The 72,089-nt window shown below is 38.6% G+C and overlaps 1 protein-coding gene across 1 annotated transcript; it reads left to right on the forward strand.

The window, feature by feature from the left end:
- The first annotated feature begins 436 nt into the window (after positions 1–436).
- Positions 437–35,772, forward strand: VRK1 (VRK serine/threonine kinase 1). Its single transcript, XM_086613229.1, has 13 exons — positions 437–484; positions 5,796–5,957; positions 9,183–9,238; positions 13,561–13,630; positions 14,005–14,092; positions 15,658–15,766; positions 15,908–16,000; positions 16,905–17,037; positions 18,346–18,466; positions 19,518–19,576; positions 20,764–20,942; positions 25,290–25,383; positions 34,500–35,772. Exons 2-13 carry the CDS (start codon positions 5,801–5,803, stop codon positions 34,580–34,582), a joined length of 1,242 nt encoding a protein of 413 aa, XP_086469355.1. The 5' UTR covers positions 437–484; positions 5,796–5,800; the 3' UTR covers positions 34,583–35,772.
- Positions 35,773–72,089: the final 36,317 nt, after the last annotated feature.

Here is a 72,089-nt window from a genome sequence, read left to right on the forward strand (position 1 = left end):
TGATTCTGTGATTCTGTGAACATTTTGGTCTTTCCTATACACAGTGATACCCTGGAAAGTTCACAATGCTATGGATCCTTGGATATCTGTAGGAGTACCTAGGATTTCTAGTACACACATTTATTATTACTACTGTAGCCCACTATTCATTATTACTAACGCAGAAGACTTCAATAATAAAACACATTTATTATTAGTGATGTAGAAGACCTCAGCTCTCGGCCCATGGAGGGCGCGATGCCTGCTGGGAAGTGTAGTCCGTGACCGCCGCGGGTGGCCCGCGGCGGTCACGGACTACACTTCCCAGCAGGCACCGCGCCCCAAGGGCGGGGCGAGGGAGGGCGGCCGTCGCTCGCCGGCCCAATGGGCGCGGGCGATGGTGGGAGGTGAGCGGCGGGGCGGGCGGACCGCCTGCGGGCCCCTGGCAGTGCGGGAATTTCGGACGGGGCGGAAGGAGCGGCAGCTGGGCCTGGGCACGGAGGAGGTATTTGCAACCGGCGCCTGCTTTTGGGGTGTTCTTTTTTGAGGAGGCGGGTTTGAGGGTGCTGTTTTATCTCCCCTTCGCTCCGCCGTGCGTCCCCGGCTCTTTTCGCCCGGTTGCGGCCGGTTTTTCCCGCCTCTCTCGCTGAGGAGGCTGGTGGGACCGCCGGGGCCCGTCGGGGCCCGCTCGGGCCTTGTTCCTCCCTCTCATCTGCTACCGGGGTTAGGGAAGGCACCTTCCCTGCTCCTCCCGTGGCGCTGGAGGCATCTCCCTGGGCCGGCAGGGAGGGAGGGAATGGGGGCGGGTGGGTAGGAGCTCCCGCAGTTTCACTCCTGGGGGGTCTGTTGCACCTCCTTTCCCCACCTCCATGGCGTGTTAACTCTAAAGCTGCCTTTGATGGCAACGGTCTAACTTGCTTTCCTTCCTGATTTTTTTTTTTTTTTTGGTGTTTTTTTGTTTTAGCAGTATGGCAGGGTGGGGGAGGCGGAGTAAAAGTCACATTCAGTGCCGCTTAGAGGTTTGTCACCTTCCGGAACATCTCGGTGCGGCTAACAGGGAAAACATCTTAGTTGGGAGGCTATCCTGAGTTTTGCTTTAAAGTAAACATAATATTTTTTTTATAAATGCAAACCTACAAATCACAAATAAAATCTGCAATTTTAAGATCAGGACAGGCCCGTTGTGTACGAACTGGGCTAAGCTGTTTTCTCTCTGTCGGTGGTTGTGTTTTTTCTTCACTTCCTATTTCTCGCCATTTGCCTTCCTTGTTTAAGACTTGTGCGATAGCAGACAGGGTGAACTGTTGTGTTCTTTGGTTTTCAATTTGTGCTTAAGGCTTTCATTAATTATTAGGGAATCCATAGGCCCTTCTTATCATTGCCAAAATTTGTAGCCATTGTGAAGCTTCCTGTAGCTATTACTGTGTCAAAAGACTTGTTCCTTCCTCTGTAGGAATAAGCTGCCCGCTTAATTCTTGGGGATAATTCCCAAACGAGGTAAGATTCCTAATGAATTTCAGAGCTGTTGATTTTTATACAGTATGCCAGACTATCAAAAAGCCTTTAAGTGTCTCATTCGCATGCATAGGTACTTGCATTTCGTTATGTGGTGAGGTGATTTGGAGTGGCAGACGATCTGGTACCTTGTAAAGCTCACTGTGTTCTTTATTGCAATAACTATGTTAGTGATGCTCAGGATTTTCAGGAGAACCTTAAATACTGTTCAGAAGAAGAAACCGCATTTGTGAGATAGCAATTTTAAATTAGTTAGCAACACAGTAATTCCTTTTGTATATAACTGTTTCCTATCTCTGAACAAGCTGCATTCTGAAATTTTTAAGTCTGCCACACAGCAGTGTTTAATAAAAACAAAAAAACAAACCAGAACAAAACCAGAAAAAAGTGTTCAGTTTGCCCGCTATGATGCTATTGTGATGAAATGCTTGTCATTAATTGTGGTCCACCAATGTACATTTATATCTTTTGTTTAAAATGACATTTTCTTATTTCTTGGGGAAAGAATCTTAGCGTTCTTTCCCCGTAAGGACCATTATTTGTCAGATGTCTTAATCACCAGGAAATGAGATTATAATGGTACTCAAAAATGTAACACAATGATAGACCAGTCACCGAATGTCCCACTTATGCAAGAAAGTCTTTGTTCACTGTTTACCTTACTTGGTATTACAAAGTCACTGGTACCGCAGGTAGGTTTTTTTTGGTAGTTTCTCCTATGAAACAGTTCTACAGCATTCAAGAGTCTTGAAGTGTTGTGTTCTTTCCTCCCACTCATTGAGCAAAATCTTGTTTTTGTTTTTTGCTTGTCTTTATTTCCTTTTTTGGAGGCAGACTTAGATGTCTTGCTATGACTGATGAACAGTATTAATGACTGTTAAAAATTAGATTTCAGGTCTTGCTGGGACTACCTATTCATGAAGAGGAGTGCAGGTCACCAGCATGCCTTCTCTGTGTTGAGAATGAAAATAGGTCCTACTGAGATAAAAATGACAATTTTCAGACAATAAAAGAGGAGGATCAGGAAGAAACTGGTCTGACTTGCCACACAGCAGAAATACTTCTTTCGAAATAAATTTGATTTATATTAATTTCCGAGCTTTATTGAGAATGGATGCCAACGCACATTGAGAAGTGGCTATTCATATGTATTCTGAGAGTTCAAGTATCGCTAGAGTAGCAACCATTACAGACAAGATTTGTAAAGATAACACCACTAATAGCACTATTGGTGCAAAATTGTCTGCATATCTCAAGTACAGTATATTCAGTTTCTTCCAAGATGTTTTATTAGGGAGAAGCAGGAGAAATAGCCTTTGTAGTACCAAGAGGCTTTTGGAGAGAGTTTAGACAAATAGACTTCTGCTGTTCATACTTGTCAGTAGCAAAATCTTTGTTTTGAGCATATTGTAACCACATAAAATGCTGCTGTTTACAATCATGCACCTTGAAAATTGTTCTTGTCAGATACCTAAGCTAAGTAGGGTCAGGTCTGTTTGATACTTGAATGATAGTATAGTACTTGACATCTATGGCACTCTGTTTCCAAGGACTTCAGCGTGGTTGCAGGCACTAATGAATTAAGCTTCACAATACCTGTGGGATAGAAAATATTTCCATTTACTGATGAGGAGAGGTAATTGAGATGCAGGAAAGTTAAAGGTGATTTTGTATATTTTTTTTTTTAGGGGGTGTGCGTGAATTTTTAAAGGTGATTTTAGGGAGAAGTAGATTACTTTATTCCAGTTGTGCAATGTACAGTAGGCAGCTCTACATCTTGTTTGCTGGTTCGTAAGTCTCCTGACAAACCCCTTGTGTTTGCTGTATTGTGAGTTGAAAGGCACATACAATCACAGAATTTGCATTAAAATATCATCATCTTTTTTTTCATTGTTTTTGCCTTTTTTTTTGAGTTCTATATTTTCATGTAGAAAATTTTTGCAGTCTCCAGGTGTTTTTGGTTTTCAATCAATAGAAGATCCTTGAATTGTTTTACCCAAATAAATGTGAAAGCATGTGCAGCCATTGCTTAAATATTACCATGGATAACAGCTTTTTTGCAAAAGAGTGAGTGCTTAGTATTGTGCATGCTGCCCATTGAAAGCGATCAGTGTTTGGCACCTATGGCCTACTGATAGTTTGACCAACTTGTAAGTAGGCACAGTGCCATCTTAACAGATGGATATGAATATAGACAGCCAAGAAACCATGTATCTGTGTCTAGTGTATTTGTTAAGGGCAAGGTTCCCAGCTGGGGACGTTCAAACTTATGTCCATTTTGAATTTTAGCTTTTAGGGATAAAGGGAAGTTGTCATTAATTTATTTTTTTTTTAACTACATACCTTCAGGCATACAATTATTGACCATGTTAAACAAAAAAAGGAGGAGAAAAAAAAAAAAAGAAAGAGGGGAAACACCAGCTCCTTCTTTAATACTCTTGAGGAGCTATTTTAAGTAAACTTAGTTCCCTTTTAAGTGAGACTGCTATCAAGACACTCACTGTGAATGTCAAGGATGTGAACTGTATCAATAATTTTTATTTCATTGGCTTGCTAGCTTTATTGAAAAAGAGGCTAGAAGTTTTTCTTCTACTGGACAGCAGTCTGTCCAGCGCTCACACACCGAAGTGCATCTGTCCAAGTCTCGCTGAAATTATTTGTAGTAACTCAGAGGTCAAGGGATGCAGTCCTTCAAGCACGTCTCTCATGTTGTTTTTAGTTTGAGGACAGTATACACATTTTGTACATGTTTTTTGTACCCTTTAGATGACAGTGTGATCTTGTTCTGCATCTGAGTCATTAGGCAACACTGCTGATTTTTGTGCTTTGTTTTTCTCCTTATCTGAGTCAGTCTTGGGGCTTCAGTCTTCTGGTTTATTTTCCCATTACCTCTTCTGGTTGTTTCAGTTTTTCCTTTGTTTTAATACTTTTCCTGATCTGCATGTCTTGAGAAGCTGTGGAAAGGTCTGCTGTGATCTTTTTAGCCTACTCTTGTAAGTGATATCAACACGTAGCCATTCCTACCACTCTCTGTTCCTTCTGGAGCTTTGACACCATTGTATTTTCAATTGGTATGGTCTTAGCTGAGCTATCTGGAATTGTTTGGTGCTTGGAAGTCTCATTTTTCTCCTATCTGGAGGAAGAACCTTCCTCTGAGACAGTATGGTATATATCACCTTGAAGGTTAAAAAAAAAAAAGATGATGAACAGGTATAAAGAGAGCAGTTTCTTGAAGATGGGGTATGGAAAAAGCTGCGAGTAAAGTTAGTCTTAAAATTTAAGTGTAAAATTTCTAAACTGTATCTTGATTATAGGGAAGAATGTTACTGTATAGACATTTATAATCTCAAAATAGGCAGTTATAGAATCACAGAATCATGTAGGTTGGAAGAGACCTTGAAGGTCGAGTCGGACTGTTAATCTGACACTGCCAAGTCCACCACTAAATTATGTCCGAGTGCTACTTCTACACGTGTTTTAAACACCTCCAGGAGCGGTGACTCAACCATTTCCCTGGGCAGCCCGTTCAAATGCTTGACAACCCTTTCAGTGGAGAAATTTTTCTTGACATCCAATCTAAACCTCCCCTGGTGCAACTTGAGGCCATTTACTCTTGTCTCATTGTTTGTTACTTGGGAGAAGAGACCAACACCCACCTTGCTACAACCTCCTTTCAGGTAGTTATAAAGAGTGATAATATAGAGAGGTTAAGTACTCGTTTGTGGATGATCTACTAAATGCTGCCCTGTGAAAAATAAGCAGACTTTCATTTTTGTTACTTGCAGCTATATAGGAGAAAAAAGAATTAACTACTTGAACAGCTTAATTTCTTTTTGGATTTTTTTACAGCCAAGAGGAATTCCTCATAGTATTACTGAAGACTTGGACTATATGACACTTCTTCAATAAGCAAGTTTCACTCTAGGAAAACTGATGAGCTTGATTTTATTAATTTCATTAGTTTACTTTTTTCTAAGTTTAGGCCTATGGTTGGTTGTGATTGAGAACAATAGATTCTGAGATTTTTCTAGCATGTATTATACAAGGTCTTCCAATAGGTTTCTCTTGTGAAGATTTTTGCTGTTAATTTTTTTGTGATGCTTGGAAAAATAAGTTGTTTCACTTAGAATTCATGCTAATGAAACTACTTACTGTATTTCTTTTAAAGTATCTTTGTAGTAACAAATTAAAACTTCAACGATCCATAGTTTTTCATGCTTCTAACAGATTTGTACATAAAGTAAGTCTGGTCAGCACGTAACCTATGGTGTTTTTTTTCCTTTTTTCTTCTCTTCCTCCAGGGAAAATGCCATATAATAAGAAGGCTGCTGGAAAAAGAGCCCCTGCAAAAAGGAAACTTGCTGAAGTGTTTGCTCTGGGGGAGGTTCTAGCAGATACATCAAGAAAAGAATGGAAATTAGGTGTCCCTATAGGGCAAGGAGGCTTTGGACGTCTGTACCTTGGTAAGTGTAGTTATCTTTGATAATGCTTTAAAATGGAGAGTAAGATGTTTATCCTTATTCAAAGCAATAAAAAATTGACTGTAAGTTAGAAATGCAGAGTGTCTTCAAGTGATCTTTTTTACTAGAACCTTAACTTGGTTCATGATGTTGGAAAAAAAATGGCAAGAGTGAACAAATGGTCATTGTAAGAACTGTGGTTGTATGAGATTCCAGTGGTAGTTCATTCATTTTTTTTTAAACTAAAATCTCTTACTTTTTAGCAGTGAAAGTATTTATCTAAATCTGATTTTCGGTCTGGCTGAAAGAAGGGATTTTTGCATGAGTGTCTTTATATCACAAATTCTGAACAAAAACTGTCTAAGAATATTCTGTGGAGACTACTGATCAGCCAGTATTTTGGCTGTCTTCGACTTTGCTGCTTTTGACTTTTTCGCTGCTTTTGACTTTTTCATTGCCTTGTGGACTTCTCTCATAAGTCATATACTTTTTTTGTCTGTAACCAGTGCTCAAAACAAATTGAAATCATAGAATCATATGGCATAGGCTGGAAGGGACCTTAGAGATCATCTAATCCAACCTCCCTGTCATGGGCAGGGACGCCTCTCAACTAGATCAGGCTACTCAAGGCTCCGTCCAACCTGGCCTTGAACACCTCCAGGGAGGGGGCATCCACAACCTCCCTGGGCAATTTAATCCAAAGTCTCACCACCCTCGTACTGAAGAATTTCTTCCTAAGATCCAATCTAAATCTGTTCTCCTTCAACTTAAACCCATTTCCCCTTGTTCTACCAGTGAACACTCTTGTAAAAAGTCCCTCCCCAGCCTTCCTGTAGGTTCCCTTCAGGTATTGGAAGGCAGCTATTAGGTCCCCCTGAAGTCTTCTCTTTTCAAGGCTGAACAATCCCAGCTCCCGCAACCTGTCCTCGTAGCAGAGGTGCTCCAGCCCTTGGATCATCTTTGTGGCCCTCCTCTGAACACGCTTCAACAAATCTATGTCTCTCTTATGGTGGGGACACCAGAACTGGACGCAGTATTCGAGGTGGGGTCTCACAAGAGTAGAGTAGAGGGGGAGAATCACCTCTCTTGACCTGCTGACCACATTAATCTTGATACATCCCAGGATGCGGTTGGCCTTCTGGGCTCCATGAGCACACTGCCGGCTCATGTTGAGCTTCTCATCTATAAACACCCCCAAATCCTTCTCTTCAGGGCTACTCTCAACCCACTCTGTGCCCAGTTTGTATTTGTGCCTAGGATTGGCCCAACCCAGGTGAAGGACTTGTTGAACTCATGCAGTTAGCACTGGTCCAATTCTCAAGCCTATCAAGGTCCCTCTGGATGGCATCTCTTCCCTCAAGTGAGTCCACGGCACCACACAACTTGGTGTCATCGGCAAACTTACTGAGGGTGCACTCAATGCCGTCATCCATGTTGCTGACAAAGATGTTGAACAGCACTGGACCCAGAACAGACCCCTGAGGGACACCGCTTGACACTGGTCTCCATGTAGACATCGCACCATTGACCACAACTCTTTGAGTGCGACCATCCAGCCAGTTCTTTATCCACCGAGTGGTCCATCTGTCAAATCTGTGTCTCTCCATTTTAGAGACAAGGATGTTATGTGGGACAGTGTCAAACGCTTGCACAAGTCCAGGAAAACGACATCCGTTGCTTTACCCACGTCAACCAGTGCTGTGGCTTTGTCATAGAAGGCCACTAAATTAGTCAGCCATGACTTGCCCCTAGTGAAGCCATATTGGCTGTCACCAACCGCTTGGTTATTTTTTATGTGACTTAGTACAGCTACCAGGAGAATCTGTTCCATGATTTTACCTGGCACGGAGGTAAGGCTGAATGGTCTGTAGTTTCCCGGGTTGTCCTTGGTCCCTTTTTTAAAGATGGGAGTTACGTTTGCCCTTTTCCAATCTGTAGGAACCTCACCAGACTGCCAGGACCTCTCAAATATGATGGCTAGTGGCCTAGCAACTTCAGCTGCCAGTTCCTTCAGGACCCGTGGATGTATCTCATCAGGTCCCATGGACTTGTGCACCTTCAGGTTCTCTAGTGTTCCTGGACCTGATCTGCTCCTACCCTGGTGTTGTGGGTTAGGCTGCTCTGGCAAACTAAACCCTACACAGTGGTTCTTCACTCTCCCAGACCCAGCCAACATCCTGTGTGATTTAATCTTGGACTTTAAACCATCAGCACAGATCTTGTTTTGCAATGCTGTTTACTGAATTTGAGGAAAACTTCTAGTGGATAGTGTTCCATACTTAGTATCTCTGTTATTTGAACAGATGAACAGAGGTCTTGAGGATACATCAGGGAATTGAAAGAACTTGATTGCCCCTAGTTGTTTTCAAAACAATTTTGAAGGGGCGAAAGTTAATGTGATAAGGATGATAAGGTTTTCCTTTGCTCTGCATTTATGGTCTCCTCTTGGTGAAAAAGTTGCATTGAATTATACTGAGTTGGAAGAAATAGTTAATAATCTGTCCTGCTTTCAGACTGAACAGACTGCAGCATAAGTGAATTAAGAAGGAAAACAGGACTTAAGGGTGGCTTCTTGACAAAGAAGCTCTCTACTACTTACTCAGCCTTGCTCAATGAGCTACTAAATTTACTGAGAGTGGAGTTCCAGCTCACTCAAATTGTGTAGTCTTTTGTGTTCAGAACTCCTGCTTTGTTGAAGCCACAGCTTGCCCTCTCTTTGCTTCCCCATCATTTGCACAAAGCTGTGCGCCTGAGTGTTCCTGTACTTTGTGCTTGCCTAACTTGGTGTCCTTCATACCTGTCTCCTTCTGTCACAAATACAGCCTGAGCTTAGTAGCAACTGAAAGTCACTTTCAGATATGTTACATGGCAAAATAGTATAGAGAATGTGTTTTTCATCTTTATATCCACAACTGCCTATGTTCATCACAGTCCTAGAAAAGGAAAGAAATGTTGTTGACTAGGAAAAAGTTACTGAATAACAAAAAAGATCTTTATTTGGTAAACTGCCTGTTCTCCTCAGACAGAAAGGAGAATGCCAGACCATATCCATATAGAGTAGTCTTGCCATACAGAGTAGTTCCCTTACCAAAGTCTAAGGTACTGATGTACATTCATGTCGGTACTGAATTGCTTTGTCATTTGTTTGTCAATGCTGCGTAGTAAATAAATGTGTGTTTTTGTGACAGTTTCCTCTCCTACTACTAATGAACGCTTCCTTTTTAACAGCTGATGTTAATTCTTCAAAGTCGGTTGGCAGTGATGCACCTTATGTTGCAAAAGTGGTAAGACAGCATTTAAATCTTCACAATGTGAAAATGTTTGTTCTAGAATAGCACGTGTAATTTAAAACATCTTCTGATTGAAAATATTACAATTGCATGGTGCTGTTTAAAGTAAAAGTAAATGTGGTGAGAATTGGGACTCCTGTGTATGAGAGTGGATAATGGAACATCAGTGGAGTTGAAAAACGTTCATGAAATGGATCAGATTGTGTTTCATTTACTCCTTCCTGTAAACAGACCAAATATCACAAAATGAATAGAATCTGGCTAGCTTTTGCAGAATTTCTGTGATTCAACAGTGAGTCTGTGTGAATTGTTGCTCACCACTGGATGTTGGTAAGCTGACAGATGGCTTGGGAGTAGAAACAGCAAAACTTTGATTCCCGAGGTCCCCACAGATATAAAGCCCTTTAATTGTTTTATCATAAAACACATACACATTCTAATTCTATTGAATTAAAATGGCATCGACACATAATTTTTTTAACCTAAGATTAGTCCAAAGAAAAAGCATTGTTAGTAGTTCATTTATATTGTTGCAAATCAGCAAATTCTTCTTATTAAAACCACAAGAAAATTTCAACTAATATTAAAATATAAAAGATTTTCTTAAGTTGATTTGGCTATGTTATCTTCCTGACGTATAAAGTATTTTTTCTTAAATTCTGCTAGATTATATTTTGTATAGATCCTACCATTATGTATGATTCCCTGGTAAAGTCTTTAGTAAAAAGCCTGGGAATATGGGAATAGCTATAGTAGATCCAGACCATTTGTCATCTTGCTGGTACTTCTGGTCCTGTAACAAAAGCAAATACCAGAAAACTGTACAAGAACTTCACAATGTAAAAAGTTAGTTCTTCAGCACAGTTTGGAATGTTTTATTCTTTTATTTATTAAGCTGTATGGCCATTCTGAAATACTTTACCTCAATAGCTTGCCACTTCTGTAAATACGTTAATACTTTTAACATTTGTTCCTAGAACTAAAAGATCAGGCTGATTTAGAATGAAATACATTTTAGTTAGTATGTGCCTTTAATATTGATATCTATATCTGCTGACTACAGGGAAATTCTCAAGTACTGGTTTTGGTACTGTTCAGACACCCCAAGATACTACTGTTGGTGATGACTCTCTTTCTGAAATGTTGTCACTTGCTGAAAAAAGCCCTGCTCACGATGCAAATGTCACACTACCAGACTTTCAACATCAGGCGACTGCTGCTGCCTTAGGTGTTTGTGGGCAGGAATGCCGCACAGACCAGGGGCCCCAGCCTGCGGCTGTTACATGGTGGTGACCTGCTTTTGTATGTCCAGCCTGTGCTGTTGAGGGCAAGGGGTGCCAATTATGCAGGAGCTGTGGCCTGTTTTAGAGGCAGATAACAGACGTTCAAGTTCTCCGCAGTGACTTGCCCATGAGAGGCACTGGGTCTTAATTCCTGTCTCCTGACCAGTTTGGACTGATCAGGAAGCAAAGCGCCATTTAACTTCCATGGAAGAATCAATCCAGTTGGACTTGCTTGGAAGATCATCAGATATGCATTATTTTATGCTGTGCATAATTGCTATTCGCCTCTTTCCTGAGGTTGAAACCTGCCCATCTGGTTTTCTTCTCCTCCACTTTGGGCTCTGAATATAAGAAGAGCTGTTGTAACTTTTGGATTGCTTTTATGCTAGGTTGACTTTGTTGCAACAATTTGTAAATACCCCCATTGCTAATCTCCCAGATGACTATTCACTTTTAATTTGTCTTTTACAATTTTGTCTCTATGGCAATAAAGAGTAGCCCCAGTCTTTGTGCTGCCCTCACAAACAACCCGTAACATACTGTGCCTCTACAGTCTAGTATAACATAACGACGGATAAGGGCCTGTTTGCTGATGCCTGGGTGGTTCCTAGTTGATCCATCAGCTGAAGCAAAGTGGTTCACAGCTTTGAACAATTATTAGTGTTTAACAAAATATGACTTCTATAGTAACATTCTTCAAATTAAACTATTAAAGCGGGATGGAAATTGGCTTAGTCTTTGACACATCCTCATAGTATTGATGTCTGAGCAGTACGAAATGAATCACAGTTTTTATTTAAAAAAGAAATGCTTTTTAACATGTGGACCTTTCAGATGTCATTGTTCAGGAGTGGATGCAGAGTTTAATATCACTTCATTAGATTGCTGACAGAAAAAGATCAGAATTCTTAAAGTACTACTTGAAGAAATTTGTTGGATTTTGACACATACTCCATAATCTCTTTCATTATGATATCTTTTTTAATTAGACTTTAATTTCAGTTTTACAAATCATGTGTTTAGAATGACCCTGGGCATAAAGTTGAAGAAATTTGTATTTGAAGTCTTTCTGGTTTTAATGTATTGTAAGATGACTAGTATGGCAGATATTGGACATCATTACATGAGCCTTTTTAACATAGTGTTTGCATTTCTTTATCTGTATGTAAAATTAATGGTATTATGGGGAAACAACTTTATAGTCAACATGAAGATCTGTTTTGTGGTTAATATCCATCCCCTCAAGTACAAAAAGATACCAGATTTTCAACTTTTACTCTAGATGTATCTAGAGAAAGATACATCTTTTTCAGCACTGAGACATATTTTTTGTGGAATAATTTATTTAAAGATAAATATTTTAAAGAGTTTTTAACACCTGCAATTTTCGCTGTATTTTAGTAAGAAAATAACATTCTTCAAACCTATGTAAATCGAATCAAAATAATATGTATAATTTATATTCTAATTAAGTTAGAGAATTAATGGATTATGCTACACAGAAACAAGTGAATAGGTCAAGTAACGTTTGTTCAAGAGAACTGCAGTATAAGAATTCAGCTATTTAACCCTTCTCCTCTGTATGTGTGATCTCTGTATCACTAATTTGTTGTCCGTAGTGGATAAATAAACCAGCTGACAGTAAATATGCATGTACCAAAGTTAATGTGCGTTGGTCAGCTGGTCTAGTTGGTTTGGTTTTTTTCAGGTTCATGGCTTAGATCTGAATGTTGGTCCCATGAGGAGGGGCCCGAAAACTGTTGACTCCATTGTTTATCAGGGCAATGCTGCTGGAGAAAGTGAGGTGGAGCCAGGCAGTAGCTTTGTAATCAAGTGTCCAGGCCTCGGAGTGGTGCCTCAGCTGGTGTCTGCTCTGAGTCTGACTGATCTTCCTACTCTGCCTCTGAGCCCACGTTCATCAATGTGGTGTTTTCACATTGCTTTGTCAATGTCGGGCAGCAGTGAACCTCTGTTAGCTGAGTGGTACAGTCTGGTCTTTAGCAGTTTTCTAGATGGTGACATGCACATTTAAAAGTCACAATTAAAACCATTTAATATTGATGTTTTATGTCTCGGAACTTTTACTAATGTCATGTGATTGTATTCTTTCTGGGTTTCTTTGCCTGTAATCGCATACTTTTTTTGGTTAGCTTTTTAGAGTGTAGGATATTCCAAAACAGGTATTGTCACTGAGGTAGAATGAATTTGGACATATGTGAGTAACTAGACTAAAATAAATTGCTGAAGCCTATCTCAAAATCAGAGAAATCATGAGTTGAAGTCACTTTTTTTTCTGCGCTAAATTCTGGAAATGAAGAGTCAAGGTACTTGCCCATTTACAATTCTTGCAATATTTCAAAGCTTTAGTGTTTTCAAACCAATTTCTCTCTTGCACTTTACTTGTAATATGTGGTTACCATAGATTTGTCCCTAGAAAGTGGAACGGAAATATCTTATATTAGCTTAAATACAAAGTAGACTCTGAAGTCAAAATAGGTGTAGTTCTTACAATTTTGTTTAAGAGAAGTTGAGAAATCTTCTGTAATTTTTGCCTTGATCAACTAATGTATGAAGGGAACAAAATACCTTATGTTCAGCAAGAATTTAACTTTTGTTAAGATTTTTCCATCAAATTTCAAGTGTTATTTTAGGCTCACTAAAGGTTATTGCAACTGATGTAATCCAGCTTTAATCTGGAAAGTCTGAGATAACGAATGTTATTTAATATTCTCTGATAAACTTTTGTTGCCAATTATTAGTAATATTTGTATACATTTCAGTCAATCTGTTATTCTTTAATATTTTTTTATTGGAAAGGATACTTTTTTAATACCCTTAAGCAATTTATAGTAAAAATAACTTTTTAGAGCCAACCTTTTATAAAAAGAACATATTCTGTTGAATTTATCAGCACTGGGTGGAGCATTTTAGGGAGAATATGTTTTTACAGGGTGAATGTTATGTTTTTTGAGGTTTTAATAATTATTAGGCACTAACACAGCAGTTTTTAACTAATTTTAAATTGTCTTAAAGGAACCCAGCCAGAATGGACCTCTTTTTACTGAGTTAAAGTTCTACATGCGAGCTGCTAAGCCAGATGAAAGTAAGCAGTCTATTAAAATGTTTTTAATGAACTACAAGCATTTAGGACAATCGAGCCTACAGGAGTAAGGTCAAACTTTTAAGACACTCTTTTTAGGTAACTTTCAAAATTATTTTTAAATGATCTGATTCAGATATGTAGTAAAATTAGGGGTTTTGGTAGATGTTCTTTACAGTTGTGTCTATGGTGTTGTCTAAATTGAAACTTTAGTTGCATCTCTGTCACTACAACGGGTGTGTCCTTAACTTCCCAGTATACTTTGCCTACAAATTTCCATGAAATAAGCAGCTCCCATGTATGCAGAAACTGTAAGTGATATACGTGCTCCCTTTTTATGTAAGTCTCTACTGATACGAATTTATTTGTATTTTCAGTTCAGAAGTGGACTAAGTCTCATAAACTGAAGTACTTAGGTGTACCAAGATATTGGGGTTCTGGCTTGCATGAAAAAAATGGGAACAGGTGAATATATCTTTTGTTGGCATATACAGGGATTTATTTCATTCACAACCACTATCCTTTTTAACCTTTTATAAGATCTGTTTCCCACCTATTTTCATGTTGTTGATTTCTACTGCAAAGTTTCATGTTCATAACAGAGTGGGTTTAAGGAATAGGTGCATTTTATCTGTACTCTGTCATTCATATTTGTGTCTATTATATTCTTCATGATTTAGTTTTCATTTGTCTCAAACGTTGCTGTAATACAGTAGTGCTATATATATGTGGTTTAGAAGCTTTTCATATCTGAATTAAAATAAAGTCGACTTCTAATGTATAAATCCTCGAATAATATGACTACCTTTAGAGTTTTTCTTCTGATATGGTGTGCACTTAGAGTATTTTCACTCACACATGTAAAGGACTTGGTGCTCTCTCTAAATCTATTTTATTTTTCCCTAGAGATAGTTTTTTTGACTTAATCTATGAGCTAAAATAATAGCTATTCTCCTGTTAAATGTGTCTTAAGTCTAGGAATAGTTTTTAGTGTTGTTCCATGTCATGAAGGGTTTTTCTTATTTGGTCTCAAATAGTATGCCTGTTTATTTAACAGTCCTTGTTTCATAGATTTCATAGATTTCTAGGTTGGAAAAGACCTTAGAGATCATCGAGTCCAACCGTCCCTAATCCCCATTAAATCATATCCCTAAGTAGTTCATCCACCCTATTCTTAAACACATTCAGAGATGGGGACTCTACCACCTCCCTGGGCAGCCTATATTTCCTAGTGGTCTTTCTCTAAACAGCTATGCTGCAAAGGAGTTTTAGTAGTTCTCTGGCAGCTTATAGTAGGTCAGGCTTCTTTGTGTGGACCACTGCACAGGACAGTTTGTATGTATACCTTGGTGCGTCAGAAATATTGTTACTTTGATAGGTCCTCAACTTTAAAACTAATCCAATGTAAAAACAGCATTAATTTTGAGAGGCAAAAGTAAGTATAATAAAATGATGGTTTTTTGTACCAAATAAACTTTGCTTAGCATTCAGCGTTTACTGCGTGAGTTTAATATAGCCACTATGAGCTCTTACAGTAACAGAACCAGTCTGACTGTAGCGATGAATATCAGAACGCCTTTGGCAAGTGAGAGATTTTTGGTTTTAATAATAGGTTAAACGAAAAGTTGCAACAGATTTCAAGAATTGAACTTTTTTAAGTAACCATGTTCAGTCACTTACTGAAGTAAATAATGTATTTCTGTAAGTAATTGATGCTTGGTTTTACCTATAGTGAATTACAATACGGATGTTTCCTCTCTGGGTACTTGTTATTGCATTGCATAACTAGCCAGGATTAAAGAACACTTCTTTTGTTGGATGGACTTTTGATTTGCTAATGTAAAAAAGTTAAGAATTGATGTACAACATGAAAAAAAGTCAAGTATTTCACATATTTATTTTCTGTGTACATGCAGTTTATCTTTTGAAAGAGGTGTTTTCAGTCAGTAATTTATACAATTAACACATAGATAAAATACTTTGCTATGTACATTTCAGTAACTTTGCTGTCTTTTTTTCCTTGAATTTAGTTACCGATTTATGATAATGGACCGATTTGGCAGAGATCTTCAGAAGATGTTTGAAGAGAACGCAAAGCGATTTTCCCATAAAACTGTACTACAATTAGGCCTGAGAATAGTAAGTTTAAAAAATATATTATTTTAACAATCTGGCTTCCCCGTGTAAGTCTTTTGGTTAAATCACACTTTTGTGCTGAGTACAGGTCCTCTGCTGGGTGGAGCTGAGTACTGCATTTATATGACTATTTTGTTTTGTTAGCTTGATATTCTGGAATACGTCCATGAGCATGAATATGTGCATGGAGACATCAAGGCCGCAAACCTTCTTCTGAGTTACAAGAACCCTAATCAGGTATTTCTGATGCATTTTATTCCTCCTGTTTTAAACCTTCTGTTTGACAACACGTGGAAGTGCTTTGAACCTGTGAAATCTAGCAGAAGCTCATTTTTAAGAATGTATATAGTAACATTATTTCTGCTTGACATTTATATCTAGTTAATATTCTACAAATTTTTTTATGCATTTTGCTGAACAGTTATCAAATTGACTATTTGGCCTAAATAATATTCTAGAGAAATTCTCAAGATTAAAAAAAAATTGACTCACAAATAGGTGTTTGCAGGTGGAAGCCTAAAATTATATAGCACACTGGTAAATTATGTTTGCCTGTCTGCATTGTTGCCTCATTCCTTTGTTCAAGAAATCCATCAGATGAGTGTTCTGTTACTTGGAAAAATTGGTCTTTAAAGTGTTGATTGTTCCACTTGATTTACGGAAGTCTTTCATTTTTCTGCATTTTTAACTCTCTTTACTATTCAAACAGTGCATATTAGGGTTTTAGAATTATGTATGTCTTCTTGCCCAAGTGTTTTAGCTCACGAAATACGTAAAACAATCTTAATCCTTTTGAAGTAACTGTGGTGTTAGTGAGAAGTAATAGTATGTAGTGGTTTTCAAATGGGACAGCTGACTTTACAGAGAATAGGACAGTAAGTATATTTGTAACTATGAACGTTACAATTTTTTTTTTGCATTTAATCTTACTGGTAATAGCTGAATATTTTACTATGCGTGTCCTTTGCATCAGCAAGAAATGACTTCCAGATCAGATCGCTATATGGAAAACAACAAAACCTATCTGACATGTTGCTTTCAAATCATATGTAGTAATCTTAATAAAGCATTACATTTATTATTTGCATATTTTTTGTGTTTATAGTTCTTTAATATTAGAATTCTTTATGGAAATTACTAGGTGTACTTGGTGGATTATGGACTTGCCTACCGATACTGTCCTGAAGGAGTTCACAAAATATATAAAGAAGATCCTAAAAGGTGTCATGATGGAACTATTGAATATACCAGCATTGATGCACACAAGGGTGTGGGTAAGGTTTATAACTTTGTTTTCAGCAATAGGCATTTGTGCATCCTTTTTATAAATACCAAAGGCTTTATTTGCTGCTTTGAGCTTTGTAAAAAAAACAGATTTCTGAATCTATAAAAATATTTTTTCTTCTCTATGAACTATACTGGCATTCTTCTTTTTTTCCATTTACTACCTTTTACTTTGATATTAATTAACTGTATTTTTAATGTAACTTTCTTAAATAGTTTCTTAATTGTAACGACTGTTAAGATGTTTAGTGTAGTGCTTTTTATAAACTAAGTAGAAATGGAATAGTGCTTATGAGATCTTGATAGAAAAGCAGACACTGTTTTCAGTAGATAGTTTGTTACCAATGTGAACATTATTCCTTCATATTTGGCAAAGATGCACAATATTCTTTATCCTATTTATAGAAGATAAATATTTAGAATATTAATATTTAGAAGATTTAAAAACAAAATTTCCTTTAAATATGAAATATTGTTTCATAATTATGCCTATAGTCACTAAACATCAAAATGCAAGAAGTGAGAAAAGGTTGGTCATGAAAAGGACAGGTCTATATCTGGTTAAACATTGAGGATATATAGTGAACACCAGTTTTATTTTCTTAGTTCTTAAATTTTGTTTTATTAGCATAAAAGTGTGTCCTGCAAAAAAACAAGTTGTTGAAAATTATTATTTACTTCGGGATGAAGTATTGCACCTATGCTTAAAACTGAACATGAGCAAAGATGACTTGATTTGCCCATTTATACTTGTAGCGTAGCCTGTGGTAAACGTACTTGTGGGTTGCTTGCTTTGTGTTGTTTTTTTTGGCGAGGCTTAGGTATCTGATCTGTTACTGTCCTCTGTTCAGTTTTCAGTCCACATAAAATATTTCGTCATTGTGGAATGTGTTTTTCAGGAGCTGAGGTTTCAGCGCTATTACCTTTTTGTAGAAGGGAAGTAAAAACTGTTTTGAACAGAAAGTCAATCACTTCACTAACTTGCTCTATTTTTTCCACAATCTGAGTACTTAAAAAGCTTCCCAGATTGGGATAACTGCAAGCATGACATGTCCTTGTGTAGAAGAAAGAGATTGATAAAGGACTTGAAAAATTAAGTTATCCTTCCAGGTGTAGGAACAATATTTTTTCCTTCCTTGCTTTCATGCTAAAAGAAGTAAGCAGCAGATACAGTAATGTTACATTGTTAGCATTGTCTTTCTATTGTCTTAACCTATTTACAAATTTTAACTGTTGTTAAACTATGTGTGTTTTATTAGCTGCTCTTACGGTCCTGTTTTTTATGTGTGCATATTTAGCACCATCGAGACGTGGTGATCTGGAGATCTTGGGTTACTGTATGATCCACTGGCTTAGCGGCCATCTGCCATGGGAGGATAATTTGAAAGATCCAAATTTTGTCAGAGACTCAAAAATCAGGTGAGAAACTACTTGTTTTCCTTCTCTTTGAAATTGAAAAGTGGAATGAAAGTCTCTTAGTGTAGGAATGCTTTGTACTTTTCATATGTTCCCTTTTGGTGAGTAGGCTATTGTTTTGTGTACCTCCTAGTTTCCCTTCATTGTGTCTCATGTATCCTTGGCTTAATTAATTAAACTTTACTTGTACAGTTCTACTGTCTTCTTTTGCATATGTGAGATGCTTATTTGTCTACCACAGTATTGTTGCTTTAGAATACTGCCATGGTTAAGCCAAAAAGCACTCTTATCAGTATGCAGGTAACTTTGTCTGCTTTACAGAAAGAGGAACATGGAGTCTGAGTGGCCTTTATAACACTGTGCTCTGAAGTCAGTGGCAGAGATGAGGGCTAAAGGTGGATCTTAAATGTCTTTTAGCATCATTCCAGCTAGAGGGCTACTAATGTGTGATTTTTTTTTTAAATTTTTTTTTGTCCCTCTCCTTCACTGTTTCTTTGCTTTATCTTCCCCCTGCCCCAGCTCAATCCTGTCTTGTCAGATATTTCATATGAAGAAAGCTGTCCCAGCGCAGCAGCTTGTCTCATCAACAAGTATTTATCTGGTTTCCTTATCTCTACTTTTAACACTTTGTCCTCCATTAATGATAGCGAAGCCCTCCTTCCTTCTCCTCAGTTACTATTTAGGCTGAGGATCTGCTCCGAATAATATCAGCTAGAGAAAGAGTCCCCTAGCAGGAATTGGTGAGAGCGTTGGTATGTGAGGGTTTAAAATGGACCAGTTCTTCTCCTTCGGTCTTCTGCTTGCTTGCCTTTGTAAGAACCAAGAACTGGTGATCAAAAACTTACCATATTTCAGATAGCTTGTCTGGCATCTGTCAGATTTTGAAATGTACTGCACTCCTAAAAACGGCTGTACTAAGTCCTACCAGAGGTTTATCTAGCAGTGTTTCCTGTCTCTGACAGTGGTCCAAGCTAGGTACTTGGGAAGTTTATCAGAACAGGGCAAGATTCAAACTTTTAAAGAAACAATAGTTTTGAATAATTTTATTTTTCAGATGTAAAGATAATATTTCAGTTTTGATGGACAAATGCTTTCCTGGGAAAAATAAACCAGGTAAGAGGAGCTATTATAAATTAAAATACTTTGATTTGTACTGTGTGGTAAGCATTCTCTAATGATTTGTTTTAATGATGTTTTTTTTAAAAAAACAGTCCATCAGTCTGTCTGGGTGCCACCACCAAATTGTAGACAATTTTAGACAGTGGGTAGAAGCTCTGAAATGTGTATTTACGTGGCACACACTGAGTGCATGCAAGGGAAGGCTGTGCTACTCTGTATTCAAATAAAAACAGATCAATGCAGCTGCCACAAAAGGTGAGGAGCTGTCAGATTATCAGCATCTTTCTTCTTGAGAGGTGTGTCTCAGGCATTGTACTCTAATCTGTTGCTTCCTTAAGTCCTCCTTGTTTACGGATGTTTGTACTGATTTTTCTTCTTATTTTTATGAGCAACATGGAAGTGGCATGAATTACATTGTTGACTAGGAGAAGTTTAGACTCTTCTTTTTGGCTGCAGTTTTATGAACTGCAGACACTGTCCGTTCTGGCTAAAGACAGTGTTAAGTATTTTCAAACATGAAATGTGTAAGTTGATTTTTCACAACTTAATTTTAGAGATTCAAAATATAAAGTAATGCAAACTTGAAGTCTAGGTTGTTTCTATTTGGCACTGGCAATTTGCCAAGCAGATTTTTTTTTTTTTTAAACCTGACTCTATTAGAAATACACTTTCTTCGGATCTTAAACATAAATATTGAGTGATTTCCAGCTACTCCTGGTAATCAGAAGAGAGTTTTCTCTACCAAGTGTGACTTGTCTGCTTTTTCAGTGGTGAAATGAAATGTTTCATGTATTTTTTAATATATATTTCAGTCTTGAACTGATGAAGTTCTGAGATAGCACTGAGTTTCCTTTTTAACGTTTTTAAATATAGACGTAAGAAATATCATGTAAACAAGCTTTCATTGGTGAAGATTGGCCTGTTACATTTTTTACAACTGACTGTTTTCTTCATTGCAAGGAAAGTGTAAGAAACAGTGATGCTGTCATCACTGGGTAATGAACCTTGGTATAATTTTTTTCTAAAACGTGCTGTAGTAAAGTCGTAATTATCAGTTTATAAATAACCGTTTCAAAAAATGGCATAAGTAGTGCATGCATCATTTCTGACTCTTTTGTGGTAAAAGTGTATGATTAAAATGGTTTTCAAATATAAATTAATTGGAGATACCATTTCTTTAGATGAAATAGCCAAATATATGGAAAAGGTGAAGCTACTGAGCTATGAAGAGAAACCTGTTTATCAGCATTTCCGAGAAATACTTCTGCAAGGTCTTAAGGCCATTGGGCAAAAAGATGATGGAGTACTTGACTTTGGCTTGTCAGAGAATGGAGACTTGCAAACAAATCCCAAGCAAAAGGTTTTTACTCTAAAAATTTATGTTAGCTTTTAATGCTAAATAAGAGTTAAAGTGGTATTGGGAGTAGATGCCGTAACTGCATCCAGTAGCAAACAAGCAAATAGCGAAATGTTTGTTTAAGTCCTACTCTTACACATTATTTCTCTAATTTAATTTTGCAAATTGTTATTAAAACTTAATACAGGATTATGCTTATAGGTATACTTTGATAATAGATAATATCTTGGATAACAAAATGTCTATATGTAGTTGTGAGGACATTTGAGCAGATGAACATTCAGTTAACTTACTTATTTCCTTAAATTGCTAAAATTCCAGATGGGTCAAAATAGATCTAAGGTAAAATAAGTCTAGTTTTTGTTTCAGATTAGTTTCATTTCCGTGACTAGTTCAAAGCTTAATTTGAAGTATACATCTTTATGCCAAGTAATTGATTCTGGAATTCACATATTGAATTCAGGGTGATCTAATATGTTATTTATGAGTCTTAACTATAGTGGTAGGCTACAGGTATTTTATTCTTTGTATTTAAGATTTGGACTCCCATTTGAATACAGTTTAAGAACTTTTTAAGCCTTGGAGAAATCATATGTAAAACAGTTTATAGTAACATTTAAAAATGGTCAAATAATCATAGAATCATTTAGATTGGAAAAGACCTATAAAACAGTTTATAGTAACATTTAAAAATGGTCAAATAATCATAGAATCATTTAGATTGGAAAAGACCTTTAAAGATCATCAAGTCCAACTGTATGGAACCATAAATATTATTCTTTACTTCAAACTGTATTTATTACTTTTTTATTTGCATTTGTTAGTAACAGGTTTTCTTTATATATCCTGGAGAATTATAATATAGAATAATAGTACAATAATTCTGTCTGCTTACTGCCATGATGAGTGATATGTTACAGATGGGCAAAAAACAAAAAAGAAAAAAACTTGTAGGATTTTGAAGTCTTCTGAGGATACATGTCCAGCTTCTCATATTGTTTTTGCCCAGTAAATAGTACTTTGGCTAAAATCATATAGGCATAGTCTTTATACTAATATTTTCTGCTGAACTGAGTTAGACTTGTCCAAAATGAGAGTTCATTAGCATAAATTCTTCTGTTCCCCCTGTGGATTGACGTGGCTTGAGACCTGTGTTGTAGGGGGAAAAAAAAAAAAATCTATTTTTAATGGTTGGGTGGTTTCTTTGCTGAATAAGTTGGCTTGCTGCAGAGACAGCATCTGTGACCTTTAATGTCCTTGTCCAGCAGAGATGGCTGGTGCACATTTCCAATGGTATAAAACTTCAAAAATCTTATTTCTTTAGCCAATATCAGCCAAGACCATTCCCAAAGGGTGAGATAATACTTTTCCATAGGTTCTTACCTACTAGCATCAATTAGGAGTTAGTTTTTATATAGGGTGGGTTGTTTTTTTTTGGTTGTTTTTTTTTTCTTTTTTCACTTTGAGGAACCATATGCATGGTCAGCATATGTTCAAGCACTTATATAAAACAATGGGTGTTACTGGCCTGTTTGAATATGAGTTTTCCACTGTCTGCTTCATATTGCAGTGGACTTCATGCCAGGTAGTGCTAGAGTGTCCAGACAAAACAAAGATTGTTTGTTTGAAATCAGATTGACATAGCCTGCTTGCTCTTGACCAAGTCCCAGGACAGATGACTTCCTTCTATGTTGGATTTTCTAGGCCTTGTAACAGCTGTGGCATAGGCTAGGGTGGAAGAATAGATTGTGTCAGTCTTCCTTCCAAGGGTGTACTTTGCCCTTTTCTTCAAGAATGAGTGGAAAGAGGGTCTTCAGCAGGATGTCTCTTATTGAGAGTACGTGTTTGGGAACTCATGCTGGGAACTCACGCTACTAAGTTTTTCTTCTAGGGGGTATCAGACATTGAGAGGCTAGGAGAACAGGAAGGTGATTTGTGCTAGTTGAGAATAGCTGGACACTAGATATACAGAAGAAGAAAGGAAAAACATAGAAGGCTAACTAAAATGCTCTGTATTTTCAGCTGTGACAAGAAGCTCAACTTGATGACTGAGTGTTTTAAAGATAAGCTCTGAATTCCAAACTCTGTTAGAAACTGCTTTCCATAGAGATAATTTACCACTGATCAGTAGCATTTTGGCTCTGAAAGCCTGTATCTTCTAGCAGATGCTGAATTTCTTTTGGCGTGCTTAATGTCTAGTTTTGAAAAGAAAAATGCAGTCCGGCATCCACCCTTGAGAAGATGGTGTCCAAAAATATAGAGTATTTATGGCATTTTGGCTGTACTGATCTTTTAATCACAACAGGTCTTAAGACACCTACTCTTCAATTCCTTTGGAACAATCTACCATAATACGTTCTTAAAACAGTGTTATTTGGTGTTCTGAAGTTACACTATTTCGTAGCTAGGAGACAATATTTCTGGCTTCTGTGTAAATAAACTCTTAGAATGTAAGATTCTCTTGTGCTTTCCGGTCGTATAGCTTATCAAGTCATGATGTGCATTACATGTTGCATGTAAGCATAGTTGTTCTTGAAACTCAGTCATTCGCCAGTAATGGTATATGGCTAAAACTCAGAGGTGTCTGCTGTGTTAAAGTTAACATTTTATTTTCTGTATCATGACTCAACTTTCCCTAGATGTATAAGTATCTGAAACACTCCACAGTTCTGCTGGAGGTTTTTCTCCCCCTGTATAGTAAATGCATGTTGTTTTGTGTGTGTGGCATTTTATAATAGTTCTAGCAAAACAAGAAGCAAACAGTACCATGTATTGAAGGAAGTATCTGGAGCTCTTAACTAAATTATTTAGGGCAAAGACCACATCTTACTGTTGTTTAGAGCTGAAGAGTTGCTGGGTAACACTGGGAGTAAACTGAACTGGATGAATATGGATCTTAGTGATTTGTGGTTCCTTGTAACGTTCAGCTTCAGATGTGCAGGTGTTGCTTTTGTCAGATGAATGCTGCCTGATTTCTACTGCTATGTAATTCACCTGCATCAAGATTAAGAAACCACTTTTTATTAAATAAGCTTAGAAACAAGATAAATGTATTTTGCTTTTGTGTAGCATGTATTGGATATCTGTTTTTCTGATGAGCATTTAAAATGTTTTCTAGTACAATTGGGAGGAATGCATTATCTCTCATAGAAAAGCAGTACAGCGCTGAAATAGTCCTCCTTAATTTTGGTCAGAACGAACAAAAGTGTCTGTGTTTATTCCTGCCTAATGCATCACAAATCTGCTGACATGCTAACCTTGGAGTCTTGGCTGGCGGTAATCAGGCCTGTGCACCGGCAGGAAAGATGTACCTAATGCACTCCATCAGTGCAGTTTGCATATGGAAGTTCTCACAGGGGAGCTGCCCCGTGCCAGCTGAGGGTTACCTGCCCACTGCAGTTATTGTATGTAATTATCGAACCAATCTGTTCAGCCCAGCAGGGTTTAGATGGTAATCATGAAGCAACACTTTGGAAAGGAAAGATGTGATGCACTCTCCCCTTCTCTCATGAGCTATGTGAAGTTGTAGCCACTTTTAAAGCTCTAGTCTCACACAATTAAAAAAATAAATTCAAAAAGATAAACTCTTCCAGTACTCATCAAAGTTATCATCTAAGTCTGGTACAGATATAGGTCAACTCAACCTCTGCAAAAATCACGTGGCTTTAAAAAAAGAATCTTTTCATAACCACCTTAAGAATACTTTGCAATAGTAAGATTAATTGTAATACACAGATAATAACAGTTCTGTCCATTTAGAGGTTTTAAGATAATGTACCTTGAATAGAGTTCAGGTTTCCCAAGTATCTCTTTTGGAACAGAACCCATAGTTGCTATTAGAAAAGGAAAAAAAAAAAAAGTACTGTCAGTGGGTGTTAGCTACTTTTAAGCTGTGCAAAGAGAGCCTTAAGAAGTAAAGATCCAAATAAACTTGAATGTAATGAGGTGTAATTGCTTTTAAAAAAGCAATTAACATAAACTTTGGGTATAAAGTTTTTCTGTATTTTTTAAGGTTTTTCAGATTGCTCCTTTTGTAAAAGTTATTCACTGTAAATAAAAAAACAGATTTTGATCATAAAAACTCGTGGTTTAATACATTAAAATTTCAACACTTAATGTGATCTACAGATAGGGGAACTGAACTTTCAAATTGTCTATTGCCTTGTACTAGTATTCTTGCATTAATATGCAAATAAATTTTCTCTATGACTGCAGATGTTTTATAATATATGAAGAAATATGCTTAAAATTGGGGAATACCTCGTGAGTATATTTTTTGCTTTGTGTGGTCTTTTCTGCTCTTGAGTTCAGTTGCTCCTTTTCTTTTCCTTCTTTTTCTTTTTTTCCCAGAAAAAAAGAAAGGCAGCAGCTGCATCCAGTGAGAGCACTGAAGCAGAAATGGAAGATACAGGAAGTCCAGAAAAAAAGCAAGCTACTTCTTCTAGTAAGTCAAAAGCTCATTCTCACAGTCACATGTAGGTTGACCCTGGCTAAGGGCCAGACTCTTACCCAGGGACTTGCTCTCCTCCTCTGTGGGACAGAGGAGAAAATGGGATGAGAAAACCCATGGGTCGATACAAAGATGGGAAGTTTAATTTTACCATTTACTGTTGCAGGCAAAACAGACTCAACTTGGAGAAAATCAATTTAATTTATTGCCAATTAAAATAAATTTTTTTAGTGACAAAGACAAACATTAAAACAACATCTTTCCTTCCCCTTCTCTTAAACTGAGCTTAACTTCTTCACTCTAGACGCCTCTACCCCACTCCCTGAGCCGTGCAGGGAGCATGGAGGGGAAGTGTGTTAAGGTCATTACATAGCTTTTTCTCTCTGCTGCACTTTCCTTCTCACATTTTCCCCCCTCCTCCAGTGTGGGCTATCTCTCTTGGGTTGCAGTCCTTCAGGGAAAAAAAATGTGCTCCAGTTCCTTCAGGAAATATCCATCTGCTCCAGTGGGAGTTCTCCTATGAGTTGCGCGGGATATCTGCTCCATCCTGGGTCCTCCATGAGCTATACGGAATATCTGCTCTGGCACTGTGGAGCACTACCTCCGTCCAGTGTTTTTCACCCTCTTGCATGTTTTCACAGGGGTGCCATAAACAAGCTGGGCTCAACTTTGGCCTACAATGGGCTTCTTTTGGAGCCAGCTGGAATGGGCTGTGTTGGACACAGGACAACACCTGGCCTCTTCCCACAAAGGCCACCCCTGTAGCTGGCCTCAGCGTAGCAAACCCTGCCACGTGGCCACGTATACCCAATAAAACTGTTAACCTTTGGCAGTTCAAGTACTTTTTGTCTTTCATAAGTTTTTTGGATTAACTCTAATAAAACTGAAATATTTAAATTTTCTGTGTAAGAAAGGTGTACTCTCCAATTATATGCTGGTAGAAATGCTAGGTGATAAAAATTGGTGGCTGCACCCTTTTCTTTTGCTGTCATTCATTCTCTCCTCTGTTCTTATTTTTGTTCTCCCGTCTTGTCCAATTCACTGTCAGAATATGCTGACTCCTCAGGACTTCTTCATCATGGTGTGTTAAAGCCAGAGGCTAGCAGCAGTAGCTTCCAAAAGCAAGTGTATTTAAAGTCAAGGAAAGGATCAGCTTTAAGGATAGAAACTGCTGAAGCTACATTTCAGATAATTTGACATAGATAGTTTCAGTTTTGTCTGGAAAAAGTCATGGGCAGATAAAGTAGGATTATTGTAAGTCCAAGATCAAAAATCTTCCGGAGATCTGTGTAGGGTAAGCTTATGATGAGAGTCCAGTCAAACTGTTTTCTGGATCTAACCTCCTAACTCCTTCATGTAGATGTGAATTGAATTCAAGTAATTACAAAGATTTTTTTCCTAAAAAAGTTTTGTTTCGGACTTTTAAAGTAAAAGACCAGATGTTGACCGTGGTCAAGTAGTCTTAAGAATAAGAAAGTAGTAGCACTACAGTCTACCCCAAAACAAGTCCTCTTGTTTAAAAAAGGTTTGATGAAGGAGTATGGCAGGATGGGAAAATGTAACACTTCAAAGACAGTAATATTACTGCCAAGTTATGAATTTACCCTAGCATATTTACTCATGTAGTATGGTACAAAGTGCAAGTAATTAAGCTAATATTATTCTAGAAGGTGATACTGCTCTATTCATTTTCAACTGTTCACATTATAGAATTCTGATTAATAAAATCAGTGATTATTTCTCTTACTTGAATGCCTTTTGAATTGTTGGCTTCAAATTATTACGAATTTTCTAGCCTGTCAGTGACTGAAAAAATGTTAATTATATTATACTTTCTTTGAAAGAAATACAATTATTTGATATGATGCTGACGTTCGTAGTTTTAGCATTTTAGACTTTATTTAAGACCTTATAACAAAATATTCAATACAGCTGACTAACTTCTGGTTGTGATTTGATACACATGAGCAGAATATACTTTCATTTTATATTCTATGTTATACTTCTTTTCTGGGGTTGTAGATTGAAATTCTCACAGATAGAGATGAAAAATAACTTGAAGAATTGCAGTCCAAGTGGTAGCATCAGCTGTTTTTTCACAGTAAGATGTTTGAGAGGCTACATATTTATATTTTCAGCACCCAGTGTTTAAAATGAGTGATGGACATAAGCTTAAATTTAAACCCCATCTTGCCAATTCAATAGAGTTACAGGTGAAGTGGTTCCAATTTCACCTTTTTATACTACCCAATTTAATGAATACCAAGTGGGGGGGAGTATATCAAATGATTTCAGGTGAAAAGTGATATATGTACTTACTCATTTTGTTCTCTCCAAATTTGGAATTAAAAACTTTAGCATTTATTATATGATTCATAAATCTGTGTTGAAGGAAAGAGCAACTGTTTCATAATCTTATGATTATGATGCTTTTGATAAATTGAAAATAGCTGAGTATTGCAGCCATACTTAAAGCTATTTCCAAATCTGACTGGTTTTGCTACCTTGGACTTGTTTCTCTGTTATGGGGTTAGTCCTGTGACTAAAAAAAAATCCTAAAGTTTGCTGTCCAGTAAAATGGATACTTTCTTGATACCTCTTAATTGTAGAAATTGAGGTTTAGTTATATAGGAACACTATAAAAGTTCTTTAAATGCTATTTTATTGGTTTCTAAAAGGGATAAATATGGCCAGACAGGGGAGTTACTCTTCAGATGTTCAAACAACATCTCATGAGTATTTGAACTTAAAACAGTGGCAAGAAGAGCCAAGCAGCCTCTTGCTGCTCAGCTAATCAGCATTAACCACATCTGACTGTGCAGTTTGTCTAATCCGTCCCAAAAAGATTCTGATCAGCTGTGCAGCAGTTTGAGTACACCAGGGTGCTCAGTGGCTACAGAGACCCTGCCAGTGATGAAATCTGAGGGTGGGGAGCCCCCGGGCTCGGCATAGGAGGAAGAAAGAATGGCCCCGAGAAAGGATGGGCATCTTGAAATTCTTGCTGCTTCTGTCTGCTCCCTCTGGTTGTTCTCAGTGTTAAGAGTGGCCGCGCCGGATGAGTTCAGTAAAGGCCATCTCTTTCAATCACGGCAGCCACCAGTGTTTCTCGAGCTGTCAAGCAAGAGGGTTAGACTCTTCTATTTAGAAACAGAATTCGAGAAAGCCCTGAAGAAACAAGCTATGTCGTACTTCCAAAATAAGATGCACAGAATTTTGTGGAATTCTTAAATTTTAAGTTCTAGTTAAATTATTCTTAAGTTTAAGTTAAATTATTTAAATTAGCATGTTATCAGTTTCCTCCTTTTTTTTTTTTCCTGTGATAACTGGAACCTATATGCTTTCCTGAAAAGTGGAATTTTAAGAGGTATCCTTTTTTAAGGTAACATGGATGATGTTGAAGTCTTATATTAGTCAATGTCTCTCCACCAGGAAAAGTGCTATCAGGAGAGATGATTTCTATTTAAACAGAAAGTTTTTTTTCATACACTGTTACAGCTCTGTTTTCAGTATGAGCTGCCTTCATGTACAACAGTAAAATATATAGGCTTAGAAGTGATGGTACTCTTAAAGCCAAGACCAAATTTTGGCATAACTGTATGTATCCACCAAGTCTTCTGCAGGGGTGTTCTGCGTAATATTAATAGGATGAATATGCTTATTTTTAAGCAGTTTGGGTGGAATAGGCAGCTAGTACAGGAAACTTCAGTGAAAATGGCATAAATGCTGGAAAACAGGTGTGTTTCAAGAGGATTTGTAAATAGTCGTAGGTTCAAAGCTACCAATAGAGATAAAACCTCTACCACTGACAGTCATTTTTAATCTTGATGTTGATGAAGATTGAGTTATAGAAATACAGAATTTCTTTAGAGTAGAATTTTTTTTATAGTAACCTTTTTTATTTTCTGTTGTGAATTTTTTTGAGTCATTTTTGGGTTTATTAATTGGGACAGTATAGAGGGAAGTACTGAAGTAGACATGACAATGAAACTACTGTCTTTTTTTTAATTTACTTTTTTAGTCAGTACTGCTAGGGGTAGGAATTGTGCATGTCTGTATTGCTGGATAGCATGGTAAGGCCTTAACTGGGTGCTTTGGTTACTCTTGCAGTATAAATAAAGAACTATGCGAACAGCTCCGATATGAAAAGAGTCATACTGATGGGTTGGTATGGAGGCATTATAAAATGGATGTTTAATAGTATTTCTCAATTAATAGGTACTTAGTTTTATGTTTATTTACATTGCATGGCTTTGCATAAGTCGATATCTGGGTTATAGTCTTAGAAATCTTTTTTTCTTTATTGAAGCAAGATCTATTACTTAATGTTGGATTAAGTCTACAGTTAATCTCATTTTTAAATTTAAAGAATTATTGGCCTTGTCATCAAGCTTTAGGAGAAAGCAAATCATATGGGTTTTTTGACCTTGTTTATGGTGCCACTTGTTACTTGTCTTTTGTCATTACCTATAATGACAAAAAAAAAATCTTATAGGTAGATTTTTTTACCTCTTAATTTTATACCCTAATACATTTTCATCAAAACTTGTACTGTGAAATAGTTCTAATTTTCTGTTATTCATCTGTTACTTCTTGTGAAGGATTTGGTATTGACTAGTATTGGTAACAGACTCCAGGAGTAAATGGGTATTAGTCTTAAAACAGTATATCCTTCTCTCTGGCTAGTTATGAGAAGATCTGTCCTTTCCTGCACCATTCTTGGCCTTCCCTTACCTGTCTCAGGAATGTTGCAAGTTAAATGCTCTCATATGAGAGTTACCTGATCTCGTTTTAGAAGTTAAAAGCATGTGCTGCTGTGTTGTAGCTAGAAATTAACAGGAAGATTCAAGCTTTAGAGCAGAGAAATACTGCTTTCAGTGATCAGAAATGTTGACAGACTCGCTTCTGTATTTTGCATTAAGCATATTCAAACATGATATGAAGTGATATGTTTTTATGGCCTGCTCCGAAATTGTTTGAGGATCTTTAAAAGCTGTTTAAGAGGAGGCATGGTAGGAGGTGATTTTTAAGTATAAAGATCCTTAAATATTATAGGTAGGAAGGTTAAAATAAATTGTGTATAAAACAATATATCTTTGTCTGTCTTCCTGAATAATGGTTTTCCTTGACAATTTGCATGTGAAAAATTGACTGAGAAGAACCTTGAACACATGCCACTTAAAATAATGAAGAGAGAAAAATTAATGTCCAAGATGTAGAGTATGGGAGTGTTCCTATTTACTCCTGTGTCTGCTTGGAACACAATTTTTTTACTTAGTCTTCCTTTATATTTTGAACTTATTTCCGTACAGTCTTTTCAGACCACTTCTAACACTTAAACACATTTAAAATGTGAAGATACTTAAGTTCCTTGTTACACTTCATGGGACTTTCTTATGTTTGCTGCTAATAAGAAGTATTAAATTAAGATAAAATAAAAAACCTTTTGAGGATAATTTTCCATGTGGTAAGGTTTGACTTTACATGTAGAAATGAATCATTTAAGAATAAAAGTGATGTCTGCTTTTTTGTTGTTTTTCTGTGACCTGAAGATGTATTTCTTTTTCAAGATTGAAAGTAATATATTTGAATTAAACTTTGTTCCTCCTGCAAATCACTGTGTGATGGAGAGGAGAGCTATTTTTAAGCAGATGCTGCATGTGACTACTGGTAGGTATATATATGTATGTACAATTGTGTTTCGGAATGTCTTCAGTAAAGGAATTTTTACAAATAGAAGTATATCAGTTTTTTTCATCTGGAACAATTTTATGTGTATTTTCTTTTGATTTTTTTAGTATCAAATATGAATTTCCCTTTTAAGCTTATTAGTAGTGTCCTATCTACTGTGGACATGAAAATTGCTCTTATTTTATGCAGCAACCTTTTTGCACATTTGATGAGTACAAAAGGCTGCATCATCACATCTCGCTCCCTTTTTTTCCACTTTCCTCAGATAAACTAGTTAATTACTCTCTTTTTTTTCTGTTAGAGAACTGGAAACCACGACTCGTGATTTTTTTTTTCTCCATTTTTCTCAGAACTTTCTTGAAGGATAGAAGTGAAGACTATACACAATACTGCTGGGTTTCTTTTGTAAAGTTGCTTTATAATACTGTTTACATGGAGGGGATGAGATATCACAGTCAACTTGCCTGAAAATTCCTCTAGAGCCTGTGGGACTCTTTATGCCTCTGCTGAACTTTGCTTGAGTCTCAAAACAAGCTGTGCAGTGACACCATCTGGTTTATTTTTGCCTATATAATTCTCTCTTATTTAAATTGCCGTTTCAACCTAATTCAGTTTAATCTGCTTTATAAAAACCGTCTCCTTTGCTTGTAATAGCTTTGTTTGTGTCCTCATTTGGTGCTGCCCACACAGGACTTCTCCTGTTTTCAGAAACAGAATTGACATTTCTCCAACAAGAAAAGTTTGTGAGGAGGGGGCAATAGAAGTTATCAGGGTAATTAATTTTGAAAATGTGGACGAGCTTTGTGATACAGAAGACCTTCAGTTCTGAAATAGCTGCAAACTTTGAATCTAAACAAGGATTGAGAGCAGTCATTCTGAATGTAACGTAATTAACTTAATCAGGGAGTTTAAGAAATATTTCTACTGCTTCCGTTTGAAATTATGAATAAAAGAGTCACGACAAGGATTTTTTTTTCCTTTTTGTTATGATTTACTTAGAGATTCTCCATGATCATAGTTTGTTTAGAAAAATCTTGACAAGAACTCATTAATGCAATAAAGATAAAGGAAAAATCAGAGACAGAGTGGCTCTCTTCTGTTTGGTGTTCCACCATGGGCAACTAGAAATGGATAAGCTTTTACTGAATTAGGAATTAGCAAGCTTCAATTGCTTGTGTTGTCCGTGACGACCACGAAATACTACATTCCTGAAATACAAACATGAAAATGTGTTGTATTTTCCTACCTAAGGTCATCATTTTCATATTGACAGTCTTTCTGATAACAGAACATGAATTCGACCTGTCTTTGCGGCATTTGATTATACAGTCTATGGCTGGATGAGAAGAAAAATCAGTTACCTCAGTCAAAACTGATGGAGATTAATGAAAAGGAAAAAGATCAGGTTATTGTTTTTTCTTGAAGAGAAAACTTTGTTATTCTCTGCTTTCTATTGCAATACAAAGTTTCCAGGGAAAAATCTCAGGAGAGATGGAGAGAGGAAAACCGGTACAGTTCATGCAGTTGATAGGTTAACTTTTAACTTGGCCTATATACCACTAAGACTACTCAATTTGAAAACTCGGAAGTCATGTCTGTTGCTAGAATTCACAATTACAGTAGCTGAAATATTTTGTGACTTGGAAAAGTATAAACTAATTCTTGAAGATAAACCAGAATTTAACTGGGGAAGGAATGATTTACATAGTTAAATTACTACTTTTGTTTATTATACCTGCTTGTATAGCTTTTAGCTACTGGTTCTTATAAGGGTACCAGAATAGATTTGATTTTTACGTAGCAGCTGGGGGGGTGGTGGTGTTTTGCCAGAACAGATCTTTCATTGATGGAGTTACTCTGCTCGATAAAAGACTATCACCAGAGTTGTCAATTGTTTTATGGTTGTTTTTTTTTTTTAAAAGTAATTTATTAATCAAAGATGTGTTGCCTGACAAAGTCTTATTGTAGTTTTATGTTGAACGCAACAAATGCTTTTGCACGAAAAAGGAACAAGAATATTTTTTCACTCTCTGTTTCGTTTTCAAGAATGGAAAAATTCTTCAAAGTTTATTTTGGTATTTTTAATTTCAAATCAAAATTTTAAGAGCAAATTAAGTTACGTAAGATTAAACAAACATGAAAGCAAAACTGTTTGCAATAGTTCGTTGCATTTCTTGGTGTGATTTTGGTTTTGGGTAGACTCAAGACTATTTTGGTTTGGTTTGCATTGTTCTCTGCCTCTTTGCTTTCCCCCAGATTTACTCATTAAGCTTGAATGATCAGTGACTCATACGGCCCAAAGGCTGTTGTCTTATGCAAGCAGCTTCTGTCTTAAGGACTTCCATGAAACTCAGATTTTACCTTTTCTCTTTGTCGGTGATGCAGATTAAGAAGTGGACTGGAACTGTAGAGTTACATATAGTTTTACAAACAAGAACTTAAATAGTTAGGCATACTGAGTTCAAGGAGGAAGTTGGAATTTAAAAATAAATAAATAAAATAATACCGTAATGAAAAACATTTCATTGTTACTGCATTTGTGAAAATGATAGCAATTTTTATTATATGTAATATTTTTTCCTCAAGGTGACTACTGTTTAATGTGATTCGTGCAAATGAGCTGTGATGTTGTGTGGTTTTTTTCTTTCCTTTTCCCTACTAGTGGGATGGAAAGAATCAAAATGCAGAGAGTTTTTTTTATTATTGCATTTAAGTATGGTCTCTTAGAAGAACCAGCCTGCCAGGTTTGTTAGGAATTTTATTAGATGGCACTGTTCGTTATCTTTGTTAATAAAATATTATCCAATAATAGCTTGAAATCCATAGGTAAAGTTGCACTGATTGCTGAGCTGAATTAACAGCTTGACACTGCCAAACAAAAATCTTTGCCTTTTCTTCCTGTGTGCCTTCCACCTCCCCTTGTATAAACTCTCTTCAGAATGCTCGAAGCTGCTGCAGGTCATTAAACTTTGGGAATATTAGACCAAGGAAGTTCTTTGCTGGGTTACGGAGCTAGCTCAGCTTAGCACAAGGTCCAAAGAGAACCAAAAATGGCTTAATACTGCACTCAGAAGTGAAAGTTGTTGGTGCAGGGGGAGGAAGGAGGGGACTTGGGGTTCAAAGAGGATCTGATTCTTCATCTTTTGGTGGAGGTGAGCTGTGAGATTGTCTCAACTGTATGTAATGCTAGTGTTTGAGAAGTCGAATTGGACAATGTTTCAGGAGAAAATCGGTACCCAGTAACTGTGGTAAATTATTCTGAGTCCACATCGTGTCTCCCCCGTCCCACCAGTCAAAAGTGAGTGAGTGATTTGAGTTGATCTATCCTCTTAAAGACTACAAGTATTTTCTTGTGATCCCTTTCAGTTATTTTATTTTATAGAAAGTCTCGTCTTTTTGTTTTGTTTTTGTTTGAATTGCAGATGCAGTAGGTACCAGAACCCGCAAGATGACCTCACCAAAACCCAAAAAAGGCACAGCAACCAGAAAGAGGGTCCAGAAGTAAATAATAGATGGAGCAACGAATTAAGTTGCTCTTTGGCTCATCTCTGTTTGTTTTTTTTTCTGTTATGGTAGCACTGGAATCTTTTTCTTTCCTTTTTAAATGATGAATCCTGTAAAAACATGGACTGCTGTTTGTACCTGAAGAATAAATGTTTTATTAAAATATTTGCATAATTTATGTATACTTTAATACTAATGTGAAATTTTACCAACTTTGAAGTGAGAATGCATTTTTATTCTTTATATACACAAATTCATGTCTTACAGGCAGACTAAAAGAAGGTGCTTTTTTCTGCTTTATAATGTGGAAATAAAGCCTTATTTAGTTTTGTTATGGGTGTTTTATGAGGAACAGCAGTGTTGCATCTGAGTTGTTCTAGTTTTGAGTAAAGTCTTATTGGAGGTCGCTGAGATGAAGTCTGAAATAGTAGAGATGTCTTTTACGTATTTCTCGAGTGTTTGAATTAAAGAGAAGGTATGACAAAAGTCACATCCTGCCATTCTAGTTTGTTATAAAATGAGTTTAAACAATTCTTTGGAGAACAGGTAGTGAATTTTGGTTATTTTTTTGCATAGTATTTGCGTTGGTATCACTTTTCCGATTTTTCAGAGTTTCTCTGGAAAGAAGGAGACCAGTTTCAGACATAGGGCCCAGGGAAAAGAACCAACCAAAACCCAATGCTCATTCTCACCACCCCTCCTCAGGTTTTCTTTTTAGATTAGTGAAAAGGCTAGAAAAGTTTGTAAAGTATCTATGTCTTGACTCGCATATGCTTCTCGTAACAAAATAGTGGTTTACCTTTTTTTAGTAGTTGAGTAGCATGTAACCTTCCTTTAAAGTCATGCCTTGCTTGTCTTTGAGTCTTCTCTTCAGAGTTGTAAGTCAAAAATGCCATGTTTAATTTCAATGTGAAATACCACTACTTTTCATTTAGATACTGAAGAAAAATATATGATTAGGGCATGAACATCACTCTTATCAGGGAGACTGTTTTATGAAGTTTGACAAACCAGAATGATTCCATATGACCCAATGGGTAGTGTATTTGTACGGATGTCCAGTGCTCTGCTTGCTTGATTGTGTAATGCCTGAGTAGCTACTCACTGAAGTAAATATATTGTAGCATAAAATGCTGAATGAATGACAAGATTATATTTTACAAACAAGGAAGTCTGTTGTTTTGAAATAAAACTGGAATAACATAGTTAAAAGATCTAGTGCCTTCTCCTTTCTGTTCTGACAGCTGTAGAGACTAATTTTCCTGGGTATTAGCAAAGTGTGGCTGATGATTTTAAGCATAGCATAAAAATAGGACTGCTAAAGCCTCTCATATTTAAAACTCAAACTATCATTTTAAGGACTTCATTTAATAATTTTATTCAAAAAGTATGTTACACTATTCTGAAGAACTGTGGTCAGGAAAGAATACTGTGTTCTCTTGCTTGTCTTGCGTAGTCAAAGTTAATGACATTCTTTTGTATTTTAGTTGTTTGACGCTTTAATATTTTTAGTAACTTATTTACAGGTAAATTTCCTTTCTTTACTTTCCAAGTTTTCAAGGAGTGTGTTTTCTTTTGACACTACCAAAGTCAGACGGACATCTCCATGTATTTTAAAAGCATGTTTTGAGGTGCGGATTTCATAAGCCAGCCCTACCTCTTCCCACCCCAAAAGCGTCTTGGAAAAAGTTTGTACTGGCAAGTGTTCGGTGAAGACGGGTGCTTTCCATTCTCAGTGAATGTTGTTTCAAGGCATGTCTCGGCTCACAAGAGGCCGTGCAAAACTATAGTCTTCACAGGCACGAACATCTCTGGCTCGCTGTAAACTGTGCTGATGTTGAAGTGTGGGACCTATAGGAAGAGCCGAGTGGAAGGCTGTGATAATCCTGCAGTGCTGCTGTATGTCTTGCACCCAGTAATGTGCTGGCACACATGTGCTTTTGCTGTTTTGCAAAACAGCCATGGGGAAATACACGCTTTACAAGAGGCGGAGGGCGTAGTAGGCTTTTGTTGACATCCCCATTTGAAAGTAAAGCCCCTAACACAAAAGAAGCAAGCTGCCTTTAGACTGCATTTACTGCTCTTGATGACTCCAGTTGTGTGTAAATATTAGAAAACAGCAGGGTCCTGCGTTCCAAGAATCACTTGAGCAGTGCCATGAAGACAAGTGTCCTTACTGGTATTGTAGTCATACTCCCAAGCTCTCCTGCTGTTTCTAATCTGTGCGCACAGCCGTGAAAAAACTGGACTGACATTTACAGGCACAGCAGGGAGACACTTGAGTAGGGAATGTTAAAGACTCCGCTACCTATGTTTCAAAGTGGCCACCATACATGATAAATCTTCACAGGAGAACTAGTCGGCACTTCAGCTGATGGCGTAATGAGGATATTGGTAATGAAGCACAGAATGCTTCTTTTAGTGCTCAAACATTTTGCAGACAGATTGTTTATATTTTTTTTGCCCTAATCTAAAATATCTGGAGAGAGAATCAAATTCAAGATGGATATAAGATATTTTTTAGATGATGCTGATTTGATAATTTTTACAGGAGTATTTCCCAATAAGTTAATATAAAATAATAACATAATTCCCGATATCTGTTGTGGCCAGCATTAAGAAGGGGGTCACTTGCTTTCCTGAGTAGTTTGACAGACTTTACTCACTGTTTTGTCCCAGTGAGCTGCCAGATTTGGGATGCCATAATACCAGTAATGCAATTAGGTTTTCTGCACGTTGTCTGGTTGACTTCTCAGTTAAGAGTTTCTTTCCCTTTGGGAATAAGACTAGACAGACTGTCATTTGCTATTACTAATTCTGCTTAGCATTATCACTGGAGCTTTTTTGTAATTAGCTATCTTAGTTGGCTCTTAAATTTTAATAGCCAATTGAAGCTACATTTTAGCCAAGTTCCATATCTAAATTGCATTCAGTCCATTAACAAAGTTGGTTAAAAGGCTATTAAAACAAAAGCCAATATATGGTGGTTAGCACTTACATGTTTGCAGCGGTAGCAGCCTCCAATGAATATTCTCAAGAAACAGCACTTCCTTCTAGCAAAGGAAGTGCACGACGAATGACCAAAGTTTGTTTTGGGAACAAAGGCTGATTATGCGGAATACTTGTAGAAAAAAAATAAAATCAAAGTTCATCTTTTCTGAAAGAAGGTGGGAGAGATGGGGGGGAGATGCAGAAGGGGGCAATTAATGGTTCTGCTCAGATTTGACAGGTTCTGGAAAAGCCAAATAAAGAAGCAATGTTTTTCTCCATTTCAGCTGATCAAAATTATTAGCAAAACCATCTGAAGCACCTTCTGGTGGAATTGTCATCTTGCTGAGTTTAGTTTGTAAAACATCCTGCCAGACATTAAAAAAACTGTAAGCCTGCCAGCACATAGGCTCAGAGCACCGCTTCTCTAATTGATAGACCCTATAATTTTCTTTTTTACTGAAGACCATGGCTGGAAACCTCAGCCTCCCTGGTAATTTAACGTGGCATCAGTCTGAATTTTTTACCCTTAGTAGCACTTGTTTAAATTAGATTTTTCTCCTCTTTTCTTTCTTAAGGTGTAGACAGGAGATTAACAGCCTTTGGATCATCCTGTGACAAATAATGGCTTTCTCAGACGTTTCTGCTTTTAAAAAAAATATCTTTACTGTTGTGAAGACATCTGATATTAATGCTTCTACAGTTTTAATGGAGAGTATACCAGTTGCTGGTGAGTTGTTTCAGGGATGGTTTGCAGTGCCCTGTGTGGGTGATGATAGGTAAGTATCAGTAGCTCCATTATAGGAGGTGTGAGACAAACCCCGATTATGTTTGAATAACCAGTGTATATATATGCTTTTACCAGCATATATAGTGGGACATCTAAATTAGAGTTTCCATAGTGCACCAGTTCCGTTGTTAAACAAGACAGACAGCTGATGCTCATGGAATGTGAGTCGGATCCCGTTGCTTGTAGCTGGACTGCAACATCAAACTGAGTGGAAAAGCTCTGTGGCAGTGAGTGCCAATTCCTTCACCTCCCGTGCTGTTCTAGGAGTGCTGGGCTTTTTGCAATGTTGCAATACCCAGAGGGAGAAGGAATCTGTTTTATCTGTCTGAGGATGGATTTTCATGATGTCCTCTCTCACAGTCAGGGAGAAAGGAGGTGTGGTAGGATTGACTTATTTGGAAATTTAGGCCTAGAGTCCTAGTTAGGATCTCATGGATAGCTTTATATGACTGCATGCTAGCTGACATGCATTTTAGTTTCCTCTCCTGATATTTTCCAGAATAAGCAGCTGAAGATTTAGAAAGGTGATTACATGAATTCTTTGCTTCGTTTTAGGCCTTCGTTCTCTCTGTGGATGATACCTCCGTAGCAACAGTTTTGGGTTTCCTCCTGAAGGGATATAGAGAAAGGGGAACATAATATTTCTGTGAATTGAGTTTTGTCTGGATGAAGGGTAAGCCAGACAGCTCAGAAAAATGCAGTAGCTCTAACTGGATGCTACAGGCTAGTTTTCTCTACACTGACACGCCATGTTTTTAAATGTGAAGTCGCCAGCAGTGTTGCACTTGTACTTCTTTCTAGTGGTTTATGTTTTATCTTATCCCATCTAAAACCTGTCTTCTTTCAGACTGGAGCACATCCTGCCCATGTAGGCTTCCATGCCAGACTCTAAATGTGGTTTTTAATTCCCTTGCATTTAGGTCTACTGCATACAAATCCGTGAAGCGTTTTCAAATGGACCTCAAGTTCCACAATTGCCTAAGCTGCTGACAAGTGAATCCTGACAGCTTTTCTTTCACCATTGTGAATGCTGCAACAAGCCCAAATTGAGGTTTTTGCATTTTCTCAGGGATATCCCAAAGGGTAAAAGAGTTATGGAGCAACTGTCATTTGATGGGAGAAAGATTGCCTCTCATATTTCTACCCCTTCTCTTGGAAGGTCAGCTTTCCAACTCTGCAGACCTTAGCTGCTGTGATGGCTTTTTCGTAAGTATACTTGAAAGAAAAGTGATAGGAATGCAATGAGACAGTTGAGGTGCAGTAGAAGTGAAAAGAAAATATACATTTTTATGAACTTTCCTGAACTAATTCCTTTTGCCAGACCACTCCAGACAGGAAGAAGCTGGCACGGTGGTAATCTGCATCTGCAGCTTCTGAGAGAAGAAAAATGCTTCCTTGGCAAACAGAGCAAGAAACCTAGAAAATTAAGGATTAATATGTTCATTTATACAGAAGCAGTGAGAACACAATAACATGAAATACAACCAAGGAGGATGCATTTAGAAGACAAAAGAGCCCTGGAAGGGAAGGTACTTAGCTTTGTTCAGAATGCAAACTATAACATGCAGTTCTGGGAATTGGTGAATTGCACAGCTGAATGTTAAAAGAAATTACTTCATACCACAAGAAATACACGATCTGTGCCTTGAAAACCTGAAGGTACTTTCCTTTTCCTTCCTGCCAGGAGAGGAGTGGAGCGCTGGATCTACTTGAAAGTAAGTAACCCTCCAGCTAATTTTGTTTTTCTGCTGCTAAACCTGAACAAAAATAGTTTTACTAAAAAACAGAATTCCTTTCTGAAAACAGATATCTATAAAAAATAAAAATGCCTTTATTCTTACATTCTCACTAATCTCTCATTATGGAGCTGTTTCCTTCGGAATGGTGAGGGTGGATCTGTGCTAGCAAATGTGCAATCTCTGACTCACTTTTGATGATGCTTGGCCATAGCCATAGCGGAAGGTATACAGTAAACAGCACCATATTTAGAAGACAACATGATGCTGATAATATCTGGACATGGTCTAACAACTAGTTGCTTCTGTCACTGACAGAGCTGATCATCAGTAATTTATAGGCTTTGGGTTTTTTTAACGAGTGTTGTCAAACCTGGAAGGAGGTGGAATTTTAAACTCACCTCTTATCCAGACCAGGTGTCACTTGATATACCGCCTTAGAGACCGGCAACATTTTTTGCTTCTGTTACCTTCGTACATTAGCTGGCTCCATGTGTGGCAAGGAGTTATCTCACTGATAGCTTGTTTCCCTTTTTCCCTTCCTGAAGTCAAAACCCTTCTAAAAACAGTTTTGAAACTTGTCATCCATTTCTAGTATAAGCCCAGCACAAGGTTTTCTTTAAATCTGACCAGAATACCTTTTTTTTTTTTCTTTGTGGAAACTATTCTGTTTTGAGGGTGAATTCCAGCTGTTTTTATGGAAAGCCTGACTTTTCTGAGGTGGTAGTGCCCGAAATATCATTTGAAGCCAGTAAGAGCTACAGGAATCCATTATCTCTGAAAATCGAGTTAATGTTCCTCTAAAATCATACCCCTTGCCTTCAAGAAAGATAAGGATATTTTTGGCTGTTTAGCACACTGCTGAATTATCCTTTCAGAACAGTGACAGAACCAAAATCGCAAGAGAGGCCGTAACAGGGAATGAGTAATTCATAAGTGAATTTGCAAGCTGCAACACAGTAACTGCTAAGCTAAGCCACAGAACTTATGCTTGAACTTGACGTTCCTTGATTAACTAAGGGTACTGTGACCGAGGTAATGAGCAACCGCGGGAGTGAGAAACAAATGTATTGAAATGTGTTTGTATTTTTGCTGTGTTCTTCACAGTTTTTACATGTTGGCTTTGTTTTAAGCTCTTTGAAGAGGTTCTCGTCTTCTTGCCCATCTGCATAGCCCCTGGTGTACTAGAACGCGAGATGTTGAATGCCTATGGTAAAATGAATTTTCTTTTATTAGTTACCTCACTTACTTCACGTCAATATGCTTCTTCCTTCTGCCTTCCAAGGGAATTTTTGGGTTATTCCAACAAGTAGTTTAGCTTTATTAGGCTAATTATTTAGCCTCATTAGGCTAATTATTAGCCTTATTGAAATTTACGTTGCCCTGAAGAGCATTGAAAACGAGGAGAGCCTTAGCAGACCTGAGGCACTGGCAGACACTGGAGCAGGCCAGGGCACAACAGATCATTGTGTTGATAGCTGAGGAAATGGGATTGCTGTTCTGGACAGGCTCTCTGCTTCTTGCCTAGGGTTGAAAATTCAAGGTGTGAGCCTTTCCTGCAACAATGGTTGACTCGATGCTTCCCCTTCATCATGCCTGCCTGGAAAAAACAAAACAGAGCCATCCACTTTGGGTCTTTCTTTCATCTGTCTCTTTCAGTCCTATTCAATCTGATTTCTTCCCCCTTTAGCTGCACACAACTTTAATTGCTATTTGATGTAGTGTTCTAATCAGAGCCACACATGCAATGTTCCAGGCTCTGGGACCAGGAATGTGAGTTCTACACAAGTACTGGGGGGCCCACTAGATCGCTGTGGGTCAGATGGGTTTCACAGCTTGGCAGGGGCCATGATATTACAGGGAGCCTTCAAGGGGACACAAATAGTGGAGAAGGGTTTGCTTGATCTTTACAGGATGTACAGACATTGTCTTCCCCCTTCCATCCATTTTCCCTCCATTTCTCCCCCCCCACACACATCTGAAGACTCATTAGAAAAGCCTTAAGCTCACTGAGTTTCCACGTTTTGGTGTTGCTTTCCACAATCTTACTAGTTTTTATAAAAGACCATCAAACTGGAAATGAAAAAATTGTACTGAAGAAGTGATTTATTCTGGAAACTACTTTATCCAGATGTATGATGTTCAGCCACCGGAGCATTCCTTTGCCTTTGTAGGCATGATAGTTTTCTATGTGTATGTATTGTCTTGGTATGGTTTCTTGGGAGTGTTTGAGTTTCGTAATGTACTAATGGTCCCCAAGGGAGAGACAGCATAGATTATAAGCCCCTAATTATCTCATGAGTTCTCAAGCATCTAGATTGAAAGACGGACAGAGATTTTTGTATATCGTATCACATTCTGCTGGGAGCTTGTTTGCTGTGGAAACCTGCCTGAATGCATGGATAGCCCATGTAGGTCAGCTGCAAGCAATGGAGAGTGTCCAACTTCTTAAAATTGCAAGTTTTGTTTCGAGCTGCAAGACTCGTTTAGACAAGTGCCAGGGGATATTACGTGCCCAACAGTTGATCAGTCTAGTAGAACACCAGCCAAACAGGGATCTGAATCTCTGGTGGCAAAGGGACTTGCATCCTTTTCTGTCTTAAGAATGACTGCCTGTTCATAAAGTGGAACTTTAACTAAGAAACAACATTCATTAAACAGATGGTTCATAAAGGAAAAAATGAATGTCTATTAAGGTATTTCCATTCTTTTGTTGTCTTTGTCACAACCTGAAGAAGATATCTTTGTCTGAGCTGGTAAATTTAAAACTCTGCCCTAATAGGTGCATTCCACTTAACGGGCAAGAACACACCTGCTGTTGTATCACAAGCAGTGACATGTTTCCAGTATATGATCTGCTGGCAAGTTATTTAAGCCGTCAGCCCACAAAAGACTATGAGACTTGCGTACCTATGTGCCTCATAGCAGAATTTACAGGCATTGCCAGTTGCTTCGTTTGTACCAGATGTGGTGCAGATGTGATGCATTCTTCCTTAGTTCCTGGTGACATCCCAATGTCTGAACAAGGCATTCGTCAAGAGAAAGGGTAGGAAAAATCTAGTAGGTGGATGGGAAAGAGGGATTTCAGGATACTTGCTCCACAGACATCTGTCTCCAGGAAGTCACAACTCCCAACAATTCTGTGTAGGCTTGCTAATCATCACCTCTGCCTTTGATACTACCCTACTACCCAATTTACTGTCACCAGCACGGTTGTAGGATGCACTGGAAAGTTTTTCAATCCTGTCATAAGTTCTTCCAGGTCTTATTACAGGATCTGGATTTCTTGCTTCACGTTTCTCTGGAGGAATCAATGAAACACACATGATCACTGCCACATTTTCTGTATTAGATTTTAGTGATAGGATTAATCCTGATAATTAATGATGCACTATCAAATGTAGCAATGTAGACTTTTCAGATGTTTTGAACAGGAAGGTTGGGAAGAATTTGTGAATTTCTGTATGGAGCACTTCCTTCCTCTCCAGAAGCCTGATTTTTTTTTTTTTTTTTGTCTTCGTGGAGTATCAGCCCAGTCAGAGCACTGAGAGAAGGTGGGGGAATAAAACTTCGATGTATCTTTGATGATTCAGACTCTGCAGAAACTCAGGGCAAATTATTGCGTCTTCTTTCTGTTTTCAGAACAAGGTTTTTGAGAGCAGTCAAGTTCAGCAATTACTATTTTGGAAATTTAAACGGATCACTAAAATACATTCATCTTTTTACTTCTTCTTCATCAAAGTGTTTGATTACCATTTGATGGTTGGAGGACATCACAGTCAGAAACCCTTTGCCTCTCACTGCTGTGTCCTTTGCAGAGAAGCTGAGATCAAGTCCTGCCCCAGAATTCATGCCTACTTTCTACCTCCTTTTGAGAGGTCACGGGGTGTTAAGAGTTGTACATAGCTTACAGAGAGCATACACATAAGTGGTACCAAATGGAATGGAACTATTTCTGAAATGTCTAGGAGTACCTCCAATGCGGAGCACAGTTCTTTTAAGAATTAGGGGATGCTATTCCTCTGCAGTTCTTTGCTGTGGTGAAGATGGATAAGCCAGTGGATTAATTATGTAAAACTTGTATTTAGTTTTGCTTCACATTAGCGATGAACATAGCATGAGTAGAAATTTATTTTTACGTTCAGGATTTCTTACAGTTGGCCTATTTTACCGAAGTTAAGATTCAGTCCATTCTCTGTCTGACGTTTGTGTCCTTATCAACAATCCTGACGTTTTACCGATGAGATATAAATATGAAAGGGAAGAGTCTACAAGCTCAAAGTGAGAAAAAGAGCTTTTTAGTAAGGCTTTTTTCCCCCCTTAAGCTGTTCTGTCCTCCCTATCCTACAAAACATAAGCAAGCACTAGAAGAGAAGAATTAATCAACAGCAAACCAAATGATATAAAGAGAGACATTGTTTTTCACCTGTCCTTTTTAGAAGGGTAATTGAAAGAGACAGAAGTCAACTAAATTTAGTACACTAAAACAATGTACAGTACTGTGAGTTCCTCAACCTAGTGGATCAAATATAGCTCTTTAAATCCTTCCTGTTGCAAATCCAAAGAGAGAATAAAAAGAGGCTTTATTTTCAGAGTTGTTATTCTGTTAACCGTAATATAATTTCCAAAGATAAAAAGACTTTCTTAATGTTTTACACAGTGCGGATTCAGGTTGGAATTTTTTTGTTCTGTAAAAAGTTTTCATCACCAGCATCTTTTCCTTCCTCGCTCAGGCATTTAAAATCCCCATTCAGACCTGTCAAGTCTTATACCTGGAGAATGTGACTCATTGGGTTGATTCCTGTCTCACACGTTTCTGCAGATATGCTGGATATCAGTCAGAGAGTAGATTCACATTACAGCCAAGCCAATCTAACGGGTACGTGGGGTCAGTAGCACAGTCCGTTTTCTTTTGCTGCTCTCTAGTTCTGTGTTCCTTCCCCCTTTGCTGTGCCAGTAGTGTTGCTCACTCAAGCCTGTGGTGAGCTAGCTAAACATGCTCAGTGTACAACCCTTTTGTTAAAACAAGGGTTGAGGTTTTCTGTTTGTTTGCTTTCAGAAGGAAATTTCGAAGCCCCTTTTCATCTAAGAAATAATCTTTTTCCCTGGCCCTTAGTACTTTAATGTCATATGTTACTGGGCTGGATGTAAATCATTCAGTCACTGGCCAAAAGTAGTTGTTGAGCAGCTCTGAATACCTGTCTTGTCTTCAGAGTCCTGCACTCCTTTCTCAGAAATCCCCTTCTGTCTTCAAACAGTGGAGCGCTAGCCAAGTATCTGATCAAGCTACATCATTGTGCCTCATCAGTGGTATTTTCCTATTGAGAAATACACATGAGAAGTAGCACGTGAAAGTCAATTATAGAAAGCAAACTTTTGCAGGCCAAACAGAGAAATGAAAAACCTACAATTACCTCCGTTTTCCAGCATAGCTTCTAGTAGTGAAGCCTCAAGCATCACTCAATGTTGTCACTTTCAGCCTGGCGCTTGCACCACACTTTGCTGCTCTTCTTGCCACCATTTAAGCAGGTCACAGGGTTAATTCTAGAATATCCATTTCAAGCTATTAACTTTGTAATCGGAAGAAGTGTTGAGTTGGAATACAATGAACTGATTTAGAAAAATTTCCAGGGCTGTCAAGAAGCATGTGCCATCCCTATGACTCCAAGAGACATGCAGTGGAAGCCAAATGATCGGAAGGGACAAGTTGAAACCAGTTTACTCCTAGACTGCCCTGTACAGGTTCTTGTATTATATTAAAACTACACTTGTACAATAAGTGGATTTGATTGTTCATGAAATGGATTACCAGTAAGTCTATGAGGTGGTCATGACATTATCTTTCACTGTAACATTGAAAGGAAACAAAATACACATCCTCTCATGCAAAAGCAGTGGTTCCCAGGAAAATCTCTTTGTGTTGGAAGGATAACGAGAGCCTTCAAAATTTTAGGCCTTCACCTGAAATGTGCGTGTCTAAAGCTTTGTGTGTTGTAATTATGAAGGGAAGGCATTCTTCCCACAAGTATGCTACCTGTTTGAGAAAAAGAAATTACAAAGAATGTGGAGTGTAAAATCGGTCTTGATGTTTTAGATAGTATTGACGAGGGACTCTAAAGATTTCCATGGGCTGCTTGATAAAGCAGAAAGAGACAATAGAGAATTTTCTACATGCTGGCTTTGCAGAAACATGTTCTGTATTTGATTGTTTTATTGAGTGCAGCAACAGAGTATACAAAACATTTGGGATCAATAATGATTTCATACATCCTTCTCCCAAAGATCCCAAGCTATTCTACAAATATTGAGCCTTACAGCCTCAGTAGAAGGAGTTCATATCTGGGAACTAGATACCGTCTTTTAAAGACAGGGAAATGGGATGAGCAGCCCTGTTCAGCTTGCTCAGCATCACATGCTAAGTCAGGTGCTAAACTGCATATAAAATCTCCAGCCAGCATATGTCACTTCCTCTCCTGGTCTTTAATACAAGTCCTGAAAAACATTTGTTCTTAATTCACTGTCCAGCTGAATTATTTAGGTACAGTGTTAATGTCCTACGGAGGCCTTGTGGAGTAAACCAGCCTCAGCCCATTCAGTCAAATCTAAGGAACTATCTGTAGTGGAAGTTATAGAAGTTCTTCTCTAAACTCCTTTATCTATCATCTGTCACAAATGATGAGTGGTGTGAGTATGTCCTTAATTATTTCTCTTGGTCAGTTGCTTTTAAATACCAAGGGTTGCACTGAACTCATCGCCTGGCCTCTCCTGGTCTGGGAATTACATTAATCAGATGGCAAATGTATGTGCTGCACCAACCAAGCATTCATGTGACTGCCCATTTCCCAAAGCCCTTTAACACTTAAAATGTAATTACCTGGGCGGACACGAGATGGTTGACTGACTAGGTTGTGTTGTCACCTTGATCATAATACTAGGACTCTGCTGGTGTTAAGGAGGGCAGAAGTTAGCACATTTCTGCCTCTGTATCTGAAACTTCCTAATGCTTACAGCTTACATGCTGCTGGGTTCAGTGTCTGTCTGTTTTGCTGCGAGTGGATTAATTTTGGAGCCTTTCTTAACTATCTTTAAGAAATGGGCAAAACTTATAGCCTGCTTCTGAGAAGTTTTTTGTACTTTATAGACAAAGAACCCTGTGCAAAAACAATTTCTGATTGCTTAACTATTTACAACAATTAGAGCAATCTCTCCCATTACATTCCTGAAACCTTCTACTTCGTACAAGTAGGGACACTGAACTGCTATATATTTTCTTTGCATTTTGAGGATCTGGTCTTTTCAAACTGATAAGTATTATTTTATAGGAAGCTGCTAGTACATCATTAGTAAAAGACTAGGTATATTTACTTTTTGAAATTATTATTTACAATTTGTTCATTTTCTAGTAATTCTATGATTGCAATCAGTTCATCAGTTCGTGGGATGAATTCTAACTATATATTCATACAAAGTGTTTTCTCAAAAAGGGAAGTAACAATGCTCAGCATAAGGTATAAAAGCAGTAAAAGTTTTATGGTGTTCACATAAGTTTGGTTTAAATGGAAGGTGTTTTGTAATGCTGGTAAAAATAGCCATGCTTCACTGAGGAAAGTGAGGGGAGGCAAAACCGGTGCCTACATCTTCTGAAATTTCAAGGGGGAAATTAGATTGTCAGGAAATGGTTTGAAACAGATGTTCAGGTATTGTAAGGAATGCAAACTACAGTGTCCAGCATTCCTAGATCCATCAGTGTTGAATATAGCCTCTCTGAGTGGACGTCCCATGCTCTTTTGTATTAAGTGTAATTAGCTCATTACAGAAATGTGTTCTATTTTTATCTTCTCACTGCTTGCTATAGCAGCACAGGAAGAAGTTGACCCTTCATGTTACCTTGTGTTTTAATGTCTTGATACACAAAATCTTCTCTGCTTTAAGCCAGCTATGGCCTGCCATCGAAAGCTACTTAACCAGGTTTTAAGAGCAGGTCGTAATGGGGTAGTAGAACAAGTAGAGCCACAATATTACTGCACGTGGTAGCCCCTATAGGGGCTAGTGTACAATCGTGGGTGAGGTTATTTTCAGAAATGGACTTCTAAGATCCAACTGCCAGGTATTCACAGAGCGGAGTGTATCAGTGTGCATGGCTTTGCTCAAGGACAGAGCAAGGATGGGAGCAGGAGGACCCACTGAGAAGGAGCCAGGGAAGCTTAGGGGTGAGATGTGGGACCAAAGCCCGAGACTAAAGGTAAATTCTGGATCTGAGAGCAGACAGGCACTTGCTGACGCTTCCTTATTCCACTCTCCAGTGGGATCCACCTCAATTCAGGCACAGCAAGAGCAGAGTTAAGTGCTGCCTGACAGAGGAAGACCGTGACCTGGTACCTGAGGCGAGCTGGAGGCTGGAGAGTGGGCCAGGGCTTAAGATCAGGCTTGTCATCATGTGCAGAGCAGTGTGGGCTGCCCAGGGGCCGGGGTCTGTGAGCCCGGATTGGCACTGGCACGGCCCGTGTGCCCACTGAGACAGCTGTGGGGCTCTGCGGGTCCCTGGGAGGAGCACACTGCCTGCAACTTTGTGGCTGAAGTGATTACAGTGCAGCTCAGTCAGGAATTTGTTCTAGGAAAACTTTGGTTTTTACACACAGAAGAAATCCTCTTCACTTGGGTTCTGCTTAGCTTCACCTGCAAGTCCATAAAGTTGCTTGAAACCTCCCAGTATGTTGATATTCAGCTCAGGCCCCATAAACACACACATGACCTACACCACAGCTCTGGCTGAGAGACTGCCAAAGCTTTTAAAACTTTATAAAGTTATAAACATATATAAACTATATATGTACACTGGAAACAATCCAGACGTGAGAAGCATCTGAGAAGGCACATGGTAAACACAAAGTCAGTTACTTTTTTTATTACATAAAAGCTACATATTTGCCTCAGAACTGCAGAGCTCTGACCACAGTGAATTTGGAAAGCGGGCGGTGTGGCTTAAGGCAGACCCATTTCTGTGCTGGAGAAGTGATTTCACAAGTATTTGGGGGATTTGAGGAAAAGTAAGGAGAACATTCCCTGTTAGCTATAAGTGGCTCCATGTATTTGAGCACCTCATGCAACCAGCTTCACTAAGCGCTCAAAATACGCAGTTATCATCCAGGGCACCAACTGGATCTGAGCAGAGTCCATGGGTTGCCTTTTCCTCCTGCCAAGGTATACCTCTTCAATTTATAATTTCTTTTTCCTTATACATTTATATTCTGTAGCTGCTTGTAAACCCACGAGGTGTACCCAAGGTATACTCAAGCCTCCTTCTTCACAAAAACGTAGCTGTGGGCCTTTGTCCACACAAAAATTTTTTCAGATGTGGATGCCTCTGTTGTTGCTGAACTACTCACTGACCTACTAGTCTTCTATGCCATGTTTCAGACAAGTGGTGTGTTTATTTAATAAATTGTCACACTTAAAGCCAGGTCCCACCAATAAACAATAAGCCTTGACTGACTTAAGTGGAGACTGGTGGTGTTATGGAAAGATGTTTGAGGAAAGCCCAAATGAGAGCGGAGTGGTTATGTTGAAGTGAGCCCACACAAAGCTGTGGAGATGTGCCGTGAGACACATCTCTCTGCAGAGACAACTCTACAGCCACTTGCAGCCGCTTCGTGGCAACATAGAGGAGCTTTGTAGTAAGTAGGTAATAAAGGAGCTAGAAACTGTTTTCAAAAAAATAATAACCTTTACACAAGAGAGGTCTTACTCTTTGCTCTGAAGGAAGAGGTCTCGGTAGCTGGTTGGCCTCAGGACCCAGGCTGGTTGCAGTCCCCTGGACGGTGCAGGACGGGAGCACGGTGCTCTAGTCAGGAGCATCTTGCAGACCTGTACTTGTCGCCATTTGAAGATTTGTTTTTAAAAGGGTGTTAAACTCAGTTAAACTTCTCATCTTCTTGCTTCTCTTGCTGCATTACCTCTGAAAGGGTTAACAGGGCAATGAGCTCCACAGCCAAGAGACTTCAGAGGGAAATAGGACCTGAAGGCTGGGAAGGGTTGTGGCCCAGTACAGGTGCCTGGACAGAGTATGGGGCTCTGCCAGCTGGATCAGTCAGCTGGGAATATGTTTCAGAGGCCACGAGCCAGAAAGAGTAACCGATTGATTGTCACGTACCTCTTCCTTTTGCCTTTTCGGTGGGGTTAGGGGCCTGTCCATGCCTTTGAGATGGAGGGGTGTCAGCACAGACGTGAGTGCGCTGAGTGATGTGCCATTGGAGAGCAGCATTGCTCAGACACAAAGCTGGACGCCTTCCAGCCTTGACCTGCAGACATCCATGGAAGGGCTCCTTCTTCTCTGAGGAGCTCCCAGTCTCATGGGTCCTACTAGCCCTGCCATTGGCCCAGGACACTGTGCAGGAGAGCCAGGCTCAAAAGGGGAACCGCTCAGCCCACAGCCTGTGTTAGCTGCTCACCGGTCCCTCGGCAAACCCTTCTGTCCTTGAGCTAGTCCGTTTTCTCTTTTCTTTTGTCTTCGAGTGCCTTCAAAAGATAATTGCAAGGAGTTGGGGCCATTTGCTCAAGTTACTTTTAATCCCCATGGTGGTTGTAATGAAGTGCGTACTGCACATCCATTTTACTAAAGTAGTGTATAAGGACACAGTTGACTTGCTTTCCCTCTGCAGATGAGAAAGGACAGATCGTTAAGAAAACAGGTTTGCTACCTTATTGGAGCCTTCAAACGGATCCCCCAGCCTGACTCCTTTAGAAGAGCTGCAGACTGAGTCTTTGAGACCTAGGGAAATCTTTGCTAAAGGGCTTTAAAATGCTTCCTTTCCCCCAGTTAGTGCTGACCCCAGCATCATCGCGGGGTTTATCTCAAAGCAGACAGGCTGCTTTGGCTGCCTCCGCAAGAACACCAGTAAAGGCGTGCTAGGGAATGGGAGAAACGACCATTAAAGAAAACGAGGTAGAAACATCCCTTACCAACGAACAAACACATTTCTGAAGATTTCCACTTTGTAACACTGGCAGGTGCCATTCCCTCATGGTTCCGGCGGGGATTGGAGATTTGGGTGTTTACGTGCCGACTGGCCTGCCTCATGCTGAGTGCCCGAGGTACTGGTAGAGGACAGATGTTTTCACATTCAAATCCTCCTTTCCCAGTTCTCAGCTGCACAGAAGTCGCAGCACATACACAGATGTATGTTCGTTTATTATTTCCTGAAAAATTGGCTCCTCGGAGTGGCTCTCCGTGGAAGCGCTGTCTTGCGGTCTCTCACAGAGGAACCGACAACAGGGATTTAAATCAAGCCCTTCCCATGTGTCACAAGAGTACATAACTCCCCAGCCAGAGAGCATTTTGAAGCTGAAATTACGTTCGAGCTTTCAAGCTAGGTATATTTTATATAAAGTAATTATGCAGTCTTGTGTTTAAGATACCCACTCAAGTTTCATTCTTTGATCTAGGAAATGCTTACTTCCCAAAGTGGAACAGTGTCAATAGGAGAGATTCATACTTCAAATAGCTTTATTGCTTCAGGGCTGGGTGCTGTCCTGGGAGACTGAAAACAGGGCTGTTCTGTTCGATGCGATCTACCTAAGCATTGTGATTTGTGAATAAAAGTCAGGGGTGAAAAAGGGGAAAGTCAGCATCAACAGTTCTGTAACAATTTAAACTTGTATTTTCTCTGCTTCTTTTTTTTTAAAAAAAAAAAAAGATTTTACCGAAATGATTTGTTTCAAAATGCAAACAAAATGCAGGAGTTTTATCTCTGTTACAGAAAACACAAAAATATATTTCATCTATATCTATTTGTTTTTTTTTCCCCTTCTTGTATTTTGATTCACCTGGTAAATAATAATATCAAATATGATTAGAGGGTTCTATGCAGAGATTTATTGAGCAGAAACTTGTTCATACTTTTACAAAGCTTTGGTCACTGGGCTTGGCATTGTCTATCAAAGCTTTGATTGACATGACAAAATTATGATGAATTTTTGTCCATGGCGATTGATCCAACATCCTTTGCTAGGAGAAAAGGGAATTACATTGCTTTTCATATCTGCAGAGGAATACAGACACCAGGAAGGGATAGGTATAAATTCCTAGCGTTCGTTAGTCATTTACCTTTGCGTTATCTGGTCATCCTTCATTGCCCCAGGTTTCTTACTATCAGGCTCACTAGATTGAAAGTATTAGGTTAAAGGTAACTGGGGACTGAAGCTCATGCTTATAGGATCAGGGGCATCACCTTAACATGAAATCAGCCCATCATCCCTTAAAAAATACTAAATGAATCTTCTCTAAGTTAAAAAAAAACACCATCGCTATATTAAAGCATAGGGATGTTTTGCAAAATATCTTTTGAACTTTTGATTAAGACAAAGAGCTCATTCAGAAAGAGCAAAATAGTTAATTTTGCTGTCAGAGTAAAACGCATTCTCTGAATTCCCCGAAGAAGGTTTTCCTGTGGTAAACTCGACCAGGTGAGATCTCGGGAGGCACAGTAAGCAGAAAGTGGTTCCTGTGATGTTTAGATTTGTGGTTTGCTGCTTTGCAAAGCACCACATAAACTGACTGACAAAAATGTTTTATTTTCAATTAAGTGTCACTGATGAAGCATGTGTACTTCTTTGAGAGCTTGCGGTGCGCTCCAGTGCTGCATTGTTATGTTCTGCCATCGTCGTTTCTGAAGTCAGCACTGATTTCTTCGCGTCCCCCTGTGGCAGCCTTAAATGCCTTTAATTTGCCATGACGCAAGATAGGTATCAGTCTATTTTCTTTCTTTTCACACTGTATCTCAACTTGAACTGAGCTTTTGGTGGGCTCACCCCATGCTTCCCTTAGTATCACATTTAAGGCGTCCAGATGGGGTGACAGAATGGAATAAGACACCAGCCCTCCATCTGTTAAAAAAAAAAAAAAAAAAAGAAGAAATTAAATACAAGGTTTTATTGTTCTTTAAGTAAGAACAGATACAGTCTGTATGTCAAGGCCAAACTATATGCTATTAAATCTATCCTTTGAAGTCTTCCATTGGGCTGACCGAGGACAGATGGTAAACTGTTATCATTTGATATGGGATTAGGTCAAGTCGAAGTTCAAGTTTGAAGGTAACAGTGAGAGTCTCAGTTCAGCTGTCAAATGTATTAGTTTATATAATGAATAGCACATAGTCAGCATCTTTGCTACTGTTCTGCCAGTTTAAAAATTGGGAGATTTATTTAGCCAGAGCTCTGTGCTCTTTAGAAGTCTAAAATGGCAACATGTATCTGTTCTAACTTAGTAACTGGGTATCAATACAATCTTTATTCTTTTGGAGAAGAACAGAGTTTAGGACGTGGATGTACCAACCTAAAAAACAATGCAATTTTTTTTTTTTTTTTCCTATCTGGCTCATACATTTTCATCATTCGCCTTTGTGTTTCTATTTTCTTTGCATATGTACCAAACCCATAATATTCTCATTGGAGGAACTGATTACTAGTATCAGATGTAGGGAAGGCTGTAGCAGCATTTCATTTCTTACACTTTATTTTCACACCCAAATAATGAATGAAGACCATTGACCGTGAAGCTGAAATGCTGTATGCAAGTCAGACTGTCTATTCTTTAAATTTGGCAGAGGAAATGAACTCGCCTTAAAAAAATCTAACCAAACACGTTTGGAAACAGCTTTCGCAGAACTGGCTGATGTTTGCCATATGACACATGCAACGGACATTAGACATAATTTGGAAGCAAGCAAAGCAGTTAAGCGTATGCCAGTTGAAAAGCCAAGACAAAACGAGCCTTCAAGATCTAGTCATAATCTTGCATGATAATCCTGTGGCAGCCTCGTGGCTTAATAACATGCCCTGCTTATATGAGTTGAGGACTGATGGGTGAGCCTTTGCTGGCAAAGTTAGAGCTAAAGGTGCTTAAAAAACTTTACCTCGAGAACAACTCTTCTTTATAGCTCTCTTTTTTTTTTTTTTTTCCCCCCACAAGCTCCTTGAGAAGAAATTCAGTGAAAAGGAAACTCTTCTCTGTTAGATGTGTTAAGGCAGAAAAGAGGAGCAGCGATCATAAACCCTGACAGTGCAAGGTGCTGTACAGTCACAGGAGAAAAAGAGTGTTATGGCAGCATAGGGATTGTGTTTCAGGTATATGAGTCAAGAATTTAAAACAATCCAAGTTTTTTTCTGATGCTGTTCACTGTATTATGGGTACACATTGATTTCTCTTCTCCATATGACATTTGTTCTTTTATGTACTTATTACATATGTTAATGTGTCATGTGAATAAGTAAATATTGCCAGAAAAACAGGACTTTTGAAGTTGTGACACTTAGTGCTTCATCACTTGACATTCAACAGCTCTTTTTAATTTTTACAGTTGGGATGATGTGTAGCTGACTGTAGCGTTATACTGTGTTAGTAACACATCCAAACTAAAAAAAGAGACAACCCTAGAACTGTTTCTGGTTTACTCTCAGCTCCAAGAGGTTTCTGTCTAAAGGCTCAGGACTCAATTCCCGGTTGAATGGATTTTTAAGCTAGGCTGGAGGTGGTGGCAAAGCCACTTCATACTGTTTTTCCTGTCTGCTGGACTTGGTCAGGCTGAAGCCACTGTTGTAAGAAGCCTGTGGACTCCCTCCTGTCACAAGGAATGCTGAGTATTGCTGGGCTTTGAGGCTCGAATGCAGCACTGTCCTTTGCTTCTTTCTCCCCTTGCTGCCTGCTTCGCAGTGCTGAGCTAGCAAACACTGGGCAGAGTGATGGCAGAGATCTGGCGGGCAGACAGGTACGGTGCAGGCAGCGGGCAAGGCATGACATGGCCCTGCACGCCTGTGTCTTCTTTAGAAATCCACAATGCATTGCGCTCTACTTGACCAATCTCCTCCCTTGTACTACTTTTCTAACTTCACATTTTTTAACTTCAACCTTCAGTTTCGAGACTGGTAGATTTCCTAGGAAAGTCAGCTATGCAGACTGGCCTTTTCCTTGCCCAGTCCTCTCAGGTAGGTGTATCCATGTCTGAGAATGGGGGTAGAGTTAATGCAGCAGTATCGTTTGGAGAAATATTCCTTGGAAAAGAGGCTTCAGGAACTTGTTGATCATTTCTGTGGGCCTTTTCTTGTCTCAGTATAAGCTTTATACTGTTACCACGGACTGTAAAAATAAAAACTGACATCAAGTGAAAAGAGGCTAGGATCTACTTTCTGAACATGTTTTAAAGTCACTCAGCAAAAGCAAAACATTTTCATTTCAGAATGTTGGTCTTTTCCACCTTCTTTTTTTTTAACAGTTTATAACGCTACCTTAGCTAAGACCCATCTCTGTATTCCCTACTCAAACAGGAAGAAAGCTTCCACTATACTTGGCAACATAAAGGAATGTTCAATGATCAAAACCAAACCACATTTGTTCAGCATATTTTGGTATCCAAATGTATTCAAAATACACTAATCTAGACACACTTTGAGGTCCTCCATGAGCATTCCTGTGGTCCATTCAGTTTGCTTTTTTCCTCACACTTTCCTCTCTGCTCATTCCTTTGAGAAGGGATCCACGGCCGCCTTGGTTTCAAAATTCTCTGGCTACTGCAACTTCATTTATTTGAGTCTAGTTAGCTCCTTCAGGCTTTAATTAGTATTCTTGGGTTTTGGGATAGGTGACTGAATCCCTACAAGCACTTGGCCTCCCACATCCAGTGTTAATGTTTCTCTTTCGGGACCAGCTGGATCACCACTTTTGAAGCTGGAAAGTTCTGGGGAGATCCTGAACTTGCCTTCGCTTCATTTTTGGGCCCAAGTTGACCTGACCCCTGATCTGTATACGAACAAATTTGGGCATGCTCCCTATATCCATTCCTACTTAGAACGTTTCTCTTGACTGTTCATGTGACTTCTCAGGAGATCTGGACAATTCTTAGAGGCCGATGTGCTCCCCATGACCCACAGGACGGCATTGTCTCCTCAGAGTGCGAGGTGTTCAGGTCAGGAGAGTAGAACACCCTGAAGCTTGGGAGTCTCTGTGTGTCTTCGGGGCATGTCTCTGTACTCTGTTCCGCTCAGTGTGGACTGCCCCTTGTATGGTCGCACCAGGACAGGCATAATGCAAATAACAAAGACAATATACTAAAGCAGACGAGAGTTCATGGGTGTGAATTGACAATTAGGCTCATTGTCATAATTTTTCTCCATAAACAGCAGCAGCAAATGCACTGCTTTGTAGAAGGCCATGATGTAATAAATATAAATGGTACTATTGAAAAAATAATAAAATCCTGTACTGCAATATCCGGGGGCCATGGCTGTCAAGGGCCAACACAGCCGTCAAGAAAGTCTAAAATTAAAACAGACAAGTTGCCAGTGCATAAAACGGCCATCAGTGTGTTCACTTCCCAGTTTGTTTCAATGACCATCCCATCTGTGAAACATATTTCTGGGGGACAGTTAAGGGTTGCGAGCATAAACCAGCCCGTTGGAGCGGATGCCACAACCCAGGTGTCGCTCTTGTTTGAAAAATGCCTGGGTGGCCCCACTGCCAAGGATATAACCGCAGATAGCACAGGCCAGAAATCCCTTTCCAAAGCAGTGAGTAATTGAAATTTATGTACTTGCATAACTCATTTATTGCCGGGAGAGCGACGAATCCAAGGTTGTCAGCTCCAGCCATAGGGGTTGTTCCCTGATCCAAGAGGCCTGTGACTTTATAGTTTGAATGGGAGAGCTGAGGCTGGTGATTGGCACTGCTGTTTAGAGGCTGGGATGTATGGCTGGGGACGTGCTGGATGAGAGGTAAGGGCACAAACTGCTCTCCTTGGCAGGAAGAAAAATACCTCATCGGGAGTCATTTGCATGAGTAAGGGTTTGAATTCGAGGCCTCAGGCTGATCTGATAGGCTCTGATAATTTTCTGTAATGGAAAGTGTTTCTGATTTGCCCCATTCCTAGCAAGTGGTAGCACCCACTGATTCTTTTTTATTTCAAATCCAAATGGAAAGGCCTCCAAGATCAGTCCTGGTTTCATGCATCATTGAGATTTGGGAAATAAGTTTGGGATATCCAGAAGAATATCATGCTGGAAAAGTTCCTCACATCTGGGAGATCTATTTTCCCTGTTTCTGCTCTGTCATGGGTTGAGCTGAGTCCATAACTTCCCTGCAGCTTATGAAGACGCATAGCTGATAGCAAAATGGAAATAGTTTTTTCCTGTGAAAATGCTGTGAAGCTCTTAAATGACAGATGCTAAAGAAATACTAAATATTACTGTGACTAATAAAATGATTTGCCACTGAGGTTTGTTTTAACAAGCAGGTGCTCTCAAGTCAGGCATCTGAGCAGGGGCACAGTCTCAGCTTCTGCAGTTTGAAGCTGTCTTTGTTTTCCTTTCTCTTCCAAAGCACCCATCCTTTCTTCCATTTTGCTATGTGTTAATGATAGTTTTTTCCCTTTTTCAGAGAGGTGAGAGAGTTCTGTTTAGGAGAAGATACTCCTAGTGCTCCATGGATTGGACAAAAGATATATCATACTATCATCCACTAGCTTTCTTCAATGGTAAAATCTTCTGAGAATATCCCTGCAGTTTCCTAAATATTAAGACACCTGATGAGCAACCACAATATTGCTGGTACCTCTTCGTTTTTTAAAGCAAAATGAGACAGTACATGTTTTGTGGGAGAGACTGGAATGAGACTTTGAGTTTCACGTTTAGACAAAAAATTAGTTCTCTTGAATGGGAGAAAGTCACTGACTGCTATTGCTTATGGTGGCAGACTTTTCATACATTGAAATTAATACCAAGAAGCTTTGCACTCGGAATTGGGACTATTCTTAGCCCCAAAACCTTTGTGTGCTCTACAGATGGAGAAATTAAATTTCATGGCAGTCTTCCATAATCAAGGAAACTGAGGCATGGAAAGGTCAGTCAACCTGCTCTTTCTAGTGGGAGGACCATGGGCTTTACCCACTTCTCTTTACCTGACTTAAAGTTTTTCTCTGCACAAACAGCTGTCCTATAACTTGCCCTGAATCCTGAGTCAGCTGGATCTATAGTGTGAGGACTGCAATAAACTCCTTAACAACATCTTCTCTTCTTCCTTCCCTGGTGGTGAGAGACACTGGCTGAGCTGAATATATGACTTCCTATGTCCCTTTAACCACAGGCCTGACCTTCTTCGTAAAAGTCTCTATGTTATGATAGTCTTGTCAGGATTTAGTGGTTGTGCTTATAATTAATTAAGAGGTACTAAGTTTAAAAAGTCATTAGAAATCAAATCACAAAGGATAAGTTAAAAACCTTTCTGTGAACTTTGACATGCGCCTGTATTACCTCTAAACCCACATCAACAAAAAAGGACATTAATAAAATCATTATATATTTGAAGAGTAACACCTTGCCTATGTAGAGTTTATGGCTACAAATGAATACATGTCAGGGAACACCATCAAGTCCATTAGGCCAAAGATTTCACTGATGCTATTCATTTAGAGGGGACGGAACTTGTACCTTGCCATGATGGACAATAGCATAAAAGATTTAAAAGAAGGATAAACGACCCTTTCTCCTTTTTTGCCCCAGCCTTATAAGCCATACAAACTTCTAGGTAAGTATGAATAAAAATAAAACTTGCTGCCATGATTTACTCATTGATAAATCTTTTTTTTTTGTTTTTTTTCCTTTTAATCACTAGAAATCTATTCCAGTGCATGTAAAGTCTTAATGAGACCTAGCAACATTATGAGTGCTGGGAGCAATCGCCCTTCAGCCTCATGCCTGCAAACGCTCTCGAGGCATGCATATATCTCATTATGGCCGAATGCCCTGTCATGTGTTATTCCTTACTTAGTGACAATTTGTCACTGTCACCCTTGACATGTCACTCTGCTGCAGAAGGATTTGACTTCAGCGCAAAATGTGACAATCAGATGAGAGAATTTTGTAATCTGAACTGAAATATGGGTCTGAGAGAGACTAATTTCATTGTAACACAATCCTAATATAACATAAAGGGGAAGAAATGTTTGCATTTAAGGATTTTTGATAAGGTTCCCTTCCTTTGCCTTTTTCCAACCCCCACTCCCCCCTTCAGTTATTCCTTAGGATAATGCTTTTATTTTTGAAGGATGGAGTCTTACATTTTAATACCATTCATTTGCAATTAAATGCACTAAGATCCATGGATATAACTATTACTTAAACTATAAGTAATGGTTACATGTAAAAATTAGGGAAACATATTGTGCTTTAGATAAATTACATTCAGATTACTTCTTATTATAAATGGGGTAGAAAATGGATTTTTAGCTCTGGCTGGCCAAAGAGCCAACATTTGTATCTACTTCATTTGTTTAAATATATTTCAAGCCAGATTGAAATCCATATTGCCTGACATTAATTGAGTACTGAAGCATCAGTGTACTCAAGTTTCATAAACCACTGATGAGTGAGTTTCTACAGGCTTGATTTAAAAATATACCATCCCTTTTATATGAAAATTATATTCCGTTTATGGTGTAATTCTTAAAGCCCAACATTAAATGGTATAAATCTTAATAAGATGAATGTAAATATGACATTTGTACTGTCGAGTTGACATCTTGTTTGCTAAGAAAATTATATTTCTCTACTTGGTATTTATTAAAATATTCTTCCATATGATATTCTAGGCAAATGTGTTTTTTTCTATTGCAAAGCAGAGCGGTGATGAGAGCAGGGTGGGCTGTGAGACAAACTGTGCCTGAAGGTCACTTGTAGGGTTCTGCCTAGACACCTCATCCCAGGCAGGATATTCCACTCCTGGGCATCTTTTGACAATCAGTCCTATCAGGTTGCCCAGTAATTTATTGGCTTTGTGGCACTGACAAATAGTCAATCATTTCACTGGTAACCTAGAGGAAACCAGGTTCGAGCTCATGTTTCCAGAGGTGAAAGTCTAGGACATTTTAACCCATTTTTCACTCTTGTAATTCTCAGAGAAGCAGGCATTAGTTGAACTAGATTCTGGATTCTGGATTGCACAAAGAAGATGCAAGGCTATGATTTTTCCTTCCAAGTTTCATCAAATTTTCCTGCATAAAATGAATGAATGAATAAGTTACTAACTAACTAAATAAAGACACCCTCATCAAGCAGCTTTTACTGGCTGAACCAAGTGTCCTATGGCCTTCATCAAGCTGCACTCTCTCTGAGGTAGAGAATGCTTTTAAGTGAACGCATTATGAAGTACCATCTGCAATGTGCCGTCCTCCTGGATATTTTTAACAGGACTAACATAGCTGTCAGAATGTCATGCAATGAATGTCGGATAATTTGTACACTTGATTTTTTTTTTTTATAAAGCTCTTCCATGCTATTATTATAATGATAAAGGCAGCTTTCTGCTTTAAGTGCATTTGCTACTTTCTCGATGTACTTACTGAAGTTTCTTTATTTAAAATCTTTAACAATATAAATTTTGTTTAATAATACAAACATTGTGAAGGAAGACAGTACATACTGAATAATCAAGGCTTCCGCGAGGGGTTTGGTAAGGATGGATTTTTGCTGTGAGTTCTGTCATTTATCTCCTTCATTCATTGCCTTCATTGGGGTCTTCAGAACCAGAAGCAACTTGTCCTTCTTTTTGTTAGCACCAGAGAACTTGGTAAATCTTGGGTTCGGATTCCAGACAGACCCCTATTTTCTCTGGGACTTAATGTGAATTATTTGAGCGCTCTGTGTTTCAATTCCCCGTCTGTAAGACATGGGTAACCTTATCTACCTCACAGAGAAGTTAATGGAAATGCACTGAAATGGCTGCAGATGTTCAGATAAGAGGCGGGTGAACGTGAACGTGCAAAGCACCAGGTGAAGTTGTAAACCATGACCAACAACTTTTGCCTTTTTTGTCCCCTGTTCTTTTCATGCTGAGCTGTGCACTTTGGTCCTCTCCTGTGGACTAGCTTGGCAGTTACTGACTTAAATAAGTCATCTTTTTAAGCTAGTTAAAAAGCATTCTTTCCACACACACAAACACGCCCCCGTTGGTTTCCTGTTGACTCAGCAAGTTAGTTGGCTAAGTGGGACCTCTTTCTTTTGGTAATGATGAGCTAGAACTTCATCAAAATTTTCTCTGGAATTAACTTCGAGTCATTTCAGTTTTCTGTGTCTCAAGGCATTTTTCCAGGACCATATGAGCCAACATACCAGATCATCACTGTCAAGGAGTGGAGTTTAACTCTCCTATATTCTTAACTCCTACCCAGTCCCAGCTCTGCACATCTGTTGTTTACCCTGTGATGGGTCTGGCTCCTGTTGGGTGCTTCAGTTAGTCAATTTAACTCACTCGTCTACAGAAACTAAACCAGGAAAGAAAAAAGAAGGGGAAAAAAAAAATAGATACTTCTCTGCTGAGTTATAATTGACTCACACAGACACCAGAGCCGTTGACCCAAGAGAGGGATCTCCAGCAGAAACTGTGCAGCTGGGGCAAGGCCAAAGGAAGGAAAAGCTGGTGGGGAGGAGCAGCAAGGGAGAGGGGCAAGTCCACCTGCTTTCAACAGGAGTGAGCTGTTAGGCATATTGTGCATCATCATGGACTAGGCTAACAGTTTACCATGGCTGATACTTGGAGATCCACCTCTCCTAGCTATGTGCCTCTGCTGTTCACCTGGTATTTAGCTCCTCATTTGATTATATGGAAAGGAGATCCAATAAGTAAAAACATTTTTTTTTTTTTTTTTTTTTTTTTCAGAAAACACAGGTAGATATCTCCTTGCCAGGTTGATGAATTCAATCAGCAAGCTGTAAACAGACTAAAAAAAAAGTTAGATGACTTACAGCAGAGGAAGGGGCAAAAGAGGAAAATAAGGAGGGCAGTGGAGGGAAATGGAGTCAGAGCAGAACAGAAATGCACTCCCCCAATTCCCTGATGTCCCTTTGGGAGACCACACCAGTGATCCCATATGCCTTCCAGTCTTTCTTAACTCCTGAATACTAGTGATGTTTCCAGGTGTTTTTTTTTGAGAGGGACTTAAAGAACAGTTTAAGACCCAGATCAAATCATTCTTGAGATCCTGGAGATATTGTAAGAAATTTCTCTGATGACCTTTGCTTGGACTCTCGTTCTCGTTAAGAGGCACTTTCTAGCCATAAGTGATGAGTAACTTCCCAGTCTCTATGGTCAGCCTAGGTCTTTCCTTCTCTAGAACAAATTATACCTCTCTGTGCTCAGCTGGACCTTATTTATGGGAAAGGACCTCACATTAGCCTTACCATTTGTAAAAGCTTTGGGATGATGAATCAGAGCTCCAAAGCCATTGGCTGGAAGGAATTATTTAGAGGAGAGAATTTCAGAGTTAACCTATTCATAGAAATGTACCAGATCACAGCTCAGAACTAATGTCATTTCTGTTCCCTCTCACCTCCCAATATCTGCTTCCCTTAGCATAAATCTTCAAGCTTATACTTTACTAACAAGAGCTAAATTTATATTTTTAAGGAAATCAAAGATTCTCATCCTCATGTTCTAGCAGCTGGTGTTTCTGGCATTGGGCTCACACAAGAAATCTATGGCTCTGAACTGGGATCTCCAGAGACTTATTACAGTACACTGGCCACTTGGCCTGTCTCTTCCTTGACAGAGTACTTGGTAGTTGTTGTTTTTCTTTTGCTAAAAACCTTCTCTCTGAAAACAAATTATGTTCCCACAGGATAATTTTCAGGGCCATGGTTTTGGTTTTATTTTGGTTTTTTTTTTTGTTTTCACTAAAACTTTCACAGTTTTTAAAATTTTGCTTTCATCTTCGAAAGCTCAGAGGAAGTTTTTCAGCAGTGAGTAGAAAGAGAAATCCCAGGTGCTGATGAATGATAGGGTTATGAGTGAAGCATGGAAACCTTGTTTACTTTCACGTCTTCTGCGTTGTTTTTTTTTCCCTCCCATAACTTTGCAAACATTGCTCTGTACTGCTTTTTGCAGGGAACCAGATTTTTCTTCGCACTGGTATGTTTTCCAGTTGAAATGGGACAGCACAGCCTGGAGAATCAGCCAGTAAGGAAGGCATTCTAGGAGCCTGAAACTCAGGTAAGCAACAAGGGAAAGCTTTTAATTTCCTCTACTAGACACTTGCAAATATGGATCTGGTGCTGAGCCATTTTCTTTGGTCCTGTGCAGACCTTACATATTTTCTTTCCACTCACTTGAGTAAAATCAGAGGATCAACAGCTAAATACAATTATTTGTGGTTATGTCATCAGCCCTTTTTGAAACTGAGATTGGAACAAATGTATTAGGAAGGTCAGGAAATCTCTTTTTTGAGCACGTAAAAATAATAACAGCTTACATAAGTCTCCTTACTTGAAACCTAATTTTTCCTTGACATGTTGACTTTGTAGTACAGTTGCCTGTGTACCTTTGTGGTTAAATAATTGGTCTTCTTTTTTAAGATTTGACTTGTCACAGGTGTTTTAGGGAGGTGGTAGAATTCACTTTCCTGAGCACGGAAACATGTCAGCACCGTCTTTTACACTGTTACTGAGATTAGTGAATTTATCATCATCTTTTTTCATATCCAACCTCCTGATCTCACAGAAAGAGCTGTGACATATTATTCCTGCCATGGCTTAAATTTCATAGGAACTCATCGTGCTTACTTTTTAAAATTGCAGATACTGTGAACTCTGAGATACAATCAAGGTTAATTTCAGTATCCTAATGCCTTGAAACTGATACTTATGGGTACAGAAATCTGTTAGCCTGGTCACAGCAGAGCATGGAGTCAACTATTAGTGTCACATGCAAGCTGGTCTTTGCATATGGTCAGAATTACATTAGGGGACAATTAAATGATATCAGTTTAGACCAGGGACTTTCCTAAGCAGATAGCCTTCAGAGCTATTGTGGTTTTTAAACATCAGGTTAATTGAGAACTGCTGTATATTTAATAGGAAGGCCTTTGGGATATGACTACAAGGATTCTTTGTTGTTCAGCAGTCCATTAGGCAGACACTGCAATTCTGAAATGGTCATATAAATCCCAGGAGGCACAATCATTAATGGGACACTAAGTTCCAATTAAGGGCATGGCCCAAAAGACCAAGGTGAAAAACATGGTCCTTAGCACCCGTCCCAGAGGATCTCTCTGATCCAGCTCCTTGATTTCAGCCGCAGATGCGTAATTGCAAATAACAAAATATTTACTTTTGAAAAAATCGTACTCCTTGTTGCCCAGAATGTAAATAGGAAAACAAAGTAAAAGTCTTTCAAATCAAATTCACCGACTCCCCCAAAGCAAGACTAGAAAGACAATATAGCAGCATGTCGTAGCTGCAAGTCCTGATCCCTTTCACTTGTGTGAGAGGAAGGATTTCATAACGCTTGCAGTCCAGCCTTCTCAACATCATCTTCAGTCTGTTTAACGTTAAATTGAGTATCTCCACAAGTTTATATTCAGAAACTACGGAGGCTTTTCCCTTGTGATCCTGTTTGACTTTTGTTCCTGTATTTTGCATTCTCTGAGTTCCATGGGACACAACTACCCAGTGTAGTCAGTTTGCTAATTACTTTTTAAACGAGTTACTGGATCTTATGGCTTGCTTCTGGTCAAACACTGCAGTTCTGCATCGTATAGACCTAGATTTTCTGGAATGCTTTAGATATACATTTTCTTAGAACAATGGGTCCTGAGAGTCCCGCTGAGAATCTGGTATGACTGGTGTCTTTTGAAAATGTTAACCTTGATAACTCCAAAGAGTCTTTGCAGTTAACTTAGTGAGCAAATCATTTGTGGCTACTGCTGAATAACATCCACGGTCTGCTTATAATACAACCCTTTCCCTGAATGCGCCCAGAGATAATCTAGTTGTTTTCCAGCTACACAGACCATTTGAGTAGGATATTATTTAACATGACACTATAGAATTCAGTTTCCATACTTCTTTCTGAAGTACCAGAAAAAAGGAAATTAATTTCAATCATTGACAAACTTGTCAATTTAGTTGTATTGATTTTTTGATACCTCTACAGTACATGGCAAAGTTCATGCCTTGTAAAATACATCATTATTATTGGCTCAGTCTGCTGAATATAAGTGGACTGTTATTTTTTTCAATAAATTGACTTTCTTTAAGTGTTTGAAAATGCAAAAGTATGTAAGTGGCATTTATTACTATTTTTAATACAATATCAATTTACTGTCTTTAAGGGTGATTCTCAATCAGGGAGTTATTTGCCAAAGGCTAAAAGCCAGCTGGTCTCAGAGCAACCTGAAAACCACAGTTTCTTGGTTTGGCAAAGTTTAGCAGAAGAATCATAGAATCATAGAATGGTTAGGGTTGGAAGGGACCTCAAAGATCATCTAGTTCCAACCCCCCTGCCATGGGCAGGGACACCCTCCACTACACGAGGTTGCTCAAAGCCCCAGAAAAACGGGTGAAGCTGGCCATTGGCAGACATTAGCCTTGAGCTTGCTGGTGGGAGCTGGTATTCTTTAGAGGCTCTGGGGCCTCCTGAGGTTAGTGTGATTGCTGGCCCCTGAGATGAGAAATGCCGCTAGAGCAGCGAGTGCGGCATCCCTCTCCAGTCGTCCCCTTCAGGGCTGTGGTGCCAAGCTGAACAACGAAGCAAAGCCTTAAAGAGCACAGATCAATCGCAGAATTCGCTGTCTCTACGGTGTTTTAGAAGTCTGTGTCCAACACTGTATTTTGCTTTTGTCAGACTTCTGTGATGGAAAAATCAAAGAACAATTGTTGTTTTGCTGAGTCCAACTCTAGCAAAAATAAATTGAAGTTGTTCTGATTAAATTTCTGATTTTGGTCCTTTTCTTCAGAGCACATAGAACAGCAGAAAACCAACATTTGCTTCTGTCTGTAAGTTTCCTGCTTTTTAAATGCAATACTCTCATATTCCCACCTGAGGTCATTAGCCACAAGGTAGGTTAAAAAAAAAGTTTGAAGGAGGGATGTAGCTGCATACAAACTCTGGCAATCTGCACTCATGTTTATGCTGATGCTTCTGAAATTCCTCATATTTCTCTGTTAACTCTCAGGACTACAGAATGTAGTGCTTGTCTAAATATTCTAATAAATTTTTATACTGAGGAGTGCCTGTAATAGAGGGAGAGAGAGCATGTATTTCTGATGAAATGCAATTGCTTTGCGTTTCAGCATATGAGACAGGTAGTAACATCTGAGGTTTGGATTTGGTTTTTTCCTTTGGAGTGTCCCTAAACATTGTTTCAAAATCAGTAAAATACACATGAACTACTGGGACAGAAGCAATATGGGGAGGAGGAGGGGGAAATAATTAAAACCCCTGAATTCTAAACACTTGCGGCTGAAAAGATTTTTTCCAACATTAAACGTATAATAATGGAACATTCCTGATATGAGAATGCATTTAGTTATTGATAAGAATTATTTGGTGAATTTTAGTCCTTCAGGCAATTGCAGTCTTTCACACACAAAAGTTGTGTGTGAAAGTTGATTCAAAAAAATCAAAGTACACATTTCTGTAGGATTCCATTTCAGAGCATTCTCTTTTTATCTCGAAATTTAAATTTGCCTATATTTGCTGTGGAAATACAACAGTTTTTCCATTAAAAAACTAGATTTTTTAAAAGTAAAAAATAGCAGCAAAGAAATAAACTCTGACAGAATCCCTAAATTACAATCCGCTTATCTCAGTTGAAATCATTTAGATCAGCTCTAGCAGTACTAAGTTTTAAGCATGACAGTGGTGCTTCCTTTTTTTCCCCCCAAAACGTACTGACTTCAAAGCTGGAATTTCAAAGCTGCTCTGTGTGATCAGCCAATGTTCAGTCCACCAACTCAGGACAGAGTTGGACTGTCAGCTCCCTTAGTTGCTTATTAGAGTCCTGTCCTAACAATTTCTTAATAATGTTGAAAAAGACAAAATTTAAGCATATAATTTAGGGGAAGCTTGTACTTTATCAGCAGCAAATATAAAAAGAGAAACTGAGGCAGTAATGGGCAATGAGTTGTTCCATTTTCTTGCATGTGCTGAGGATATTATCCGCTTTCAGTCCTGGGCTTACAGTGTTTTTCCAAGATAATGTGCAACGCTATATTTTTTCCTTAATAAAGGAGAGCATTTGCTGTCTCATCTCTGAGTAGGGGTGTTCAGATTTAGCTGTGACAGGAGTAGAGACAGCTCTTTCTTTAGTTGCCACAGATAAATTTGACAGGGATCGTGAATCAGAGCCCCAAGATGACGTAATTTTCCAAGAGGGAAGAACTACTGGGGGTGATCATTTCTTTGCCACTGCCTGAATTACTGCTTTCATGTGTTAATACGATTAGGTGCCTACAATTAGTCTGTCCAAGGACATAAACTGTCTATTGACCCAGATAGCAGATTGGGCTCCAGGTCATCAGACGTTACTTCATTACAAGGCTCTAATTATCTCCCTCGGTTTTCCCTTCAGGACAACAGGGGTAGGGATACCTCTCAGGAATGTTGTGGGGATTAATTAACATTTGCACGGAGCCTTGAAGACAAAATGCTGGGTGAGTACGTGGGCCTGGATCGCTGGTGACTTCTAGTGCTTGACTCCCACTGAAGCAACTGCTGAGCACGTGAATGTCTCTGGGGTTCTCAGCATTCGTATTAGTCACGAGCTAAGGATGGAAAAAAAGAGAAGTGATTCAGTCTGCTCCTGTAGATCTCTTATGTCAGACCTTCAGGTACGATGCAGCTTTCTGGAGTGGCAAAAAGACTAATGCTTTGTTCCTTTTCTTCATGAACAGCGGGGAGAGGAGGAGAAGGACAGCTGGTTGAGTTCTCTTGTGTGATCACTGATGTAAGACCAGGGCAGAGTTTGACCTGTAAGATTAGACACCACTTTTAAAATCTGCCCTGCAATTTCATTAGCTAGTCCTGAGGCCATTGTGCTGCTGTGGACACAAGCCTGAGAAGGCACCCTTCAGCTTTTCAGCTGAAGTCCTCACTACTGAAATTAGGTACTTGTGCAGAGCCAGGATGAAGTTTGCTGGCATGACCAGGGCCAAGACAGTTTAAAAATAAAAAACAAGAAACAAGAATGAGCAGAAAGGTGCAATGAGCTATTCATGACTGAAGTGTGTGCATGTGAAACCATAGAATCATAGAATCATAGAATGGTTAGGGTTGGAAGGGACCTTAAAGATCATCAACCATACTCAGTAATAAGACAGATTGAAAGTGAATGCCAGTTACTGCATTCGGCCTTCCAGCTATTAAGCATCGCCACAAAACAGTCAGCAGAGCAGTGGCATCTAGACCACTTCGACACAATTGCATTGTACAACTAACAGGCAATGAAGAACTTCCTAAAAGCACATGTTCGACACCCTGCTTTGTCATGGGTTTTTGTACTGTTGCAGGGATTAAAAAAAATTAAATTAACTTTGTGCCAGTGCATATTATATTTGGACAAGGGACTAGATGAAATGATTAGAATAATAGCCTTAGAAAAGATCACATTCCCTACTGTGCCAATGTATTTGACTGCATATGGCAATCCTTTTAGGCCACTGTTCACAGTGAATTGTAACAACTTCCTGCAAAGATCTAAGTTCTACATCTTTTGAATGGCAAATTATTAGAACTAGGTCAGGTCTAAGAAGAAATAACCATCTTTATTAACCAGAAATAACCAGCTCTATTAACGTGAACTACCACTTTTAGAGTAGTTCATATTAATAAAACCCTGCAAGCAAAATACAAATTCACCTGGTCCTAATTATCATCTCTCAACAAAGAAGGAATGCTATATGATTGCTAAACACTACGGGTAAACTGCCACCTGGCCTGAGGGAATATCTTGGGAATTTTCTGTAAGACTCGTCATTAGTTCTCTGCTTTAAAATCAACTGAGCAATGCAAGGTGCAAAATTTTGAACAAGAAACATTTAGCAATATTTACATATCAATTTTCCTAAAAAGCATTTTGCAGAGGTGGGCAGGGAGCACCACTATGACAATTTTAAAGCTGGAACAACTGAAGCAGACTGTAATATACAAAATGCATAGCTATATTTTGCTAACAAGCATCTTCCTTGTCTAAAATGTCCTTATAGCTCTCTAATGTGTTTTATAATCTAAATACTAATATTTTCTGCATTTTAGGTCAGAACAGTTTCATAGGGCAGGAGCTCTATGTACCATTCATGTCAGACCATGGAGGCAAGTTGCCTGTGGTCATCTTGTGCTTATTACCTGCTTTATCACTCTCTTTGCCCCAGCAAATCTTTTCCTTATCTTCCTTTTCATTTGGACTCTCTGTACGTGCGTGTCTTTGTTGTGGCTTTTGAGACATTTTACTTCTGCTGTACAATGTTTGTGAGTGCCATGATAATTTTAAAATAGAACCAGTTTTTCAAAGGAACCCTCAGAAAATTATAACTTTGGTTGCAGTTTTGTAGGGTTAGGTGCCTAGCTCCCTTAGACTTCTTTGAAAACCTTAACTGACATAAGAACTAAAAGAAATAAGAGTATTTCACCAAAACTTATATAAAGCTTAGATTTAGGGACGGTTTTTTGTCGTGTTGATTTGTTTTGGGTTTTTTTAAAGAAATCGGTAGACACTACATATCAGCTAAAACCAACAGAATGGTTATAAAATACTGGTATATTTGTATAGAATTTCCAGCCAAGCGGAATGTCGAGATTTTACTTAGGTACAGTAAATACACACACATTCACAGGCACACACACCAAAAAAGATTTTTGTTTCAAAATAATCTTCATTACATGAGGATTATCATAATTGTCATTTCAATTGACTGATTTTTAGTCTTTAAAAGAGGGTATAATAGCATTCACTGTCTGAGACTGAATTACTGTCATTATGTTAAAGGTGCACTTTATCACTTAGCTTTTCTCCATTATAAATGCTCATAGACGCACGCTGCTTTCTTCTGCTACAAAACCTTCAAAATATAATATGACAAAGTTTTGTATCCAGCCACTTCGTTACTGAAACTTCAGAACAAAGGACTACCAAAGGCAATCTGCCATTGCTAGTATAACCACATTACTAAAAGACAATATTTTAGCAATAGCAAGTTTCTGAATTCCTGCAGAAGAATGCAAACTGTTCATCGAGATCAAAAAGGTGTTTTGGGTATCTTTTGCCAGGAGGGAAGACATAGAGGTGCTCTTCTGCTCTGAGCAAACTTACTAAGATACGAGCAGATCAAGCAAATATCAGCCCAAATGAGAGAAATAGCCATGCCATGCTATCCCAGACTTGTCAAACTTTTCCTGGTGATGTTTAGATGAAAATCCAGACACCGCCACAATATTAATCTGCCAGTGTATAAATGACATTTATCACTTCTGCAATCTCTTTTGATCTGGTATCTTAAGACTCTTCATATGTAAAAGTTCTCAACACATTTCCCTGTCATCTTGATACATATGGGACATCTTTTACTTCTGCAGGCACAGAAGAACCGAGTCTGGATATGTCACTACGGCACAACACTTGGGCAGAGCTCTGTTGAAGTAAATGTCACTATGCCTGGAGTAAGAGGCTATAGAGAGGCATAAAGGTATAAACATCAGATCTAGAGAGATCAAGGACAAGAATTTGCCTGAGGAGCAAACATTTTTCTTTAGGGGAAGAAGAGAGCCTCAATTCTGAGGCTCAAAATGGGCCAACTTAAAGGATCTGGTTTTCAGAGGCTGTGGTCAGCTCAAGAAAGGTTAATTATAAAATGCTACTTGAACAACTGAGTCCCCAGAAATACTTTTAAAAGCTTGGGCTAAGTGCCAGAGCACTGAAGACCCTTGCGAGTTTTCCTGTAAGTGACAGCACTTCAACAGTTCTTCTGACTTCTCCTGGACTATATGACTTTCAAAGGTGAACCAGAGAACCTCCAGTTTTGGTGCTCTGCTTGCTGTTATTGAGGCACCTGAGCTCTGGGAAATAGATCCCTGTCTCTTGAAAATCAGAGTATTGCTGGAAGTTTGAAGCTTGTTACCCTCGTCGCTCCTGAGCATTTCAGCCTACATTCTCCCACCCCTTTGTGGGATTTTTTCCTGTTGTGATACTTTCTTCCTCCTTCACAGTGATTATTAACAGATTTTTCTAAAATGCTCAAAGCAGCATACTTAGGTCAGAAAACAGAAGCTAGTGTGTTTTTTTCTGCCAACTTCCTCCCTTACTTACCATGTAATATTTCCCTTATGCATCCCTGGGTTATGCACAGGTCTGGCTCCACCATTGCTTTGTGGGGCAACGAGTAAGTTCTTGCCTAGAAACAGATTTACAGTACCAAGGTTTCAGAGAGAGATACTCCCTTATTTTGTTTCTTTTTTAATCAAAGGACCTTCTATAGAAAGAATTCATGGGCATTTAGAAATACCTATGTCATAAGAAGAGTTTGTGGCATTATAAGAAATGTTTCTCTAGTGAATTTTTTTTTAATGCTCAATAATGGGACTATAAACATAAAAAAAAATCAATAGCCTACTTGTATTGAAGACACTTAGAGAATTAATACTGGAATGGATTGAAGTGTTAGCTGGATAGATAAGTATTTTTCTTTAAAAGTGTATGAATGAAATTGAGAAAGAAATTATATTTTCCTTACTTCATCAAGGTTTTTCACTGTATGCCACATTTAGCTTGGCTAACCTTGGGGCTAAGGGAACATTGCATGGGTAGGAGCTTGAATGTAGGCAGAGAAATGTTCAGGTGTTGGCACACTGAACCAGACTTTGTTGCCTGAACCTGAAAAATTAGGATGGAAACCTTGTAAGAGGCTTTTCACAGTGAGAGATGATGCTGCCAGCCCTTTGTAGACATTTAACACAACTTTTTTCACAACCTTTTAAGTTTTTGTTTGGGTTTTTTTTGAAGGGGTGCCATTCCAGGAAATCACAGTTGTAGGACAGGCAGGTAGGAGCAAGCCTCAGCTTAGATAAGACTTCTGAGACTTCACAAAGTTACTTGAATCAAATGTAGTTACCGGATTTGCAGAGGGAATTTTCCTTTTATCTAAATCTGATCCTCAACCAAACTACCAATTTTTTGACAATAAATGAA

The sequence above is a fragment of the Tauraco erythrolophus genome, chromosome 6, assembly GCF_009769465.1.
Source record: "Tauraco erythrolophus isolate bTauEry1 chromosome 6, bTauEry1.pri, whole genome shotgun sequence".
NCBI lineage: Eukaryota > Metazoa > Chordata > Aves > Musophagiformes > Musophagidae > Tauraco > Tauraco erythrolophus.

Excerpts from the sequence above, each read along its gene's own strand:
- VRK1 (XM_086613229.1), top strand. The coding sequence starts at position 5,801 with ATGCCATATAATAAGAAGGCTGCTGGAAAAAGAGCCCCTGCAAAAAGG. Across the intron at positions 16,001-16,904 it reads GTTACAAGAACCCTAATCAG|GTGTACTTGGTGGATTATGG; the intron begins GTATTTCTGATG and ends GGAAATTACTAG. Across the intron at positions 20,943-25,289 it reads AAACAAATCCCAAGCAAAAG|AAAAAAAGAAAGGCAGCAGC; the intron begins GTTTTTACTCTA and ends TTTTTTTCCCAG.